Here is a 54,315-nt window from a genome sequence, read left to right as displayed (position 1 = left end):
CATCCATAGTGTCCCCAGAATAAGGCGCCCAACCTTATTCATATACTATAGACCATTTTGGCTATATATTTGAACTTGATCCACATTTATATCACTACATAAAGTTCAAACTACATTAAATAGCCTCAAGACCTTGGTTTATTGGATTCAAGATTACAATTTCAATAACAACTTTATCGAAAAAAAAAACATAATATGTTTATTAATTTACAAACTATGAGTTTTAGGACATAAAATCCAACGTAGCTAACCTCTATGATACGGGACGGTATTCGTGGGATGGAGCATATTTGGTATGTTTGTATAGACAACTGTGCAAAGTAACAAAACCTGAAGTTCGTGAGATAGCTGGGCCTTTGATACTTTTGTAGCTATGGGCTTGGGAGCGATTTCCAATAATGGCTCCATGGCTACAACATGTAAATGACGCTCAGTTAGCTGGACGAGCCTACGGTTCTCAATATATTATTTTAGTTCAATTTAATTTTGATATGATTGATCTAGTAAATTTGGAATCTAAATTATCAATTTAAAAATTTAGGTGGAGAGACAAATTTTGTGTGACTAGGACAACCACACATGTAGTCAACTAGTATAGATACATGTTTGATCTGTTTCAACTTGATCAGGTACATCAATACTAAACCAAATTGATTATTTTATACAGATTTTTATTGTATTTGTCTTTAATGTTTTTCAATATAATATTTTGTGTTTCAGATAATTTGGGAGCCTTACAAACTTGTTATGCACACTTTGCCCAATTTCTTTACAAATGGTCAAAACATATTGCGGACGATGAGTTCTCTCATATGTTTTTATATTGGTGAATGGCATCTTCCTGACGGGATGATGAGACAATTCAGTTTTCAATAGGATGTCCCATCACCTTGTATTAATACTGAACCCCTACTGTATGACATTAACTTAAGAACTGGAGATTGGTCCAAAAAAGTTGCACATTTGGTAGTGCGGTGGTACTATCGTGCATGGTTTATTGCAATAGGGGCTTCTATTGAGCAGTTTGACAGGGATGTCACTCAAAACTACATCAACTTGTATAATAATATCACAAGGCGCTACGTTACTCGTCCAGGAGCAGCTGCGGGTTATCTGGTAAATAAATTAATATTATCTAATTATTTTTAATTTAAATTTATTTTAAATAATATCTAATTGTTTTATAATTCACAGAGATCGAACAACAGTATATTCCGTGATGTTGCAAATGATCCGAACCAGGTTCTTGCTATATGTAGTGACAACTAGCGCTATATGGAGGAGATACATTATATATACAATATACTTATTGTTCCTCCACCAGCTCCTAGACGTAGAGGACCTATTCGAGAAGAAGAAGATGAGTTCGATGAGATTGCCCACAATATGAAAGAAATGCCCCCTATGATGCAGATGCAGAGCAAACTGATTATGTTAGTCCGATGATGATGATGCCAGCATTTGGTTTAGAATATTATTATTCAGAGGTTGGTCCATCGTCTTCATACGTGCATGGACATGATCGCAGTCGTGGAGAGCATAATGAATATTTATATTATGAAGCACCTCTAGAGGTACCGGAGCTGTTGGGTTTTATGTCCTAAAACTCGTGGTTTGTAAACAATAAAAACTTATTCTGAAAATTCAAAACGTTATTATTGAAAATATGAATTGCTTATTTCATTTTAGAAATCCAATAAACTAAAAGACCCATGACTATTACATGAGTACTTAAACTTTATGTGAAGACAAAAAAATGGATCAAGTTCGAGTAAATAGTCAAAATGATCTATAGTATATGAATGAGGTTGGGTATCTTATTCTGGTAACACTATTGGATGCGGCCTACTCTATAGTTGTTACAAGGAGTTGTAAAGTGCTACAGAAGATGTGATCTTAGTTCGTACATGTTATGACATGAGGAGTGGTGGCATCTTGTGCAATGAGATTGTACAAGATTGGACCACGAAATTAGTCACTCATACTTTATAACGTTGTTTATTGTTTAAGACTGACTATTTCAAAGCGATGACCTAGGTAACTTGACCTTAATCCTGAGCTAAATATGAACTCCTGTTTATTCGGGATTATCCTTAGATTTGTATACGTGAGGGTTGGCTCAACAGCGCCGGCTCAATAAACCTCCATTTCAAGGGTAAGACCGGGTAGATAGCTGGGGGACATAGGGTGCAAGATAGAGTTTACTCCTACCCACGAATAGGGATAGTAAATAGGTTGTTCCCTTAAGTGCTGACTCCGAATCTGAACAAGGGGCCTCACCCTCTCATTGGCCCGAGAGGGACTCAATTTATTGATTGGATCATAAATCAATTGTTCATTAGAGGATCAGTGGGACTTAAGAAACAAGAGGTAATCTCGGGGGTAAAATAAACATTTGACCCAGCCGTTATTACGAACAACCTGTGAAGGGTTAACTTACTAATCATGGCTATATCGAGTGGACATAATATATCTACAATGAAGGGAGTGGAACTTTGGGCTTTAGTGGAGTGACCCATTAGTTAACGAATGGGGGGTTAATTCAGTGTAAAGAGTTTTAGTCAATTAATCTCGGATCGTTGGAGGTCATGATTTGTAGGTCCGCAAGGTCCCTCTACTAGCTGTAAATAGATTAGTTTTAGAGCAGCGTGGTAAGTTAATTTGAAACGTTCAAATTAGAATTAGGGGAATTAGTAATTATATGAGATATAATTACGTGTTTAATTTTGGAATTAAACAGAATTAGAGAATTAATTAATATTTAAATATAATTTAAATATTAAATTCATAAAGGTGTAATTTGTGTAAAATTAATTTAATATTTGATGTTAAATTAATTAAATTATTTAATTAATTATATATTATTAATTTTATTAGAAAATTAATTTGATGTGAAATTAATTTTTGGAAAAACTAATAAATGTTTTCAATTTTTTAAATCAAATTGATTTTGGAAATTTAATTTGTAAATTAGAGAAATTGGAAAAAACACAAAAATGGAAATGTTGGATTTTCCACTATCAACCAAGTTGCTCACACCAATCCCACTTGCTCTTGCTTCAATTCACCAAGCATGAGCTAGATCTCATGGAACCTTCTTCTTTGCATGAATATCCTGCAATAAATAGAAAAGTTTGAGGTGGAAATGAGGCATGCATCAATTGAGTTTTTGCTGAAAAATTCGAGTTGAAGAAGGTATTCTTCAAGTGGGTGCAATAGTGAATTCTTTTCCAAATTCCCTTCATTCAAGCTTATTTTGAGTCCCACGACTCAATCTAAAGCTCCAAGAGAATAGTAGAGAATATCTTGAGGTGGTTTACAAGAAGAATTGGAGAAGATTTGCAGCTGAATTCGTGATTCAAGAAGTTCTACAAAGGTATTACTTGAAACCCTCTTATTATTGTATGAGCATACTTTAGTTACAACCAAAATTAATGAATTAGAATTCTTATTGATCTTTGTTGTTTCCGCTGCATGCTGATATATTCCTACAGGAGAAAAATCAAGAGGAACCAGAGCAATCTCAAGTTCGAAGTCGACGACGACAGTCAGCTCGAAATCGACGACGTCCGCCTTGTGGGACACATTGATTGTTTTAACTATTTTTATATAAATGAGATAATAGTTGTATTAATATGAATATTTTAATTTACACTTTATTATTTTTAAATTATGGAAGAAAACGTGAATGAGATACTATTTTCTATGATATTTCTTAGAGTTAAGTTAAGAAGATGGTGATAAAAAATAATAACAAAGTGAGTGAGATGGAATATAATAGATAATAAAATAAAAAAAGAATGTGAAATATTAAAATAATAAAATGAAAAAAAGGGGATGGAAGTTGAGTCTTCAAAATTCGACTTAGACTTGTCGAATTTTGAATACTCGGCCTGATACGCTAAATTGAAAAAAAAAAAAGAGTAGAACATTCTTCTAAATTATTTTTAAACAACAATATTTTTTTAAAAAAATCACAATATTATTTTAATTTTTCTAGTTTTCCTCACTTTTTGTTTGTCCAATGGTTTTTAACCCTCCACTTTTTCTCTCTCCAACTTTTACTCTCTAGATTTTTCTACTTCTCGTCACTCCAAATTTTTTATATCATCCTTAAATTTTCTTGGTTTCTATTAAATTTCTCCTGTCTCTAATATTTTCATCTCTCTTTGAAAATTTTCTCAAGCACTACATTTTTTCTCTTAAACTTTTATTTATCCTTATATAATTTTTTAGACAAATATCAATATATACCCTTAAATTTTAAGAGTTGTATCAATTTAAACCTTAAACTAAGAATTGTATCAATTAAAGACTAAACTTTGAAAATTGTATAAATTTGAACCCCGAATTTTGAAGTTGTATCAATTTAAACCCCAAACTAATAACTTTGAGAATTGTATCAATTCAAACCCCAAACTAATAATTATATCAATTTAATTGCTGAACTATTATAAGTGTATCAATTTAAACTTTAAACTTTCATAAATGTATCCAAATAAAACATAATGGAAGTTTAAAGTTGATACAATTATGAAAATTTAAGACTGAAATTGATACACTTATAATAGTTCAAGGTTTAAATTAATTTAATTATTAGTTTAGGTCTATATTAATACAACTCCCAAAGTTCAAAGTTTATTTTAATACAATTATTAGTTTGGAGTTTAATTTGATACAAGGTATAAATCAATATTTACTCTAATTGTTTTCAATCTCAGATGTAATAATTTTTAATAATTTGATCCATTTAAAACTACCTTTAAAATCAAACATTAATCATTTAATAAAACTTTAAATTATTTTTAAATCATGTATACTAATATGGAACCAAATATCTTACATGATTTATCACACTTTTACAAAGCTAACTATAATTAAATAACTTTATCAAAATAGTTATTCTAAAAGTCAAAATCCTTACCACGATCTCAAGTAATTGAGAACTACTTTTAGTATCGATTATAGAAAAACATTTTTAAAAGTGTATAACCCAACTTCAAAATGATGGTATAAAAATCACTTGTTAATAAAACCAATTTCGTTAAAATCACTATTTCTATGAAAAGACTCCCAAACATGCCCTACATTAGGTTGCAACCAAAACCTTAGATTCTAAATCTTAAATATTTTCATTATTATTTCTGTTTCAAAAGTCAAAAAGTCATTCTATACTACATTCTTAGTATTAACAAACATGAGTCATGAGGTACAAGCAGGGAGTTCACAGTGCGGTTTGGTAAGATTTTGACCAAAATTAGTGACCAAATCGAATACCTTGGTTCTAAGGTGTCTTAAACTGAAAAAATCGAAGTTTTCTCCGTTTTGGTTAAAAACTGAACCAATCTCGTTCCAACCGGTTCGGTTAGGTAGCGTACAAGAAAAGAGGGTAGAATTTTGGGTAAGTGATGGTTCTCTTTGTTATTGAGCTCAGCTGAGTTGTCTGTTCTTCAAATCTTGAAGAACCAATTTTGCAGCATTACGACCAGGTGCCCCCATCACACCACCTCCAGGATGGGCACCACTTCCACACAAATACAGCCCTTTCACTGGACTTCTATAATTTGACCTGAATTTCACAAGCAAATTACAAATTTAGTAAAGGATTGATTAGAAAAATATCAACTTTCCTCTTCCTAAAATGTTGTTCAATAATTAGTTCCCATTATCATTAATATAAGACTGACTGACATACCATCCTTTAACTGGCCGCAAAAGGAAGAGCGAATCCAACCCCATGGCGCCATGGAAGATGTTCCCTCCTGCAAAAGGAAATTTTGATGTAATCTCGTGTTATGAACTATGTACGTGCATGCAAACTTTTATAAGTGAATTTTAGTAAATTCCAACGACTAGTTGTAACTGCTTGGAACGACTTTATGAGTGTTTGAAACTACTTTTTAATTTAAAGATACTTGTTTAAACATTTAGAACCCCTTTAATAGGGAGGACCTCCATCCGCTCAAGATACTACTAGCAACAGGGATACTGTAATCCCATAATTAAACCATGTCTATCAGAGAAACTTCAAGCATTTGTAGATTTAACCTGCAAGAAAAATCCTTTTAAGCTATGTTTGAAAGTAATTTTGGCCTTTCCTATGACCACTTAAATTTGAAATGGGTACACTTAGACAATGAATCATTTGAAAGAGAGACAGATTCCTTTTGTAACGGGTCTTTTAGAATATGTTAGAACAAGTCATTTTAAGCAATGGGAAAATTCTTTTAAGAGATTTGTTATCAACTACTATTTACTAAAATACTTATAAAGCAATTCTGCTAAAACCTTTTACAAGAATATTTATAAAGCAATTTTAGTAAACACTTTTTACAAAGAATTGAAGACTGCAGATGACAGTCAGGAAATTATGATGTTATAGCTTATTTCAAAATGAATGCTTTCCCATCCCTTCTGGAAAAAAATGTTATTAAATGAAGAACTTATTGTATAAATACTTTAAGAAGAAAAATTAAACATAGGCTTTATTTTATCTAAAAACATATTATAAGTGCTTTTTATCCCCTTATTTAATTTCTCGACCCACTATTGATTATGGAAAGTTTATTTAAAAAAATAATGCTTAGAATTGCTCAAAAGCATTTTACCTGCTCTGTAAAATTTTAACCAAACACCATTTTTTTTATAAAAAAATAACACTTCTACTCATCCATAAGAAATTTAAAAGACATAACAAACATACTCTCCACTGAATTGTGTACAAGACGACTAGACTTGAGTACATTCATGCAGAAGATTTTTTACCTGTCAGACCAATTTCTCTTTCAAGATCAGGGGGAGTTAACATGTCATAACCGATAATTGATGAGCTAAACCCAGGAGCATATTCATCTATCAACGCAAAACATCTTTGAGCAAACGATTCCTGTAAATAGAGAACTCAACGCGCTCAAAGCTGGATTAATAAAATGTACCAAAATTAATGAAATCAAACAGTTGAATTTCCAGCACCATTTGGCATTCTTAGAGTAAAGATGATTAAACCAGAATCCACAATATCTATTATTTGCAACTGAGCTTACTCTATAAGCAGAATTTCAAGGGATTATGGTGTGTTGAACGAGCAATTGGAAGAGAGATGAAAGGGGGAAAAAAGGTATTAAAACAGGGGAACTCTACAAAATATCGATGCACATATCTCCTATTATAGTGCCCAAAGTAAACAACTTCATATTCATTCTGGAACAGAACTCACCCTATAAACAGGATCTTCCCAAGAACCATCAGAGGGTTTGTATGGAGTATACTGAATAAATAAATTGATCACATGTTTGCCTACAAGACAAAAGACTTCATCAATTCAGTCAGAATAGGTTGCTTAAACTAAAATTGCTGATCTCATAGATGAAAGGCCAGCTTCCTATTAAGCATTGGTACATCGCCCACATAGTAAGGCTCTATCTTGCTTCATGAAAATAGTTATACTGCCCCTTTGTTCAGGTAAATTACAATCAAATATCCTAAACCAAATTTTTAGCATTATGCTTATTTGCTTGTTTATTATGTGTTTTTATAAATTCTACATCCTCCTTCCCCAATCCCAAACTTATTGTGTTGTATGTATTTACTGTTGCATTCCCAAAGTCCACGTTCCAATGCTTATTGTGTTGTGTGTATTTATTGTGTATTCCCTACATTCATGTTCCATTGCTGACCATAGTTCGGACTCAACCGGGGCTCCAAAAAATTTTAAATCATTATTGTGTTTTTATTATATTATTCCACGTCCGTCTTGATCTGAACGTTGTCCTACAATTTGTTATTATACAACTGCTTTAGGTAAATTAACAATTTACATCTTTCAAACATCAATGATCACCTCATAACTATTATTTTAATTGTTGAATCTTTTAAATAATATTCTCACAGTTAAATTTTTACAATTATTAATCTATAATTCTAAGTTTAATTGCAACAATATCTATAATTTAAGGGTTTAGTTGTATCTAGACCTATGATTTAGGGATATTTTGTGAATTTTCTTATTGGCTATTAAGAAAACTATAAGAATACGGTTTAATTGTAAATTTGTAGTAATGTTGTAAGTTTGAGTAGAAAGGAAAATTTTAGAGTAATTAACCTTATAGCTATTAGCTCAAGAGCAGTATGAATTTTTTTTATAAAAATATCAAAACGCTCTATAAATAATATAACATCTTTCAATACCCAAAACGCTCTAAAATTCTAAATTTAATTGTAACAATCCTATATTTGATGTGCCTTGGATGGTTGGTTTGTTTCTACCTTTCGTTTTGAGGGCTTCCTACAACTTCAATCCACCTTATATCTTTCTGTTTTTCTCTCCTTTTGCCGCCCCTTCCCCTGTTGTTACTTTTTCTGTTGTTTCCCCCTTTGGTTCATCTTGTATCTCTTTATCTTTGGTTTATGTTGTACATTTTGGATATGATAGGCCCCAATTCTTAAGAGGTATGAGAGCAAACGAAAAAAGGGAAGAGGGAATCAAATGTAAATGGTGAGGGATATGGGAATAATTTAGGAGTTGTGAGTAATATGGGAAAAGATTCGGTTAATTACAAAAGGGATTATTGGGGGGGGGGGGGGGGGGGGATTTTGCCAAAAGAGTGAATATATAGCCCAAGTTCCATCATTTTGGTATCAGAGCCATCGTTCCTTGGGGAATGGTGAAGAAAATGGAAGCTAGAATGTCGGCTCTCGAGGAACAACTAACCCTGTTACAGGTTGGAATGGAAACTAGGATGGATCAAAGATTTGTTGAATTGCAGCAAGTAACAGAGCAATCCATGGCAGCAAGACTAGAAGCTTTAGAGGAAATAATGGAGCAAAAGTTGTTGCACGCATTAGAAGCATGGTCGAAAAAAGGGGGAGGCGCAGACGAGGATGGGAACTCTGGCTCATCTGAACAGACGGTGACGGATAAATGGAAGCAACCTATGGTTGAGGAGAGTGTAAAAAAGGGGAACCAACTGGAAAAGGAAAAGAGGGTGACGATCCTTTGGGGTGGTTTCATCGAGTCAAATGGTACTTTGTTAGGCATAGGAAATTCCGCAATCACCTACGACGAGCTATGGCATCATGTTAGGCACAAGAAATTCCGTTCGAACAACCGGGATTTGTAAAGGTGTGGTTCTGAACCTCCCAAATCTCACTATCATTAACGATTTTTTTCCTTTACCTCTTAACAGCATTGATGTAGTTTTGGGTGTCCAATGGCTTATGATATTGGGACGAGTCGAGTGCGATTGGAATACATCTGAAATCTTCCAAATTGGCGATTGGAAGGTGCACCTTAAGGGAGATAAGAGTTTGATGAAGTCACAAGTCTCCTTAAGTCCATGTTGAAGTTTGTAAAAGAGGAAGGCCAAGGCATACTGCTGGAATTAAATACGATCAAGGTCCAAACAGAGGAGGAAGTCCATAAGACAGAACAAGATGATGTCCACCCCGAAATACAAGCGGTTCTACAAAAATATCAATCGGTGTTCCAGCCCATCAAAGGACTCCCACTGGCACGGCACCACGACCATTCAATTGAACTGAAACCAGGGGCAGGACCAATAAATGTTCGGCCGTATCGATACCCCTAGTTTCAGAAAGATGAAGTTGAACGACTTATTGAGGAGATGTTGACAGCAAGGGTCATACAACCGAGTACCAGCCCGTTTTCCAGCCCAGTTTTATTGGTAAAGAAAAAAGACGGGAGCTCGAGGTTTTGTGTCGATTACAGAGCACTTAATCAGATGACGGTGCTAGATAATTTTCCAATTCTAGTTGTTGATGAGTTACTTGACGAATTAACGGGAGCCATGGTCTTTTCCAAAATAGATCTGGAATCGGGGTATCATCAAATACGAGTAACACCTAAGAACGTCCACGAAACGACATTTCGAACTCATGAGGGTCACTACGAGTTCTTGGTCATGACGTTCGGACTACGAAATGCTCCCTCGACATTCCAATCGGTAATGAATAATATTTTACGGACCTATTTATGCAAGTTTATATTGGTTTTCTTTGATGATATATTGATTTATAGTTCATCGATTCATGACCATATACATCACTTGTCTCTTGTGCTGCAAGCATTGATGGAGAATCAGTTGGTGGCCAACTTTAAAAAATGGTTCGCAGCCTCAAAGATTGAATATTTGGGCCATGTAATTTCAGCGGATGGGGTAGCGGCTGATCCTTCCAAGATAGAGGCCATGGTGCAATGGCCAACACCATCTTCAGTTAAACAGTTGAGAGGTTTCCTCGAGCTCACCAGGTACTATCAAAAGTTCGTAGCTAACTATGGTTCAATTGCATTCCCACTCACACAACTCAAGAAGGACAACTTTATTTGGAATGAGGATGCCCAAAAAGCTTTCGATACGTTGAAGCAAGCTATGACAAAACTTCCTGTTTTGGGGCTGCCCGATTTCAACCGACCATTTGTAGATGAGACAGATGCATCAGGGGTGGGTGTAGGCGCTGTTTTAATGCAGAAAGGCCGCCCATTGGCGTATTTCAGCCACGCTCTACCACTAACGCATCGTTTAAAAGCAGTGTATAAGTGTGAGTTAATCGCCATTGTCCTGACTATTCAAAAGTGGAGACCGTATCTTTTAGGCCGACGATTTACAGTGCACAAGGATCAAAAAAGCCTTAGATTCTTATTAGAATAGCGGGTGATTGCTGGCGAGTATCAGAAGTGGGTAGCAAAACTAATTGGGTATGATTTCAAGATTGAATATAAAAGGGGACTAGAAAACTCTGCAACTGATGCATTCTCCCAAATGCCCTCACCAATGGAGTTGGGCTTGTTGAGCATTATGGATAGTATTAACACAGCAGTCTTTAACAGCCAGGTCAATATGGACGACGAGCTACGGGGAATCCGGGATGCTATCCAAGCTGGAAACCCATATCCTCAAGGATACTCCCTGAAAGGGGAGTTGTTATTATATGAACAGAGGTTAGTATTACTTTCGTCATCACCCACAATTCCATTGTTACTCCAAGCATGCCATAATAATCCAATGGGAGGCCATAATGGGATGGTAAAGATGTATCAGCACCTCAAGAAAGAGTTTTTTTGGAAGGGAATGAAGGCTCAGGTGCATGCATTCGTAGGTGATTGCTCCATTTGTCAACAAGCCAAATACTTGCTTTAGCTCCAGCAAGATTGTTACATCCTTTGTCCATACCGAAGCTAATTTGGGATATTAGCATGGTGGTTTACCAAAATCTGAAGGGCACAACTCCATCATGGTAGTAGTTGATCGTTTATCGAAATACGCCTATTTTATCGCACTCCGTCATCCCTTCACAGCAGCCACGGTAGCAGGGGTGTTCCTTAGGGAAATAGTGAGATTACATGGCGTTCCCCGAAGCATCGTGTCAGACAGAAATCCCAACACATTTGAAGTTTATGATTGAAGATTGTGGTTTAATCTTGGGTTGATCCTCTCCTCCTTGTCAGAAGTTGTTTGAACTTATTTGCCCAAAATTCAGAAATGTTGATTCTTATAAGGAAAAAAAAACAAGAAACCACAATGGAAGTTGTTACTTTGGGGTTGCCAAATAGTTGAAGCATTGCTGATTATTCTATTTTGGGAGCTTTGTTACCTTCATTCCTATGTTTAGTTGGTTCACAATGAAAACGCTTGTCGAAATGCTTTCTTTTGGTGCACATTAAGGATCTCGAAGACTACTCTTTTCAAGACCTATGCTTAAACTGGCGAGCTTTAACTTTCCAAGATTGTTGTGGATTGCTTTTCGGATCAGCTCTCCTCTAGTTAATTTAGCTTTGAGTATTTTCTGTAATTGTTCGTTCTGTTTTGTCTTAGTCTTGGTTTATGTTGGTTTCATTTGTTCTTGTTACTCTTTTGTATGGGCTGAGTTTTAGCCTTGGTTTTGATCCTTTGGGCTTTTTACTCTTTGTATAATTCTCTTGTACTTTGAGCATTAGTCTCATTTCATTGCTTGTTTCCTTTTTTTAAAAAAAATTAAATAAATAAATAATATGTATATATGTATATGTATATATATCAATGCCACTAACAGAGAGAATATAATATGTTGTAAACCTGGAGGAGATATTGTCTGGTCTAGTATAGAGGGGATTGTCATCTCAACAATAGGCCTCCTAGACGGTATGCCATTCACAGCATCTTGACAAGCCGAGTCAATCTCTTCCATACTGAATCAGAAGCACAAGGTTTAACAACTGAAGTTCAAAGGAATTACTTGCTACCTTGCATGACATTGAAAGAAAAGCATTCTATCATGGATGTTGAAGTCGCATGCCAAATTGTTTATTATCAAAGAAAGTGACCAGCAAGAAGACATGACACTGAGATGACCAACATCAGCACATGTATCTTCTAAAAACTGCTCATATTTTATTTAGATAGCAACACCGATTTTCTCATCTTTTTAGTCCAACTTAGTGTCAGAGGCAAGGATAAATGGAAACAAAATGACGTGCTACAGTTTCTTTCAATCTGGTATTTTGCCCAAAATTGCTGTCCAAGAACATAATTATTTCAGTGTTCAAATATTAATTTGATGTATTGTCCTGTATAATTTGCAGTTATTTAAGCATAAACAAGAAGAATAATATCAGTGTCCACCTCTTCCTTCGATTTAAAAAAGATCCAGAAAACAAGATGACGGGATACTCTTAACGTACCTTTCTGCACCGATATGAATGGTGCCTACAAGCTGACGTCTTGCTTCAGATGGACTAAACTTACAACAAGGAAAGTGGGGTATTTTCTCAACTGCTAAGTTAATTTTGGTAGTTGCCTGTTTCATTGAATGAAAAAAAATTTCTCAAGCAAGACTGAATCACTTCGTTTTTTTAAGAAGAAATAAAAAGTTTACTGATAGTAATAAAATTTAGGGGGAAATGGAGGGGGAAAAAAACCATTACAGAGGTTTTGTAATTTAAATAAATAAACCAACTTTAAAGAATTGTTACAATCATCATGATAATCTACTAAAAGTGCAACTTTTTTTTTTTTTTTTGAAACAGAAACGATGCGTTTCATTGATATAATGAAAAGAGTCTAGTGCTCCAAAATTCAAGATACCAAGAACAACAAAATTAACAAGGATATATATCGAGTAATACAAAGACAGAGAGACATAAATTAAGCTGAATTAATGAAAACATTCCAGTTCAAACAAATGTCCCGAATGGAATAATTGGCAAAAGCTTTAGAAGAGAACACCATGATGAAGCAAAACGACGAGCCTAACCCAACCGATCTGTCCAATCAAGCGGCTTGTCATGGAAAACCCTCAAAAGCTGCATGACATTCTCCCAAAAAGAGTTTCGGAAGACCCAATTTGCTGTGAATTTTCCCAACTTGAAAACAGCAAATGATTCATACTACAAAACATAGAAAACTTCCAAACTTTTGAGATGAATGCCAACCAAAGGTGCTAACACCAAGAATGCTCCTTAATACTTTACACCGAAAAGCATATAAATCTCCAACTCCATTTGAATAATAAAGCCAAATTCCTGTTTTTCAAATTACCCAAGCCAAGACCTCCATCCTTCAAAGACATTGAAATAAAACCCAATTCACCAGATGGTTCAATTTACTTCCCATTTTACCTTCCAAAAAAATGATAATAAAATTCTTTCCAATTTTGAAATCATCGTGTTGGGCAGTAGGAACAATGACATATAATATGTAGGTAAGTTTGCCAAAACCACATTACACAAAGTTAAAAACTTAAACAGCCTCCTCAATGTTAAAGGTCCAGCCAATTCCATTTGAGCTCCAAGTTGATTTGATGAATTGTTGATAAAAAATCGGCTTCCTTGTTTCTAGTATCAGGACTAAATCAGGGTGTTGATTCCGCAAAAAGTGCTTCAAGGAAACTCTTTTGGATTTATCACTAAGTCCCCGAATATTCCAATAAATAATCTTCATGATGAACCTGTTACAGTCGTTAATGGGTCCTTGGTTTCCTTCTCGGCCTAGTCTCTTACAAATCAATGCTATAAAAGCTAACTATCTTGGAACTATGGTTGGAACAAATAAAAATCATAAAGTTATTGAAAACAATCATCATTAGAAGTTCGATCATTTTGAGGCAGCTCATTTGAAGGCCTGTCTTTGGTGTTCAAATTCTAAGCTTTTTGAGAAGTTCTCTTCAAGATATTAACTTGAACCAGGCTGCCTTTAATTTCCCTTAATTTCCTTATCTTATATTGCTCTTTTTCTTTTTGTTTAATTTTCCTTTTCTTTTTTTCCGCTTTGTGGAGCTTGTATTTTAAATAAGAAAAATGGGGAAAATAATATATCTATATATACACACATACATACATACATGCACATAAGGTCTCGGTCAATTACAAGGAGAGCTTGCTTCCTTTGGGGACCCCATCGTTGAGAAGATTCAAAGAAGTTTGAATGGATGGAGTAATTCCCATACCTCAAAGACTGGTGGACACACACTTCTCCAAGCCACCCTGTCAAACCTCCCCACTTATTATTTATCTCTTTGAATTGCCCTCCAAGGTTGCTAAGAAAATTGAAAGTCTTTTCCCAAGTTCCTTTGGGGAAATCAGCTAAAGGGATATCACAAGCATTTTGTCAAATGTGATACAATCTTGCATCCTACTGATAAAGGTGGTCTGGGAATATACGTCATTCGTGAGAACCAACTCTCCTTGCAAAATGGGTTTGGAGATACCAGAAAGAAAAAAAGGCGCTCTGGAGATTGATCATTGATGCAAAATTTGGTACCAAACCCCTCAATAAACACCAAGGCAGCTTCTCTCTACACTCCCTTAGAGGTCCATGGAAATCAATCATCAAGTACCAAGCCTTAATACACAACTCTGTCATTTCTAAAGTGGACAACAACCTCTCTACTGATTTTTGGCTTGATAATTGGGTGGGAGGCAGCCCTTTATTTGCTATTTTTCCGTGGCTCTTCTCCTTAACAAGAAGGAATCAAGATTCTGTCAATGATATATGGCCCTCGGATTTAGCCTTCTGAGACCTTCAATTTAGAAGAAATTTAAAGGATGATGAGATCCCAGAATGGATTGCCTTCAACTTCTTTCCAGTATCAACTTGACTTTGGACGATGACTGTTGGATCTGGACACATGATAAAAATGAGGTTTTCTCTACTGAAACCTTACTTAACAGCATGGACTCTTCTTCTGTTGACCGCCCCACACTTTTTATCAAGCCAATTCAGCAGGATCTCTACCCTCAGAAGAATAAATATTTCTTAAAGGGAACTTGCCCACTGTGCTGTCAACACCAACAATGAGCACCTCCAGCGAAGAATTCGCTTCATGGCCTTGTCTCCAAATCAATGCATTCTTTGCAAGTGCAACAGGAGACACAATCTCACCATTTCATCCCCTGCCAGTTTGCTTGTTCTTTTTGGAATCACTTGAGAAGTGCTTTCCTAATGACCCCAACATCCTCCTTAATGCTCTCCTACTGTATCACCCCTTCAAATCCGAGAAGGATCTTTTGTGGAAGAGTCTTGTTAGTGCCTTTCTTTGGTCTGTTTGGAGTGAAAGAAATCTTTAACCTTTGAATCAGAGGAGACTACTAATAGACTATTTTTTGACAAGGTTCTCTTGATTGCTTTTTCTTGGTGTAAATTGAATTCCCTTTTCTCCTTTTATACACTTTCCACTCTTTTGTCCAATTAGTGAAGTTTTTTGTAACTCCAGTCCTTTGGATTGGGGATCCCTCTTAGTAATTTCATTATCATTATCAATGAAATAGTTTCTTATCCAAATACATACATACATACATACATGTGTGTGTGTATATATATGTATATGTATAATATAAAAAAAGTATTAAACGAAAAGAAAGAAGGAAATCTTACAGATCGATAATCAACATGCTTAATAGCATGAAGAAACTCATCAGGAAGTATATCACGAGGCAATAATTCCTGTGTGCACAAAAAGGACAAAGTGCAATTGATGTTATCATATCTGTGATGAAATTCAAGAAATTATTATAATTTATTAAATTAAGTGCTAATCAGGTAATGTGATCGCATCCTTTATAAGTAGTAATTAAAACTCATTATAAAATTCACATTGCTTACCATAAACGTTTTATAAGGCGTTGCATTTGACAGAACAGTTGAAGCTTGCACACATGTCCCATCAGCTAGACTCACCTATATAATTTCAGTGTCATCATTCACTTTAAGATCAATACTTCAAAGTCAGCAGGATGTAAATACTGACCCCTTTTACTCTACCAGAGTCCTCAACCATTAATTCTGACACCTAGCAAAGAAAACAAAAAAGGATGAGCGACAACATGCAAGTTTATGCATTAATATAAATCACATGCACTAACATAAGCAATTTTCCCCAACAATTGTCTGAGATATTTATTGTGAAGAGGCAATCCCTTTGTTTTGTTTTTTCCTTTTTAAAATAAGAAATAAAGAAATATACGCATACGTGTTATGATATGTAATTATTGATATGTATTTATATTGTAAATTTAATTAGGTGTCCTTTATTGTAATTTCATATCTCCTAGATTAGGATTTCTTAATTACCTATATATATGTATCTTCAGCCTGATTAAGTGAATAAGAATTATCATTCTCTCTAAACTTCTATGTACATGGTATCAGAGCCATCTAGGGTTTAGAATATTTGTTCGACAACTACGTTAAGGTTTATGCTTCTCACAAGGTTAGGGTTTGAGTTGAGTCATCAAGTTTTGAGAGCCGTTTGCCTCACCAACCATCCCAGGAGAAGCATCGTCACCGTCCGATCACGTCTACAGCTGTCCGTCGCCGAAAACAGCCGCGCGTGGAGCTCACACGCCACCGGAACAGTAGTCTTCCTTCGCCACACGCCGGCACATAGGAGCGCATGGAGCTTCATCTCCACTTTTGGCTAGTTGGGTTCTTTTCGGCTCGTCGTTTCTGATCATCTTGTGCGTTTGGTTTCATCAAAATCTACTTGGTTGTGAGTTATTTGGATAAAATACCCTTTTGTGCTTTGGGTTTGTTGTTGTCTTGTTTAGCTTGGAGTAGTTTTGCTCTTTTGTTTGCTTTTGATTTCGATTCTGGTTTATTCTTTCTGCTTGTGAGGTTATTAGCTCATAATGGATGAAGTGAAGCATATGGTCATCTCTAATGTAATTTCTTAGGCATCGAAGATAACTGAACACAAATTAAATGGATCGAATTACTATGATTGGCGTCGAACGAGTCAATTTTACTTGATTAGTACAGATATGGATGATCATGTGACGGAGGAACCACCGAAAGATGAAAAGAAAAGGGCTTGACTTCGTGATGATACTCGACTTTATCTTCAGATTAAGAATTCTATCGAGTGTAAGGTTGTTGGTTTGGTAGATCATTGTGATTCTATGACAGAACTATTAGAATTCTTAGAATTTCTGTACTCTGGGAAAGAACATGTTCATAGAATGTTTGATGTCTGTATGCATCTTCTGAACGGAACAAAAAGCAAAATTTGTTACAAGTTATTTTATGAAGCTTAGGAAAACAGCTACTGAACTTGCCTTACCATTGTCGTTTAGTCCTGATGTCAAAGTTCAACAAGCTCAGTGAGAAAAGATGGCTGTTATGATATTTTTTAATGGACTTTCCCCTGAATTTGGAATGGCTAAAACACAGATTCTTTCTGACTCTGAAATTCCATCATTAGAGGAAGTCTATATGGAGCAACCACCTGGGTTTGTTGCTCAGGGGGAGACTAATAAGGTATGTCGGCTTCAAAAATCCTTGTATGGACTAAAACAAAGTCCTCGTGCATGGTTTGGTAAGTTTAGTCACTCGAATTTTTTGATATGAAGAAGAGTAAATCTGATCATTCTATATTCTATCGAAGATCCGACAATAGTATAACTTTGTTTGTTGTATATGTTGATGATATCGTTACCACTGGAAATGATGTATCAAGTATATCCTCCCTCAAGACTTTTCTCCAGGGTCAATTTCATACCAAAGATTTGGGATCATTAAAGTATTTCTTAGGTATTGAAGTGATGAGAAGCAAGAAAGGTATTTACCTATCCCAACAGAAATACGTACTTGATTTATTGTCTGAGACAGGTAAACTAGGAGTCAAACCATGTAGTACTCTGATAATACCAAATTTGCAACTTACAAAGGAAGAAGAAGTGTTTAAAGATCCTGAGAGATATAGGAGATTAGTTGGGAAGTTGAACTATTTAACAGTGACACGACCTGAAATTGCTTATTTTGTGAGTATTATTAGCCAATTTATGTCTTCCCCTACTGTGGATCATTGGGCTGCAGTTGAACAAATCCTATGTTATCTGAAAGCTGCACCTGGACGTGGGATCTTATATAGAGATCAAGGTCATACAAGAGTTGAAATGTTTTTCAGATGCTGATTGGGCTGGATCTCGAGAAGATAGGAGATCAACTTTTGGATATTGTGTTTTTGTCGGAGGGAACTTGGTGTAGTGGAAAAGTAAGAAACAGAATGTAGTTTCCCATTCGAGTGTTAAGTCAGAATATAGAGCGATGGCACAATCTGTGTGTGAAATAGTGTGGATACATCACCTTGTCTGAGATGGGCTTCAGTGTTACTATGCCAGCTAAATTATGGTGTGATAATCAAGCAATTTCCATATTGCATCCAATCCTGTGTTTCATGAATGAACTAAGCATATTGAAGTGGATTGTCATTTTATTCGCGAGAAAATATAAGAAGGTTGATATCTACAGAATATGTGAAGATTGGTGATCAGTTGGGAGACCTACTTACTAAAGTAGTAAACAGAGCAAGAATAAGTTATCTCTGCAACAAGCGGGACATGATTGACATATTTGCTCCAGCTTGAAGGGGAGTGTTATGATATGTATTTATATTGTAAATTTAATTAGGTGTCCTTTATTGTAATTTCATATCTCCTAAATTAGGGTTTCTTAATTACCAATATATATGTATCTTCAGCCTGATTAAGTGAATAAGAATTATCATTCTCTCTAAACTTCTGATTACAATAAGAAAGCTACAAAAGAACAACTAAGGGAATTTTTTTTTTTTTTTTCCTAGTAAATAATCATGACTTCCTACGATTTGAACACCACCAATAGGAAGAATGTTGGAATAAAAAAAATATAGTCTTAAAAATCTATGAGAATAGAATTTACATAATATTGATTGGAGTCTATAGTATTTTGTTGGTTAGGTGAAAAGCCACAGTGATAGAGAAACATATGGAACATGCGATTGTAAAGAGATGGTATCTTTTTGCTGAGTATTTTCTTAGGCTCTCTTGTGAAAAGTCAGATAGATGGGGACCTCTTTAATGTCTGCTTGGCTTGTACTCTATTGAAAAATAAATCGGTGGCTGAGGCCTATCAATTCTAGTATCAATGCAGTGCTCAGGACAATGGTAAGTAACATGGAAGCAAGAATCGACACTTTGAAGGGGAGGATGGCAGATTTCAAGCTGGAATGGATGAGAGGATAGATGTAAAATTAAGTCAGTATTGAGAAGAGATGGGAAAAAATGAGAAATGGAAACTATGAAAAAAATCTATGAGAAAAAATCATTAAAATAATGAAAAGAGACTAATGCTCAAAGAAACAAAGCTCCTCCACCAAGGGAGAGAACAATTCAAATAAAAGATAAAACCTCCTCAAGAAAAACCAAAAATAATAAGCCTAACAGAACACCAAAAATAAAGGCCAAGAACGTTGAACTCTGAGCAATAGGGACTGATAACATGAGCCAAGAGAATTTGAAGAACAATGGACTTGGAAGTTAAAAAATGCCCAAGCGTGTTAAACTTCAAACCACCAAAATAAAAGGCCCCACAGACTAACAAAAAAGGCTTCAACCAATGAACTTCAAAATGAAACTGAACAAAATCTTTGAGACCACGACAATAACAAGGAAAACCATGCCTATGGAGAGAAGAAAAACACCAAACGAGACCATGATTAAACTTAAACGTCAATTTCATGGGTTTGTTGGATTCAATTGAATTTCAAATAGCTTCTTCACTTGCCAATTCAATAGCTTTTTGTAATTTTTCTAGAAATGCTATTGTTGTAAACTGTTATTGGTAAGTTCTCCAGTAATCTTCTTTTGGGAATCTTTGAAATATGTTATGTGTCAATAACTAATGAAAAGTTTAGTTGTGTTTAAAAAAAACAATAAATTTAGGTAATAATCTTGTTCCCTTTTTGTATACTTGTTTTTATTGGTTATAGAGATTTGAGAACTGAACCTACAACCTTTAGGGAGTTTACCAATGCCTTAATTAGTTAATCTATCTCAGGTTCCTTTTGTATACTTTTTAATACTATATATTCAATGCTAATTTTTTTTTCTAATCTCGAAATAGAAACGAAGAAGCAAATCATACCTCAGTGTTTGTCATAATATGAGCGCCTGCTTCCCTTGCTGCATTAGCGATGGCCATTGATACAGAGCCCATGCCACCTTCAACATACCTAGGAGAGAAACTTTTAGTTTAACTACAGCCTCAGTGAGCAATATTTTCATAAAATCATATATATATTCTGAATAATTGAGAAAAATAAAACAAGAAACATCTCTGGTTTAACGAAAAATATTACATCCATATGGGACCCCAATAATGGGGAAATAAAAGCATGTCTCAAGCATAAAAGAGAAGACAGAGCTTCCTGTTCTACACTATCAACTGTAAAGTGCTTCAATCTAGCTAAATTCAGGGCTCAATAGTGTTTGCCTTATTACTGTACTAGCATTTATTTGTTTGAATTGGGATGTATTTATTTTCTCTCCTTAGATATTTTTGTTCTTGTTTTATAAGAAACTAATCCTGTACTAAAAAAATAGAAAGATCATACAAAAAAGGTGACCCCAAGCCCATAGGGGTACAAAAAAGACTCAATTAGCCATAATAGGTACAAGATCATAATTACAAAAAGAAGAGGAAAGAGAACATAATAGGCGGTAAAAGCTTGATGAAATCCCATAAATCAGCCCTGCTAGTCAGCTTCTCTCTGTACACCCTTTGGTTCCTCTCCAGCCACAATTTCCAAAGAAGAGCCTTGATAGCATTGATTCATAGGGTGTAACCTTTATCCCTAAAAGGAGTTCCAAAAATCAATTAAAGTAGGGGTTTGTTCTTCGCTTGGGCCAAAACCAACTAAGGCCAAAAATGTTCTTAGGGCTATTTTTTCTTTTTTCCAGGACATAGATATACCAAGAAATTTAATCAGAGAAGTGGGTTGTTGGTTAAAGAAGCTTGTGTGCTGATCAAGGTTCGACAAAGTGGTTTGAGTGGGCTGCTGGATGCTTTGGGAGTTGATCCTTCTAATATCGAGGAGAAGTCTGCTTTGGTTGTTCTGAAGAGGCAGAGTGGGCCGACATTGGTTTCGTTGTTTAGGGACATAGATTTAGGAAGGGAGGATGAAAGGTTAATTGATGATGATTTTCATAGGAAGGTTCAGGAGGTGTCTCCAAATCTGGAAGAAAGGGTCATTGAACATGTTTTTCTACTTTAATTTTTTTTGGTGGCAAGCTACTTAAAGGACGATTCATTCTTGTCCTCTCCAGCCAAAGTAGTAACAGGTGAAGGTGATTTAGCCTCCTTTTTTGAAGAAGCAAGAGGGTGAAGTAAGGTGGAGTCGTCCAATATTTCTAAACACCACAAATTCATAGATGGGGAAAGGGACTACTCCAGAACGTGTGCAAAAACTGTAGGACATGAACAAGGTCAATTCAGGTGAAATTTTGTTGAGTACATCCTTCTTTGGACCTTTTATGATTTATCTTCCAATTCAAGACAATCTAAGGGAGAAGTTCCTTTTCCTTATCCAGTTCCTTCTCTCTCGTCCTCTTCTGTTGTGATTTTTTTAATCCCAAGTTTATTTTCCCTAGAAATTGTCCTTCTTTACCATTATCTTCTTTGTCTCATTTTGGTAGCATTCCAGTGAATGGAAGACTGTCAGGTACCTCAGCTGGGGACCTTTCAAGGGGCAGTGGGTAGAGAATACTCCTTTCAGGGAGGGGACTCTCCAAGAGCCACTGGAGGCTTGTTGGGTAATGTATACCCTATTTTCAATCCCTTTGAGGGCTTCTTGCAAGAAAGATTGAGGAGAAAATGGTTTTGATGGGTGGCACTTCTGCATAGTGTATGTTTGCACATTGTTCCTATAGAGGAGGCTTGATCCAATCCAACAGTGGGAAAAGGGGCGGTTAAAAGCCAAGGGAAGACAAAAAAAAAAAAAAAAAAAAAAAAAAGAAGAAGAAGAAGAAGAGGAACAAGTGTTGAGAAATCTTTATGATTGGGGTATTTTTAACACTAGAATGAATGAGACACTTATGTGCATCTCACCCCTAAGAAAGATAAGGTAATTAAGGTTAAAGACTTTAGGTTCATCAGCCTCATTAGTCATTATAACCTTGAACCTTGTATAAGATGACTGTGAAAACCCAGGCATGTAGATTAAAGTGAGTTCTTCCTACTACTATTTCTAAAACTCCGGGAGCCTTTATAGCAGGCAGGCAAATTTTAGATAAGTGCTCGTTGCTAATGAAGCTTTTGAAGACTATAAGGAAAAGGAAGAGAAGGGGATTGTCTTCAAGATCGACTTTGAAAAAGCCTATGACCTTGTGGACTAGAACATTTTGGACAAAGTGTTGGGAAGAAACATTTTGGGGTTAAGTCAAGACGTTGGATGAGGAATGTGTTAGGTCAGTGAACTTGTTCATTTTCGTCAATGAGTGGCCTAGAGGTAAGATTTTAGCTACAAAAGGCCTTGAGGGGATCCTCTCTCTCCTTTTCTCTTCCTTTTGGTGGTGGATGTCTTGAGCAGTTTAATAATGGATCAATAAATGATGAAGGGTACAATAGAGTTTTTAGGACTGAAAGACCTTGAGAGGAGGATTGGGAGGTTGCTAGGTTTAATGCATCTTCATGGACATCCATTCTTTAGACTTTTTGTAATTACCAACGTGGTCTCATTCGTTTGGATTGGAGTTCATTCTTGTAGTTAATGTTGGGACCTCTTAAGTGAATTTGTTTTTGTATGTCATTGTACATTTTTTTATTTTTCTCATTGAAAGCTCGATTTTTTATCCCAAAAAAAGATAATGAAAACTATATATGTAAAAATAGAATGGAAATATGATGATCGATGTTGAGGCCTTGACATGGCACTAGCTAGTAAAACAAATCAAGCGGGCACTTCATTTTTTTGAACAAGATACAAATCAGTGGGCCCTTGAAAAATCAATCCTTTTAAATTTCCCAAAAATTGAGAAAGGATCGACAGGTAATTTACAGTTTTTGACCAATGCTTTGCAATTGACATGTCAAACCAACAACTGGAATACGTACGACCAGATGCCACGATCACCATCTGTTTCACCCATCACGTGATGAAGTAGCACATATCCACTACCTGGTGTGTGCACACTTGCCTACGAAGTCAAGTAGGTAAGATAGTTATTACTGTTAGTTTCTGATTATGTATAATTGACAATATTAAGCACACGCTTGTGGTCCATTATAGAATCACAAAGTAATGATAATAACAATGACCTAACAAAAACATCCAAAAGTAATTTGATTCTTCATATTATGCCTCTTGACAAAAAAAATTTGAAACATGTGAAAATGGAATAGATTGCAGAAAAATAAATGTACTAGTGTTAAAAATCTTGAGCTCTATAGGACTATAGCACAACAACTATTATGATTGAATAGTGGTATACTATGTTAAAAAAAGGGACAAAATACACTTTTAATCACTGAGGTTTGAAGTTGGTATCTATTTGGTCCCTAAAGTTTTAAAATGAACACACTTTTAGTCCCCAAGATTTAAAGAAATATTCTAATGGTCCCTAGACTGATTTGGCGGTTAGTTGACTAACATAAATATTACGTGGCAGTTACTAACTTGCTGACTTGGCATATTATATTAAATTTTCTAATGATTGGACATGTGACTTGGCAATTTCCACACTTTTTCTCTCTTCCTCCAATGAACTTCACTGTCAACACCAATGCTAAACATCCATCTCCACTCTCTCTCCTTGTTGTCGTTCACTGGCATTCATCATTCCTCTATCGCTGATAGCCGTAGGTTAAATTGAAACCAAGGAAAAAGCTCCCTTCGTTTCAGATCTAGAGCAAAGGGAGACTTCATCTCTTTCGATCCAGAGGGAAAGGACTCCCTGGCCATCCATTTCTCTTTCCATATGTTTTCTAATTAGCTAAATCTCACCTCAAACTTCCATGAACCCAAATACCCCATCCAAATTTCTCATATTCAAATTCAATTTTAAAAATTTGTCACCTTTAATCTTCATTCTACCATTTTTTTAATGGTTTTTAAGACCGTGATTAAATAACTAATTCATTAAAAATTGCAATTTCAGACCAAGAAGTTGAATTTCCAACTGCAGGAATTATATAGTTTCTTCTTCTTTAAATGGAAACAAAACTTTTCATTGATATAATGAAAAGTAATGCTCGAAGTACAAGAAACAGAAGAATATAAATACAACGAACCAAAGAGATCTAGGATCAACAGGTGCACCAGGCTATCTCAACTAGGTTGACACAATCTTGGCACCCTCATCATATCCTTATACAAAGGAATTCCACTAGAAAAAACTAAAAAAGGATATGATAAAAATAAAAAGGACATGATTACATAGAAGTGACAAAAGCGTTCCAATAAGACAAATAGAGTAATCTGAAAAAAAAAACTTCGAATGGGAACTCCAAGAAGAAGCTAGTAAACGAGTAGATCCAAGACGATCCGTCCAATCCAAAATCTTATCATGAAATACTCTCTGATTACATTCAAACCAAATTTCTAAAATTAGGGCTTTAGCCGCATTAGACCAAAAATTTTGAGCTTTAGAAGAAATAAGAGGGCCAACTAAAATTTGATACATGTTTTCCTTAGTAGACTTCCCGAAAACCCAAGATAAATTGAAAGAGGAAAAAGATTTCCACCAGCATTTGGTTGTATATGAACATTCAAACAAAATATGCTGCAAGTTTTCTTCATTTGCTAGACACAGAGGGCACATGGATGGAGATAAACAATGATCTTGAAGCTTATGTTGTAGAGTGGCCGAGCAGTTTAAATTTCCAAACAATACAGTCCAAATCATCACATTAATTCTTTTGGGACTCTTGGATTTCTAAATGCCTTTATAAGTCTCCGGAATAATAGATTTCTAAATGCCTTTATAAGTCTACAGATAAAAGCTGCTGGAATTCAACAATCTCTTCATCTTTGAGCTGTCTTCGGAATATTAGATTCCATGAATCTGTGATAGAATCCCAATGATCATTAATACTACCTTTTGGAGACTTGGCCACTCGAAATAGACTTGGGAACCTCTCCTGAGATGTGAAGTCCGTGCACCAAGCATCAGACCAGAAATATATATTTCGACTAGCACCAAGTTCAAAGTGTGCTAAGGAACCAAACTTGTCCCAAAGCTCTAATATACTAATCCATGGACTTCTCAAACTCAACCCATGCTTGCCTGACGTGTGCCAATTGTGGAGAATCTGAACCATGTATACTTTTAACCACCCTACACCAAAGCGAATCTTGCTCATTGATGAATCTCCAATTCCATTTAAATAACAGTGCTGCGTTTCTGTTTTTTAGGTTGCCAACCCCTAGTCCACCACCATAAATAGCCTTTGAAGCAATTTTCCACTTCACCAAATGATTTGATCTACTGCCTCTTTGCCCTTCCCACAAAAATCTGCACATGATCCTCTCAATTTCTGCCGCAACCGACTTAGGCATTTGGAAAATTGAAATATAATAGGTAGGAATATTTGCGCCGACAGAATTACAAAGTGTTAATCTACCACCTCGAGACGAATTGTACCTTTTCCATCCATCTAATTTCAACTTTACCTTGTCAATAATTGGTTGCTAGAATGAGTGCTTTTTTGTGTAGCCTCAAGAGGTAAACCCAAATATATAAAGGGTAGTTTGCCAGCTTTGCACTTCAACCTATCCGCTGTAAATTTCACTATGTCTTCATCAATATTCACTCCAAATAGTGCTGACTTTTTCCAATTAATTTTCTGACTCGAACACCATTCATAAAAGCCAATAGTTTGAATTAAGGTGTCTAGCACCGCCACATCATATTTGCAAAAAAGAAGTGTATCATCCGCAAATTGCAGAATGGACAAATGTACCTTGTTCTTTCCTACCAAAAATCTTTCGAACAAATCATTGGCATGAATTCGGTTTATCAATGCTCCAAGCAGCTCACTAATAATGAGGAAAAGAAAAGGAGATAATGGATCCCTTGGCAAATTCCTTAGGTGGCTTTAATACGCCTTCTTGGCCTACCATTAATGTACACCGAATATTTTGGATTTCGAATACATCCATTGATCCATTCAACCCATTTAGGATGAAATCCCATAAGTGTAAGAATTTTCTCTAAATAGCTCCAATCAACTCGATCAAAAGCCTTCTTGATATCTAATTTTAGAATCCACCATTTCTTCTTTTTAGCCCTACAATCCTCCACGGCTTCATTAGCAATTAGGACCGAATTCAAAATTTGTCTTCCCCCAATAAAAGCCATTCCTCTCCTTATCCTTTCGGCTAGGACCTTAGAGAGAATATTATACATGGATGTTGTAAGACTTATTGGTCGAAAGTTTTAACATAAATCGAGTCATCCCTCTTTGGAATTAGACGAATAAAGTTCTCCTTTATACAAACGTTTAGCTTCCCATTTGTATGAAACTTGTCAAACATTTTCTGAAAAATATTCTTGAAGTCCGGCTAGTATTCAATATAGAACTCGACTGTGAAACCATTCGGGCTGGGTGCTTTGTTCTTCCCAAGTGACTCGACTGCATGCAAAATTCCATCACTACTGAATGGGCTATGAAGGACAAATTCTGAGCAATTGAAACCTGCTGCCAAGGGATTCCTATTGGGATGGATCTAGAGTCTGGAATTTTAGTGTACAAAGCAGCAAAGTATCCCAAAATTTCAGATTCAATTTCTCAAAATGAATGAAGCACCACATCTCCATTAGAAAGTAATTCCACAATCATAATTTTTCTTCTTTTGGCTGAAAGAAATTTGTGGAAAAAATTAGTACTATCATCTCCCAACTTCAACCAATTCAACTTACTCTTTTGAATCAAATTCCTTTCCTCTAAATAGTATAAACTTACTCTTTCAAATCAAATTCGTTTTCAAAAATTGGCAGTCGTCGTGTCACTGTGTCGGTGTCGTGTTGTTTTCGAATCATGTGTCCGTGTCCGTGCTTTTTAGGAAGTTTCTAAAACTGGTGTTTACTTTTGGGAGGAAAGGATATTGATGACTCTGTCGCACAGCCCTTCTTCCCCGATTCTGCTCTCCCCCTTCCTCCTCAATTCTTCTCTCCCTTCACTGTCGCTGTCAAAGTTCTTGACGCCAATCTCCCTCCCTTCGCCGCCACTCAGTCGGATCAATGTTGTCGACACCGACCAGCAACCACCCCTCTCCAACGTTGCTGTTGATTTCATAGGTTTTTGGGGTGTATGTGCGTGTTCGTTGACGTGCCCATGCGTGTCCATCACATATCCAAAATTAAAAAAATATATATATATATATATAAAATAATAATAATAAGGGACAAATTTTCACATGTTAGACACATGTCCAGAGCGTGTCTAGACGTCGTGTCCAACACGTGCCTGATACTAACACTTAGCCCATATATGAGGTGTCCGTGCTTCATAGGAAACTTCAAATTCTTATTGTAAAAATACAAACCATATGGAGAAAAAAGATAAAATAAATAAATAAAGAATTATAATTCCTAAAATCGGTAGCTAGATCATCAAAAAGGGATATATTTGACCATTTTTAATATTCAACACATCTGATAATTGGAGGGATATGAAACTTGCATGTTCTAGATTTGTAGTGGAGCGATGTTTTCCTTGGTTTCCGTTCAGTTATGAAGATCAGTGGGTGAGTGGCGGTGAGGAAGGAAGAGAAGAGTGGGAGAGAAGAAGAGAGAATGTGTGAGAAAAAATAAAATTGCCAAGTCACATGTCCAATCATTAAAAAATTAATATAATATGCCAAGTCTACAAGTTAATAACTATCACTTAATATTTTTGTGGCTAACTAAGAGTCAAATCAGCCTAGGGACTATTTAGTACATTTCTTTAAACCTCAAGGACTAAAAGTGTTCATTTTAAAACTTCAAAGACCAAATAAACACCAGACTCAAACCTCAAGAACCAAAAGTGTATTTTACCCTAAAAAATGTACAAACGTTAAAAATCTTTAGCTCTATAGACTGCCAACTTATCGAATGACTAATTCTATGTCGTCAATATTAAATTTGGCAGAGTACCTCAAAGTAATAACTTTATTCTTTTTTCCCCTTCTTCAATAGATGTGAGTGAATAGTCTAACTTGCATACACCTCAACGTTTTTTTTTTTCCTTTTTTTTGAAAAGAAACAATTTAATTGATTGACACCTCAACTATTCCCACAACTGCCTAACCCTACTACATTTGATTGTCAAGAGAACTTGTAGGTTATTATAATCTAAGTAGGTGGCCATCATAACATAAACCTATACCCTCTAAACTCTTTTATTATTTACATTAACCTTTATTGACCCCTAGGCCAACTACCATTGATGTAATAACTTCTTTATTTTGGGATAATCTTCATGGCCAACTAGGGAATCTCAACTAAACTAATAGAACTATCAAACTCCACAATATTTGGTAGCAAGAAAGCAAATAGAGTCGTCAATATCCCAATTAAATGGCTGCTAAGGATATAATTCATGATCCTTAGGTGCATTTGGCACGCGGAGTTGCGTTGAATTGAGTTAGTAATAATTGTTTGGGGGTAATAATAGTTTGGGTTGGTAATGTCTATGTCTAAGGTGTAGAGTTGAGTTGAATTGGTAATAATTGTTCGTGTTTAGGATCCAGTGGAGTTGAATTGGTTTAGGAAATCTGTATTTGGGGTGCAAAGTTGAGTTGGGTTAAGTTATGGATACGTGGTGCAATTTTTTGTAACCTAAAATGGTATGCATTTTTTATGGTTTTTCTTTCTGAACTTTTTGTTCCACCATTCAACTATATACATACTTCCCCAAATTCTTAACAATCATGAGATGTGAACTCAATAAATAAAAATATTTTTTACAATTTTTCTACAGGTAAATATTGCACTTAAGATAGACAAAATACTATTATTTACATAATCATCAACCAAATAACATACTTTAACGGTTGTGAAACGTATGAGTTGAACATGCATAAATAATAGGGTTGTCATCAATAGTCTATATGTGTGTGTGTGTGTGTGTGATACAACTTCCTAAATTGTGGTGTGTTTATGGGCTTCAGGATGTTTGTGACAAGTAGGTCTATAAGGATGATCTAATCATTCTCAGGCAATCCCTTAATGTCAAATTAATATAAAAGACAACTACTGAACACTATAAACTTAAAACTAATAATTTCAAATTTGGTTTAAAAACACTTTTGCCAGCCGAGTATTTTTGCTTTTGTTTTTTCTTTTAGCATAGGATCAATCGAGTTGGTCGTTGGAGATGAACAACGAAGTTGGTAGTTGGAGTTGGTCACCTGAGGTGATTGTTGGAGTTGGGCACCAGAGATGGTCATCGCCAATGTTGATCATTAGAGGAAGTCTTCGTCGGAGTTGATCACCTGAGGTGAATGTCGGTGTTGGTTGTCTAAGGTAGTTGTCACCGGAGTTAATCATTAGAGGTGGTCTTCACCGGAGTTGCTGTCGGAGATGGTTGTTGGAGCCCGGAGTTAATCATCATAGTTGGCTGTGCAAATGTGATCATCGGAGTTGGTCGCCAAAGTGTGGCAGCGGTAGTTGCCGACTAGTGGAGTCATTGAAAACATTGAAGGGAGAGAGAGTTGGAGTGAGATGGGGTGAGTTAGTTAAACTAACCAACTCAGCTCTACCAACATTTAAAGTTGGTGGGTCAAACATTGAGTTGGTAATTTTTACCAACTCACCCCAACTCATGTTGGTGAGCCAAACATCCCTGTGACTTTAGTGTCTAACAACAGCCCTTATTGACCGCCCGTCCAACCCGACAACAACCCTTATTGACCACCAATCCAACCCAAGGTAGTTTAATAAAATAGCTTCTTTCATTTTGGAATGATCTTAGTTAGGCTAATTAAAGAATATCAAGTACTCTAATACAGCTATTACACTCCAAGACATTTGGTAGCAAGAAAGCTAACAGAATGTTTCAAATCCCAAAGGGGTCACCAAAGAGAATCTTTCATATCCCAATGAGTGTGACTGAGAATTTAATTCATGATCCTTGGCATCAAATCGCAACAGCGAGTGGTAGGGGTAAGATTTGCTAAAGAAAAAGAGAGAAGGAGAGGAAGAAGAGAGAAATAACAAACATTGCCACTTAATTTAAAATTGCCACATCAGCATAGTCTATTCAACATGTTATCTACCACGATCGAATAAGTTCATAGACCATTTAGAACCAATCTTCAAACTTCATGGACTAGAAGTGTTCTTTCTCAAACTTCAACAGTATATTTTGCTCAAGTTTCTAACTATGTGAGAATGAGAAACTCGCGAAAGATGGAAGGGCAAGGAGTACTCAACACCAATACCAATCATCATGAAGCACCTTTGTACAATGATAGTCTAGTCCCCAAAAAAAAGTTCACCTATATCCAAACTTTGCAAAAAGCCATGTCTTTTCCTTTCTTTTTGTTTTGATTGGGCCATGGTCTAAGCAACTATCGACAAGTATTGTTTACCAATTGGGAGTCTCTTGAGGTAGGAATTTCTGCGTATGAAGTTGGATGGTCAAGCAATTATCTTTAAGGGTGTTCAAATGACGGCGAGTGATGAGAAATGAGGAAATAGAGACTTTGAGTATCACCTAAGATTCCTTTAGGAGACAGCTATAAGAAGAGTTTGAGATTAACCACCGTGGGCTGCCATAATGATCATTAGAGTCAATGGAAAAATACAGATTTAAAGAGAATGAATCCCAATTATGGTAGCTACCGAACTAAGATTTGAGTTTTTTGGGCAACCAACTGTTTTAAAGGTAGGCTAGGATTGATGTAGTGTACTCTTTAGTGTACTATTTTTCAGTTCATTTTCTCTTTTACTATGGGTTTACCGCAGTTGTAATCTTCTTTTATTGCTGGATTTTAGTCTTTAGCTTTTCACTGCAGTTAATGGCCAAGTTAATCGGCTAGTTGCTGTTTGTTCTTTTAAGTGAGGTTGCAGTCTTTTGAAATTCTTAAGTGAGGTTGTAATCTTTAGTACTCTTAGTTTTACAGTTGCCTTGGTTACTGGGCCAAGGACTTAGGGGTATTTGGACCAAGCAGTTGGGGGAGTAGGGGTTGAGAGAAGTGGAGTTGTGAACTCCCCTCCTTGTTGGGGCCATGGAGTTTGTGGGTCCCACTACTAAAAGACATTAATTTTATACCTTATTAACTCCCTACATTGTGGTCCTAAGAGTTCACAACTCCCTAGATTTCATAACTCCATGAGTTCCCAACTCCACTTCTTGCTCCAAATGCCCCCTTAAAGGTTGTTTTGTAGCCTTTTAAATAGGGTTCCCTAGGTTGTAATAAGAGTATTCAAATAAAATCCGATTCAAGAATAATCTAAAAATTATCCTGCACTAGTTTTGAGTCTTTTGACTTCAGAGAGAGAGAGTGAAGAGTTTGAAGTTAGCAAGTAAAAGCTATTTAGGAGCATAGTTCTAGTCAAAGGAAGCTATGGAAAAACCAAGAAGAAAAAAACGGCATTCAAGGAGTTGGAAGAACAATTGTCGAGACAATATAGTGTGAGATTTCACAAGTTTAACAGATTTTAATCATATTCTAATTTTCATGTGAAATTAAAATTCTAGTATATCTCTTTGTGTTTGTGCAGTTATATATATATAGGTTGTTGACATATAAGAATTCTTACCACAGACCCAATGACAGCATCTGTTGCAAGTGTAGCTTTCAGAACGTCTCCCTAAATAATATGGGATGAACAATGAGTTGAGAAAAAATATAAGCAATTCAATTATCAAGTATACTAAGAAGCATGGATACAGGATACAAGATGACACCAACATGATAAGACGTCATTTTGTAAAATCAAGGACGACAAGGATACATTTATTAAAATATATATAATTTTATATAGGAAGGAAACTAAAATTAGATCACAACCTCAAACCAATTGTTTAAAACCTTCGAAGCCGGAGAAAACAAAAGGTCCATGAAGTCTCTGCAAAAAACAATAACATCATACTTAAAAATGGATCGTATTGAAAACAATGCTAAGCCAGCTTTTGAATTGAAATTTAAACAAAAATATTTCCATCAACTCATACTTTAAAATGGCAACACTTCTCTAAAGTAAAAGTTCAATAAGAAATTGACAAAAGTTTCAACATTTACAATAAACCAGGATTGGATAAAGACATGCAAATAAAGAATAGAGATAGTGCTCTTACACCATATCCTTTTGGCCCAAAGAAAGAGAGCTCCGAAGACATTTTGCCCAAAAAGCTGAATTCTTTAACTTTTCCTCCAGCCGATATTTCAAAGATGAAACACCATGCAGGGTTTCTGGCGTGGGTGAGTCTAGAAAAAGATCCATGAATTTACAGAACCTTTCTAATTGAGCCTCATATCTGTATGCACCACAAATTCAATCTATTAAACAAATGTTCAATCCATTAAACATGGTCCAACGAGTCAGTTTTTAAATCAGGAATTTATATACGATAAACAACTTTGAACATATTGAAGAATTAACTAAGTCAGTCAATAGACACTGTCGCACAGTCCAGTCATCTCGTCAGGCATTTTAGTAGCCATTCAAAGTTAATAAGCCTATGCATTCTTTGCTAAGATGTAACTCTTACTCAAACATAAGTCCAACAATATAACTACCAGATTTGGCATTAGCAGATCAAAAATATAAACACGCAAAATGGAATGATAAGGACCTGGGATAAGCGTCAGCGTCTCGTTGGGAGAACTTGGAAATTTCTGAATAATTAAGGTCCTTATTAGGACCTAACAAAAGATATCGCCCATCCAGACAAGGCGTAAGCGACGATGGGTTCCTCTTTAAAAGCTTTAATCCGTGCCTCGCTAGCTCTAATTCCCTGACTTCCATTATAGGTGACATAAAAAATGATCTATAAGTAAACCCAGTGACTTGAACGAGGAATGAAAAGCGAACAAACGGATTATATTATGAAAGCAGTTAAACCGACTTGATGACAGATGGGCGGAGGAGACTCTGTAGGTAACTGCAGCGGGAGAATTTAAAGCCGGGAATGAGCTCTTCGGTCACGGCGGCTCCACCGATTACATGGCGTCGCTCAAGTACTGCGACGGAGAGATCCCCACGAGCTAGATACGCGGCAGCAGTGAGGCCATTGTGGCCACCGCCAATTACTAATGCATCCCATTTCTGATTCTTCAAGATGGCCGTAGATCCGGCGGCGGCGCTGCTGAAACTCCGCCGCCACATTGTTTTCGAGAGTGTGAGAGTGGACTGATGAGTAACGGAGAGGGAGATGGGAAGAGAAGAAAAAGATAGTGCCGCGAAAAGGATGAAGAGAGAGGGAAGAAGAAATTTATGTGAGCATGCTCTATTACCGGAAGTAAGATCGTTTCCTATAATATCGTTGCTATGATTCTTTAAAAAAGAGAAATTTATATAGATGACCCAATTTTTAGGTCCAAAATATCAAATGATCCATTTTTAAAAAAGAATATCAATTGACCATCTGTTTATGTCATCATAGGATGCGATTACAAAAATACCCCTCTAGTCTATACAAGTACGCTCAAACTCAACGGTCGTCCCACTCCGCTCAAAATTATCGTGCAAGTGTCGTTCAACCTCGCTCTACAAAACCATCGTCCATCTACTGCCATAATCGAAGTTCTCTACTGGGTTAGTGAATTTAATTTTTGTCTTCCATGTTGTGTTGCATCTGTTTAGGTTGGTTTCGTTTGATCGGTCGTCACGTTCATAATTGGTTTCGGGGTTTATCAGTCACGTCTGTTTTTTATTTTGAGTTTCGATGTGTTCTACATTGGTTGAGGATGAAGAAGATATGGTTAGAGTCAGATAAGATAGTGAACAAGTTTTGCGAGAGCAAGATGGGCTAGAGCGAGACAGGCGAAAGCGAGATGGGCTAGAGCGAGATGGGATAGAGCGATTCAAGCAAAAGCGAGATGGGATAGAGCGAAAGTAAGATGGGCTAGAGCGAGATGGGATAGATTGAATCAAGCGAAAGAGAGATGGGCTAGAGCGAGACGAGCGAAAGCGAGATTAGCGAGACTTTAACAGTATGTTTTGTTAGTGATTTTTTAGTACGAACCTGTTAACTGATAAATTAAATGTTCATACAATGTTGGAGTAATTTAAGATGTCAAAATCTTTGAAAATTCGTGAAGTTGATAGGTTTTCCGGGCAAGTAACTTGTCTGGCCTACGTTGCCAATGCCAACAAGATTGTAAAGCATAAGCTTACTGGAAGGCAGTTAGAGATGTTCAAGAAAACAGTTTTTGGTCACTTTGTAGACATTGAACTTGTATTCAACAGCCCACTAATCCACCACATGTTATTGAGGGAAGTGAAGAAGTCAGGAATGGATTCAATTAGTTTCTTTGTCAGAGGAAAGGTCGTCACATTTTCGAAGGACGACTTTTTATTGATCACTAGTTTGTGGTGGTCTTTTAAGCGAGTTGGACGGAGTGAGGAGTCCACACAAGAACTTTTTACCAGGTACTTTGGTAATCGGTCGACCTCAGACACATTCCACTTGAATTTACTTGAAGAAGAATACAAAAAATTGGTATTTGAAAATGACGATGATGCTGTGAAAATTACCCTAGTATATTATGATGGGTAAAAACAAGCAAAAGAATGTTGTCGATCGTACTCTATTTGACGATGTTGAAGACATAGACTACTACAACAATCTTGATTGGGGTACAATTATTTGGCAGAGGCTCGACACCCTGAAGACTGCACTAAACGACAAGGTTGGTTTATACAATAAGGGGTTGAAGGGAAACAAAATATTAAAAATTATGTTGTGAAGTACTCGCTCCGTGGATTTCCCCAAGCATTCCAGGTAGATGTTCCTTAACTTAACTTTATCTTTGGTTTAACATTGACATAGTTATAAATTTGAGTTGTTTGGATTTAGGTGTGGACGTACGAGATCCTATCGTCGATAGTAGGGAACATTGCCACTCGAAAGAGCAAGGTAGCCATTCCTCGTATATTACGGTGGTCATGCTCCCACTCAATGTCATTCAAGGCACTCGAGAGAGACATTTTTTAGTCTCAAAGTGTAAGTGTAATCTACGTAGCCACAGTATGTTTATTCAGTAGTTAATATACACTAACCATCTTACTGTGTTCTTTAATGCAGACAAAAGTCAAAGAGGGTCTTGTCATGTCCGATGCTGATAAGGAGTTTCGGGACACCCCGATTGATAGACGGGTCGTAAGACAAGCACACTCCGATACCGAGAGTTCAGGGAGCTCTAGTAGTTCAAATAGTGGCAGTAGTTCAGATAATAATAGTTCAGAAGGTGGGGAAGGTGAACAACAGGGTAATTTAGAAGGTGGAGTAAGGGACGACGAATCTGATGGGGACCAAAACATTCACCAGCCTACTTACACCCCTAGCAAGGATATGTTTCATGATGTGTTGGTGGGTGACGTAGGTCCTGAGCTTGAGGAGGAGTGTCAACTATTTTGTCTCTATTACAGTCTATGAAGGGTTCCATGGTGTTTGAGGCAACGAGGTCTCCCACTCCACAGACAGGCCACGATGCCATTATGTCCCCCATCCCGATTCTACGTAGGTCACCTACCCACTTGTACGTAGGTCACCTACCTCACCTCCACCTAAATCACCTAACCACATCCACATAAGTCATCTACCCCACCTCCACCTAAGTCACTGATCCCACCTCTATCTCTCAATTCATATGTACAGCTTGATATCACGACCTTCTCTAATACCCTACATCTTGATTCACAGGTATGATCATTATGTGATTCAAAAATTTCTTTCTTCATATTTGTTATTCAACATGTTCACCATTTTGTTATATTTCTGTAGGTTATGGTCGAGAGTAGAAAAACAACACATAAGAGGAAGGTCGTTGATAAATACACACCTCCCGTTGAACCAAAAAAGAAAATAACAAAAGAGAAGGAAATTAAGGTTCAACTTCCTTTGGATCGTCCAAATATTAAGTATCCTCTCCCTGGGGTACCTACGATACAGTTTAAAGCGACGATCCAATACTCCTTGAAGCATGAGGTTCCAGCTGCTATATTCAAGGAAATGGTGAATTGGATTTCCGATAAGAATACGGACAACGAGGTTCGAGAAAATGCAGTTCGGCCATTATCCAAAACCTTTTTCCAGGAGTTGACTGAACCAAGTTCATAGGTTGAGTGTGACGTAAGTTTACGATCCTTGTCCTTTTTACCAAGTACATACAATTATAAACCCTCTCCTAACGTATATCTTGTTCTGGATGCAAACCCTAAATATCCTATTTGAGTTCATGAAAGATAAATTCTATAGGTGACCAGACATGTGTATGGCCCGCTTCACCATCCTGCCAATTGGAATAACGGTAACCATTTACTACACTTTTGAATAGGAATACGTTGGTTGACTATTATGTGTTTTAATGTTCTTTTCACCATGTAGAGTCACCTAAATTCTCGAGATGGGGTCTACAAACATATTAAGAACAAGTTGACCTTGGATACTGTTGTAGCATATGGGGATGAGACGTTACCGGATTATGTCATGGGTAAATTCGATGTCAAGTGGTCATATGTGGACTTCGTATACACGACAACAAACATCGATCAACATTGGATGTTGATAGCATTCGATCTAAATAGAGGCCGATTGTTCGTATTTGATTCACTATCGTCTATGACATCGAAGAAGAAGCTGGAGTCTTTCCTTTAACCGTTGACTTACACCCTACCATCGCTTCTTCACTACTATGACTTGAAACGTTGGAAGCCGGACATTGAAACATCTTGGAAAATATCCCGACCTACCTCTACGAATACACAGCATGGGTCGTTAGATTGTGGAATATTTGTTGTAAAATTCTTAAAACATTTAGTGACTGGTAGTGCCCCAGCTGTAATAACTCAGGATAAAATGACTGACTATACGATGCAGTTGGCATGTCAATTATGGACGAACACTCTATATTATTGACGTACATGTATATTATGTATATTATTGATGTAATTTTACTAACATGTTATTTAAATTGTTAGTGTAGAACTACCATGAACATAGAAGATTCATTCATGAATAGCTAACAAGTTAAATTAAACTTATAAAAGGGAGAGCGAAATAAGTGAGACATCTGAAAGGATTCATGAATAGACAAACTTTAGTAATCAAACTTATAAGCGAGGCATTTTAAAAGGGATTACAAGTGATAGCGAGATTAGCGAGAGCGAGATGCACAAGAGTGAGACGTTTTCAGAATGGTTCACGAATAGCCAACAATTTAATTACAATTATAAAAGGGAGAGCGAGATAAGCGAGACATTTGAAGGGATTCATGAATAGACAAACTTTAGTAATCAAACTTATAAGCGAGACATTTTAAAAGGAATTACAAGTGATAGCGAGATTCATGAGAGCGAGATATTTCCAGAATGGTTCACGAATAGCCAACAATTTAATTACATTTATAAAAGGGAGAGCGAGATAAGCGAGACATCTAAAGGGATTCATGATAGACAAACTTTAGTAATCAAACTTATAAGTAAGACATTTTAAAAGGGATTACAAATGATAGGAGATTAGCGAGAGCCGAGACGTTTCCAGAAAATGGTTTCACGATAGCCAACAATTTAATTGCACTTACAAAAGGGAGACGAGATAAGCGAGACATCTGAAGGGATTCATGAATAGACAAACTTTAGTAATCAAACTTATAAGTAAGACATTTTAAAAAGGGATTACAAATGATAGCGAGATTAGCGAGAGCGAGACGTTTCCAGAATGGTTCACGAATAGCCAACAATTTAATTGCACTTACAAAAGGGAAAGGCGAGATAAGCGATGACATCTGAAGGGATTCATGATAGACAAACTTTAGTAACAAAACTTATAAGTAAGACATTTTAAAAGGGATTACAAATGATAGGAGATTAGCGAGAGCGAGACGTTTCCAGAATGGTTCACGAATAGCCAACAATTTAATTGCACTTATAAAAGGGAAAGCGAGATAAGCGAGACATCTGAAGGGATTCATGAATAGACAAACTTTAGTAATCAAACTTATAAGCGAGACATTTTAAAAGGGATTAGAATTCTATACGATCGTTTACAATCTCTATACGTTCGCTTAGTAACACTAGACGATCGCCCACAAATACCCCGCGATCGCTTGCAACATAATTGGAGATCCATCAATAGCAAACAATTTAATTGTTAGGAAACTGATTCTTAATAAGACTTTGATTAACGTAACCAGTCGGCACAACAACTAAATGAAGACTGAGTTCTTTATTAAACGATGAGCATCAAATAGGACTAAATGATCACTTACAGTTGTTACCCGATCGTTTATCAAATGTCAAACGATCATTTACAAGTTCTACACGATCGCTAAGGAATACTAGACGATCGCTTACAAGATACTCTGCGATTGCTTACAAACTCCTACACGATCGCTTATAATTTATTACATGATCAGTTACAGATTACAACACGATCGCTTACCAACTACTGCACGATTGCAGGGCTCCGTTACACGATCTCTCAGAAGATGTAAACGATAATCACACGACGACAGAGACTACATGATGAAATTTAAAGTTATTTCAGTTGCGGTTCTTAACCTCCATAATAGACTCGAGCGCTGACGCTCCTTCCAATCTTTTACTCTTCCTTCTTTGAGTAAGATGCCTATCATTAATTACACTTATAAAAGGGAGAGCGAGACGTTTCCATAATGGTTCACAAATAGCCAACAATTTAATTACACTTATAAAAGGAAGAGTGAGATAAGAGAGACATCTGAAGAGATTCATGAATACACAAACTTTAGTAATCAAATTTATAAGCGAGACATTTTAAAAGGGATTACAAATGATAGCAAGATTAGCGAGAGTGAGATTCACGAGAGCGAGACGTTTCCAAAATGGTTCACGAATAGCCAACAATTTAATTAACCTTATAAAAGGGAGAGAGAGATAAGCGATACATTTGAAGAGATTTGTGAATAGACAAGTGGCACACAGAAATTACAGTTTTGAGGATTAAAGTGGCACATAGAATGTTACAGTTTTGAGGATTCGTGAATAGACAAGTGGCACATAGACAATTACATAGACAAGTGGCACATATACAATTACAAAGACAAGTGGCACATAAACAATTACAATCGACCGACATTTGAATCATTTGGATTAGAATCAATAGGTCGTCCGGACGTCAGCAGTTTACTGCAGTTTTGCCGATTATGCCCGTAGTTCCCACACTTACCACATTTTATTTGTTTGCATTGTTCTTCTCTTGATGGTATCCTTTGTACTCTTCGTCGCCCGACCTGTACCACTCTTTTAAAAGGTGCAATATGCTTTTCCATGTTTCCCGAAGGTCTCTTTCATTCAGATATATGACCGAGTGGATTTACAGGCTCTGCATAAGCAGTCATGAGGGAGTCAACGCTATAGAATGAACTGCACAAATCATGGATGGGGATGTTTCATTCTCGTGCAGCCATAATTGCATGCAAACATGGGATACCGAGTGAGTCAAATTTCTTGCACGTGCATTCCTTCGTATAGAGGTTCACAATACCGTCCAATCGATTGTCTCGCACATGGATCCTATAACAATCAATCGGCTCAACTTGATATCGTTTGCCTTCACACTCAGTTTCTAATCGGTTTTCACAGTAGTCCAAGTGTGACATCGTTCGAGATGCCCAATAATTTATCCGTTCATAAAACCATGACTGGATAAAGCCTCAAACATGTTCCAACAAGCACATTATGGGCAACTGTTGATATTCTTTGGTCAGTGAATTGAAACATTCTGTACTATTGGACGTCATGTTATCATATCTTCGTTCGGTTTGGTAAACACGCGCCCACCTTTCAAGACCAATATCCTTCAAATATTTTGATACTGCACCATTTCGAAAAGTACGTAGTTGGTCCTAGTGTGCTTGGAACTCTGACATGCAAAATGCCTTGGCTACATCCTTGAACATCCCAACAATCGTGTTGTCCTTAAAGTTGGAAAGAATATTATTTTCTAGGTGGTAGGTACACAATCCATGAAATGTTGTGGGAAAACTACACGAATGGCATTGCCAATAGATACCGCTCGATCGGACACGAACACCAATTTAGGGGGTTCTCCAATGACACACTTCAAGTTCGACATAAACCATTTCCAAGCTCGATCAGTTTCATTGTCCACTATGGCATATGCTAGTGGGTAAACTTGGTTGTTGCCATCCATGGAGACGCCGACCAATATGGCCCCTTTGTATTTTTCTTTCAGATGCGATCCATCAACAATTATCACAGGGCGACAACTTGAAAAACCTCTAATACAAGGTCCTAATGCCATAAACATGTACTTGAAATGGACATCATTTTCAAGTTTGATTTCAAACCTTGTACCTAGATTCTCCATATTTAACGCTTCACCATACGTATGTAAAACAATGCACGACTCTTCTGGAGTACCCCTGGCAAGAGCATAAGCGGTTTCCCTTGCACGCCATGCCTTATCGTAACTTATGTTTACGCCGTACTCTTTCTTCATATCCTCAATGATGTGACGAGGTTTATAAACACGTCCTATGCCTGTAAACTTGTCTTTGATTAGTTCACCAACTACCGTAGTCGTTGCTTGTTTATGGTCATGATTTAAAATTCCAATAGAACATGTGTGCGACCGCATATACTTCGTGATCTTAAATATGTCACACCCTGAAATTTTAACCGCACGAAGGTTGCACTTAAAATTATCTTCTATACATTTAACAGTAAACAAAGACTTAGTTGACTTCCTTATTCAAAATTATTGTTTATGTACAGAATAGACAATCTCATTTTTAAATCACTTTTACTAAAAAAAATTTGACCAACTTCAACATCTGTCTCGGATGAAGAGGTGCTAGGCATAATCAATTCTCCTCTACGACATGAAGACATGGAATTTAATTCTGCTAATCTCTCAGTAATAGCCACTGCAGGTCTAAGCACCTCTGAAGGACCATAGTCCATAGAATTTAATCCTACTAATCTTTCATTATCGACCACGAAAGGATCACACTCTTTTGAAGGACCACAATCCATAAAATTCAAGCTTGCTGATCTCTCATTACCAAGCACAGGTCTGTTACATTAAGTTTCTCTTTCCAAGTCCACTGCACGAATGCTGTCATTGTCTATTGATAATGTTGATGGTTGAGTGTTCATAGCTAATGGAATATCACCATTTTGCTGTGTGTTAACGATTTTAAGTTGTAGAAAGATTTCATGAAAATTGTTAAATCAATCGTACAGTGACAAACAATCACATCACGATGGAATATGAACAGACAACGAAAGCGAGATTAACGAAGCGAGAGCGAGGTGGTTATCAGGGGCAATTCATTTAATCTCATACTGTGATGACGTAAGCAGAGGGTGAATTGACATTATTTTTTAAAAATGGGTTATTTGACATTTTGGACCAAAAAATTGGGTCATCCGTACAAATTTCCCTTTAAAAAATGCCTCCATCGATAGTTTTTTTTTTCTTTAATATATAAATTAAGGAAAATTTGTTCGGATGACCCATTTTTTAAAAAATAATGTCAATTGACTCTCTGCTAACTTCATCGTCATACCAGATTACGTAAATTGCCCTCAAAGTGCCTCACGTTATAAGTCTCGCTCTCGTCTAGCCATCTCACTCTAGCTTTAAATTCCCAGATTTGAGTGATTGCTTGTCAGTTTTCAAGACTGAAGCCTCAAATTAATAATACCTAAACACAATACAATGGTGATTTTTTTAAACTCTAAACTCCATTTCAACGGTGATTACTTCCTTGGTTTTCAACGATGTTTTGTTGAATGAAGTTTTTTCGAAAGGATATTTCCAAGACGAGGCTTTTTCATAATGGAACAAGTTTTCCAGAACGGTGTTTCATTATTTTTGCTGTGTTATTTCTGGAAAGGTAGGAATTGAGCATTACGAAATTTTGTATTGGGAGAGAGAGAGCGAGAGATAGAATGAAAGTGAGAGAGCAAGAGTAAGAGAGAGAGCGAGATTAAGAGAGAGAGCGAGAGTACACTTCAATTACTTGTACAACTTAATGATAAATGTTATCTTACTTTGTAGGATGACAGAAAAATGTCGCTTATTTGATATGAAGGTGATTGGGATGATAATAAAAGTTTGTATATTGGGGGGGGGGGGGAGTTGATGATGCGTTATTTTGTTAAGTGGAAATATGGTTGATATGCGTTGATGGATTTGCGTTGTGCACTCAAGTTTCCTCAGTGGAATTCAAGTGTAAATTCCTCTGAGTTTCCTGATAAGTCCAAGGTCGAACACAAGGACTTGTGAATATAGTTGCATTGGTGATTTTTATGAAAACTTTGTGGTAACCAAGTAAATAAATAAAGTGTTGGGTGTGTTGTTGTGTTGATGAAAAAGAAGTAAATAAAGGTGGAGGATTTGAGAAAGATAGTTGCGTTGATAGATGCAATGAGTATGCGATGAACAAGTTGAGAAGATCTTTAGCTAGCGTTACTCGGGAATGCGTCAAACTATGCGATTATGCTACGACCATGCACAGAAAATCATTTCCCAATGTAAATGCGATGCTCCTAAGTCTAGGACGCATGTGTTGAATGCAAAATGTTCATAGAGTTTATCCCTAAGTCTCTACTCTTGTCCTATGTGTTGATGCAAAATGCATGAAAGCAAGGTGACCGCATATAATCATATCTTATCGCTAAGATGCATGCAATGCATTAATAACAAATAGTGCTCATTCCTAAGTGCCTATCTCCCGGTTATGTGTTCTAATCTGGTTCTTCCAAACCTAGATTCTGACCTGACCTTCTCAAGTCTAGATCCTGTCTTTAGACTACCCTCCCGAGTATCTCTAATAGATGAATGAAGCATACATAAACAAGATAATCGCAAAGAATGAAGATTCCCTTGTTATGCTAGCTAACTGCTTCTCAACCCATTCAACTAATTTAGCTACTCATGCATAAATGAAAGAGAGTGAACAAATATAGAGAAAGAAATTCCATTCTTATAAACGAGTTGAGTACAAAATGACACTAGAAAGTAAAGGTAGAGAGCCTGGTAGCAATTCCTTGCTGACCGAGGCTTTTTACATTGAATCTCTATTTTGATCTACAAATGTTCCTGCTTTCGCAGGCGTTGGACCTCTCTCTGTCTTGGAGCTTCCTGCGCTTTCCCAAGCTTACTGGAACGATCTACCGGCACACTTTCTTCCTCGCGTCCTCCTTAAAGTAAAAGAAAACTATGGACAGAGGCATAAACTTGTAAAGTGATGAATTAATCGATCGCTTAACCCCTTCTTTGAAGAATGCACTAGGTATTTATAGAGTTTCCATGGTGAAAGGCGGCTTCGCTCTCCCGGTTGTACAGATGGGACAACTTTAATTCCTAATTGATGTGCCAGATAATTGTCACCGATAAAGCTGAATATACTTCGTGACCGTTATCGGCTGTCAACTTAATTTGGATCTGACTGTCGTCAGCTTTCTGTCCCATCACTCTTAATTATCCTTCACCTGGATGCGCCCACCATGTTGCACTAACCAAGTTGCGGTGATTCTTTCTTGGGCGAATGTTTGCGAGCACAATACACGACAGCTCGCAAGTGCATTAGCGCAGGATTGCAAGCTGCAAACTTGGGCTGTAGACTCAACCTAATGGTATTGCACACCATATGGTGGATGATGCGTATCAATAGCTCGTGTGCAATAAGTAGCAATAATAACTCATATTCTGCACAAAAATATAAAGATCAACTGCTCTAATGCGTTGGACACATGCGACCGTAATATTATAGAATTTATGCTTAATGGACGCAATTTAACATATTTCATCAACGCAATCCAACATTGTTTAAGATTTTAGTACTATGATAATGTGCATTTCTGCCCATTATCACATCCCCAAATTAAAAAAATGTTTGTCCTCAAGCATAAGCTAAAGATTCCTTTAGAAAGTCAACCACAAAATTCTTTTCCTAGATTTCTCAAGAATACTTCGTTCAAATCATATATGCCAGAATTTCCTTAAGTCTTATTCAAGTCTCTTCCTAAAATATTTCTAATACCTAGGGATTGCAAGCTTAATTTTCAGAAGGACTTTACTCAATTCCGGAACATCGCATGATTTATTTCAAAAAGAAAATTTTCCACAGGGGTGTCAAATGATTTATCCTTTCACAAAAATTTTCTTCATTGCTATTTTTTTTTCTGAGCTTGCGCTGATCCGAGTGCCTTGCCTTTGTTTTGGCTTGCCCTCACGTATGTCATGCGGACATCCAACTATGAGCAATGCACTCTTTCTCAGACTAGACTCATACCGATTTGGCAGTGGAGTTGCGGTCATTGATTTATGCATTGATCCTGGTGACTTACTTTCATTTTGGCTTGCCCCCACGTGTGTCATGCGGACATCCAACTACGGATAAGTACCTTTCACAACTTAACTCTTATCAATATGGGTTTCCCATTGCGTTGATAGTGGAGTTGTTATTCTCCATTTTTTTTATAGCAAGGTCGAAAATAAATACCTCACCCCCAAATTTAAAATGCGGCAATGTCCTCATTGCCAAAAGAAATTAAAATAAGTCATGCGATGAACATAGAATGTGTTGTAAAGAAAGTTTGAAAGAAAGCTAGCAAACCCTTAACTTCGAGAAATATTTCATGAGGTGACTATCTTAAGATTAAGTTAACTCTGATAAATATGAAAGACATAGAAGCATATTTTTCATCATGGAAATCATACTTGGTAAAGAAACAACATGCGGTAAAATATTAAATTTATCTACTTGTCAAATGATTGCGGTAATCAAGGAGGATGCGGTGATAAAACTTTGAAAAGTAAAATGCAATGTGATAGTGCAAAATTTGAAATAAAGTTAAGGAAGAGTACACCCCCAAATTATGCGCTGTCATCCGCATTGCGATCTTTGCTTTTGTGGATTGCGGTGATGGAGTAAGATCATTTGCTTCTTCTGGTAATATCTCCGCAATCCGGTGCCTTAATTATTGTAAACAGACAAAGAGAGGGTCAAATGATTTTAAAACAAAACAACAAGTCGTTTTTTTTAGAGAGAAATTATAAGAATGAGTAAGATGCAGATAGCTTGAATAAAAGTAAAGTGACGAAGGGAAGAGAGTTCAAAAGTCATGTAAGAAGGTAGTCTGGCTTTTCAACTTTGCGGAGACTGTTTCTGGCTGGAAATCTTCGCTGCAATAAGCCTTGATCCATTGTCCATTAACTTTAAATGTTCGACTGTCATCCTCGGTGATCAACTCCACCGCACCATGTGGAAATATTTCTTTGATGATGAAGGGACCGGACTAACGCAATTTTAATTTTCCTGGGAATAACTGCAATCTTGAATTGAAGAGTAAGATCTTTTGCCCAACTTGGAGGTTTCTAGCGCATATGCGTTTATCATGCCAGCGTTTGGTGCGCTCTTTATAAATCTTCGCATTCCCATATGTTTTGACCCTCTATTCTTTTAGCTCGACCAACTATAGTTTTCGCGCTTCTCCTGCTTTCTTCAAATCAAAATTCAGTTTCTTGACCGCCCACAATACTTTATACTCCAGCTCCAAAGGCAAATGACATGCCTTGCCAAATACCAACACATAGGGGGACATACCATTGGTGTTTTAAATGCGGTCCGATATGCCCATAACACATCATCAAGCTTCATCGCCCAATCTTTCCGCGAAGGTTTTACCACTGATAACTTGTAGAAATACAAGTTATTTTTGCAGTTAAGTTGGAACAACTAAGGTTTTTAATGATAAATTTTCCTCATTTTTAGTAGAAACATATGGAATTATTCAAACATTAGCAAACTCATGCAAAAGAAGTTTTATTACTAAATATTGCGGCGCTAACGCATTGTACTACAGGACTTCAACACGAGGATTAATGCTAACGCATTAGAGAAGTGCCGCAGGGAAAGCTTTAACGCATGGACCATGCGTCGGAGGGAATTCAACGCAAAGAAGATTCATTGATCCAGGCTGATTGTGTCACGTCACCACTTGCAAGTATGGGCACCTGCAGCAGGCGGCGTCTGAAAAGCTTCCGAGAGTCAGGTGGCTGACCAAGGCATGGACTTTAATGTTGACTAGAATATGGACTTTAATGTTGCCCATTTACCAAGTGGACATGACCAACACTTATAAATAGATGAAGTCCCTCCAGTTGCAGTTAGAAAAATTATTCAGTTAAGAAATTATCAGGATCCTTACTCTCTGTAATTAGTGTAGTCATAGTTTAAGTTGTGCTGTGGTGCCAAGACGATCAGAAGGGTTGAGAACCACCACCACTTCCAGTCAGGGAGCGGAGGAAGCCAAGCTTGAGAAAGACACTTCGTCCTCTTCCTATACAAGTGATTGTACACAACAGAATTGAGCCAAAGAGATACAAGAGATTGTACTCTGCGGCTTGACTCAGTTTCCTTCATCTCATTTATCGCTTTCATTTCACTTGATTGAATATTGCTCTTGTAAAGACAATTTGCTTCTTTATAAAATTCATATATTTGATCCATCACATTTTTGCCTTTGTTTATTTCTTGTTCATGTTGAATGCATTTATACTTTATGCAAAATTTCATTTCAACGCTTAAGCCAACTTGATCACTTGGTAAAAGCATCTTTAACTTAGATTATTCAAGAGAATAACTAAGCTGCATCAAGTAGGACGCCTAGTATAGCTAGAGATAACTTACTAGTGTTTATTGCATTCTGTATTAGACACATGCATCTTAGAGATAGGCTTTGTATGTTATTCGCATTAAGAAATATTGAGTAAAGTCTAACGCATGAAAAAAGATAAGCAAATCATTCCATCTCATCCACATCACATTCTGTTTGTGTACACTCATCTTAGACTGATGCATACCATTTACATTAAACTCTATTTTCGCATGATCCATCACTCACCACTCAACTCTTTTGTATCTCCTTGCACAGGCACAACACTTTAGTGTAAATAACACATTTCTCTTCATATATTTAGGAAAACCCCTACATTAGATACAACGCAAGGTCTGTGTTTGTTTAACTGAATCCCTGAGTTCGACCCTAGACTTGCCAGGAACCTAAATTAGATTTATACTTGGGTCTGGTTTAGGAAATCTTAAATGTTATTAATAGGAGTGTCGTGCGTTCCGATTGCATATCCCTAACGCAGCAACGTGTTACAACTATTTAAACGCATTACAGCATCAACACACCATTTATATTTGGCATTTATTTTTCCAACTTATTTTATACAATATACTCTCTGCTCAAATCACGATAGCAACGAACAAGTTTTTGGCGTCGTTGCCGGGGATTCAGAAACAAGACTAACCAGAAATTTCGTTTGTATCTGTTGTAGGAACACTTCGTTTGAAGGAGTATTACAAGCTAAGTCTAAGCTTGTGAACGTTTATGAGCAGGGACAACACTCATGAACTCATATACGACCTTGAGATTGAAAGGACCTTCCGGCGTAGGAACCGATCTAACCGTCATCGAAGGTTGAGGCAACAATTTCTCAGACAATAGAACAGGCAACGAGCAATGGCGGAAGAACAGGCAAATCAGCAACTAGCTCAGCAATTAGCTCATGCTACACAGAATCCAATCCTCATGGCGAATAGTAGCACGCGTTCTATGAGAGAGTACGCATCCCCTGTACTGTATGATTTTTCTCCAAGAATCATCTACCCAATGCTAGACATGACCAGGTTCGAGATGAAATCTGTAATGCTCCAAATGCTTCAGACAGCTAGACAATTTGGGGGTGTTCGTGGTGAAGATCCTCACGCCCACGTGAAGCGTTTCCTGGAAACGTGTAATTCATTTGTGATTCCTGGAATCACCCCAGAGGCGATTAGGCTATCTTTGTTCCCCTATTCTTTGTGTGATGAAGCAAAACAATGGGTGAGCTCATTGGAGCCTGGTGAAATCACCACCTGGGAGAAGTTGGTGGAAACATTTATGCAAAAATACTTCCCATCTACCACCAACGTGAGGAGGCATCGAGAGATTATGAACTTTGAACAAGAAGAAGCTAAATCCTTAAGCGCCGCATAGGAGCGTTTTAAGGGTTTGGTCAAGAATTGCTCGAACCATGGACTACCACTAACTATCCAAATGGAGACGTTTTATGGAGGATTGAATAGAGCATCACAGATGGCAAAAGACGCAGCAGCGGCTGGTGGACTTATGGACAAATCTTACATTGAGGCTAAAGAAATATTAGACCGCATTGCTAAGCACAACATGGAATGGGTGGACGATACATATGATGGAAGAGCTGACAGGAAGAAGAGATCTTAGAACGTTAATTCTATCGATTCCAACGCAATAGCCACACTTTCAGCTCAAGTGGCTATGATGACCAACCTTTTGCAGAACATAACTCTTGAAAACGCATCAAATGAGCAGAAGGTGAATCAGGTAGAGGCGTTTGGGCAACACATGGTTAGCTGTGTGGGTTGTAGATATCCTCACTTCTATGCGGATTGCCCACAGAATCCTCAGTTAGTATGTTTCATTAAAAACAAACTATTTTCTAATACATATAATCCTGGATGGAGAAACCATCCAAATCTTTCTTGAACAGGAGGAAATCATCAGAAGCACCACCCATGGGCGAACCAACAGCAAAGGAATAGATCGCCGCCTGCATTTCAACAAACGCATCAGCCACATCAACAACCCTTTAATAGAGAAGGATAATCGTAGAGCTCAGGATCTCCGCTTGAGATCCTATTGAAGGAATACATAGCCCAGAATGACGCACTACTGAAGAGCCAGGCGTCTTAGAAACCTGGAAATCCAGGTAGGGCAGATAGCGAGCGAGTTGAAAAGCAGGCAGCCTGGAGTTCTACCTAGCAATACTGAAACACCTGGGAATAACAATGGGAAGAAGCAATGTCACGCGGTGACATTGCGATGTGGAAAAGCTCTTGAAGAAAGAAAAATGAATCCAAGAAATAGCAGTCCTTCGAAAGAACGCATCACACGTTCAATGGATCAAGAAGAAAGAACGCCTGAGACTACAAGCCATTCAGAACTCAGTACGTCCAACGCGGGAAAGCTTGAGGTGCCGCTGAATGCACCATTCCCTAGGCGTCTGATGAAGAAGAATGATGAACAACAATTCAAGCGGTTTCTTGAACTCCTAAGGCAGTTGCATATCAACATTCCACTTATAGAGTCCTTGAAGCAGATGCCAAAATATGTCAAAATTTTGAAGGACTTATTGACAAAGAAAAGAAGAGTCAGTGAGAAGGACGTAATCGTGCTAATGCAGGAGTGCAATGCGTTAGTAAGCAACAGTCTACCAAAGAAGCAGAAGGACCCTAAGAGCTTCACAGTTACTTGCTCGATAAGAGGATTGGATGTGGGTCATGCGTTGTACGATTTGGGAGCCAACATTAATCTCATGCCACTCTCAATTTTTAAGAAACTGGGAATTGGCGAAGCACAACCCACTTTTATTACTCTTCAGCTTGCTGACAGAATAATTAAGTACCCAGAAGAAAAGATTGAAGACATTCTAGTAAAGGTTGACAACTTCATATACCCAGCAGACCTTATTATCTTGGACTATGAAGCAGATAGGGAGGTACCAATTATTCTTGGACGCCCCTTCCTAGCTATTGGGAAAGTTTTAATTGACGTGCATAAAGGCGAATTGACTATGCCGTAGATAATCAAGAGGTAAAGTTTAATGTGCTCAACGCATTGAAGTTCCTAGATAGTGAAGATTGTCAACTAAACAGTATTGAGTTGCTTGAAAAAAAGACCCATGTATGTGAGGTCCTCGCGTTGGAGAACCTGAAAGAATCAGAGCTACCAAGTCTGAGTGAGTGGCAGACAAAACCAACGCGTCCATCATTTGAGAAACCACCAGAACTCAAGTTGAAAAAGTTGCTTAGACACCTGAAATACGCATTCCTTAGAACCAACAACACTTTACTTGATTTCCGCAAATCTTACAGAGCCCAACGAGTAATCTCTCTTGTAGATGCTGAAAAAGCACAAGCGTGCAATAGGCTGAACGCTTGCAGATATTCGTGGTATTAGTCCATCTTATTGCATGCATAAGATTAGGCTGGAAGAAGGGAAGTCGGGGTCAATCGAGCCTCAAAGAAAACTGAACCCCATAATGAAATAAGTGGTCAAGAAAGAAATTTTAAAATGGTTGGACACGGGAGTCATCTATCCTATATTCGACAGTAGTTGGGTAAATCTAGTCCAATGCGTTCCCAAGAAAGAGGGAACGAATGTGATAGTCAACAATAATAATGAACTCATACCCTCGAGGACTGTCACAGGTTGATGCATCTGTATGGATTGCATGAATCTCAATGTGACAACTAAAAAAGACCATTTCCCCCTTCCTTTCATCAATCAAATGCTTGACAGATTTGTGGGCAAAGAATTTTATTGCTTTCTTGATGGATACTCTGGTTATAACCAGATTTTGATAGATTTAGAAGATCAGGAGAAGACAACATTTATCTGTCCCTTTGGAACATTTGCATTCAGACGCATGCCCTTTGGGCTGTGTAACGCACCTGGGACATTTCAAAGATGTATGATGGCTATCTTCTCTAACTTCCTAAAAAAGACCGTTGAAGTCTTCATGGATGATCTTTTAGTCTTTGGAGACTCATTCCAATCATGCCTAGATAATTTGGAGGCCGTTCTTGCTCGATGCGAGGAAACAAACTTGGTGCTGAATTGGGAGAAATGTCACTTCATGGTGACTGAAGGAATTGTCTTAGAGCACAAAGTATCTAAGGCTGGCCTGGAAGTAGATAAAGCAAAAATAGATGTCATAGCAAAACTTCTACCACCATCAAATGTTAAAACTTTACGAAGTTTTCTAGGGCATGTTGGCTTCTATAGACGGTTCGTTAGAGGATTCTCTCAGATTGTGCGACCTCTGAGCGTATTACTAGAGGTGAACCGACCCTATGATCTTAATGAAGACTGCACTGACGCATTTGAAACCTTGAAGTATGCGTTGACGACAGCTCCAGTACTAATAGCACCGGACTGGACGCAACGCTTTATTCTCATGTTCGACGTGAGTGATGTGGTAGTAGGAACAATATTAGGGCAAAAGAAGGGAAATTTAATACATCTCATCTCTTACACGTCCAAAACACTAAATGACTCTTAGGAACACTACGCCACTACTGAAAAAGAAATGTTGGCTATAGTATTTGGTATTGAAAAGTTTATGTCTTACCTAGTTGGTGCGTTAGCCACCATATATATCGATCACTCAGCCATAAAATTCTTGATGAGTAAAAAAGACGCGAAGCCAAGATCGATAAGATGGGTGCTACTGTTACAGAAGTTTGATATAGATATTCAGGACAGAAAGGGAACCGAGAACCAGGTGGCTGACCATCTGTCCAGGCTAGAACATTAAGAAATGCAAGATCAAGAAAGTGAAATCAAGGACGCATTCCCTGATGAAAACTTGTTCAGAGTTGAAGGCAAGGAACCTTGGTATGCGGACATTGTCAATTACTTAACTACCAACCAATTCCCTGGGAACTTCAACTCTCAGTAAAAGAAACGGTTAATACATGACAACAAGTTTTATTTTTGGGATGAACCGTTTCTATATAAGCAAGACCCTGACTCCATAATGCGTCGATGTGTTTCAGAGGAGGAGACATAACACATCTTAGCTGAGTGTCATGACTCTCCTTACGGAGGGCATTTTGGTGGGCAGAAAACCGCTGCGAAGATCCTTCAGAGCGGATACTTCTGGCCCACCCTCTTCAAAGACGCAAGGGAGTTTGTTCGTAATTGTGACCCCTGCCAATGCACTGAAAATATTTCTTCAAGGGATGCAATGCCCTTGAACAATATTCTCGAAGTTGAGCTGTTTGATGTTTGGGGTATTGATTTTATGGGACTTTTCCCTTGTCCTGCGGCCAACAGTATATCCTGCTTGCAGTAGACTATGTGTCAAAATGGGTAGAAGCAGTAGCCTATGCTAGGAATGATGCGTCCACTATTTCCAAGTTTCTTACTAGGAACATTTTCACGCGATTTGGAATGCCAAAAGCCCTGATAAGCGATGAAAGTACGCACTTCATTAATCGTATCATTTCTAAATTAATTGCAAAATATAATGTTAGGCACAAAACCATTACTGCCTACCACCCACAAATAAACGGTCAAGCGAAAGTATCCAATCGAGAAATCAAATCTATCCTGGAGAAGGTTGTCGATGCAACATGGAAGGACTGAGCNGGGAGTTTGTTCGTAATTGTGACCCCTGCCAACGCACCGGGAATATTTCTTCAAAGGACGCAATACCCTTGAACAATATTCTCGAAGTTGAGTTGTTTGATGTTTGGGGTATTGATTTTATGGGACCTTTTCCCTTGTCCTACGGCCAACAGTATATCTTGCTTGCAGTAGACTATGTGTCAAAATGGGTAGAAGAAGTAGCATGTGCTAGGAATGATGAGTCCACTGTTTCCAAGTTTCTTACCAGGAACATTTTCAGGCACATTTAGAACGCCAAGAGCCTTGATAAGCAACGAAGCTACACACTTCATTAATCGCATCATTTCTAAATTACTTGCAAAATATAATGTTAGGCACAAGATCGCTACTGTCTACCACCCACAAACAAATGGTCAAGCGGAAGTTTCCAATCGAGAAATCAAATCTATCCTGGAGAAAATCATTAATGCAACGTGGAAGGACTGGGCACAGAGGCTGGATGAAGCTTTCTGGGCTTACAGGACTGCTTATAAAACCCCTATAGGTATGTCTCCATACTCTCTTGTATTTAGAAAAGCTTGTCACTTACCTTTAGAGTTGGAGCACAAGGTGTTTTGGGCAGTTAAGTAGCTAAACATGAACTTGGACGCCGCGGGCACTCAATGCAAACTTCAGCTCAATGAGCTCGAGGAGTGGCGATTGAAAGCGTACGAGAAAAACAAGCTATACAAAGAGAAGACAAAGCATTGGCATGACCAATGCATCAGTAAGAAAGAACTTGTTATTGGCCAAAAAGTTCTATTGTTTAATTCACGTCTACGTTTGTTTCCAGGGAAGTTAAAATCCAGGTGGTTAGAACCCTTTATCATTATGACAATCTTTCCATATGGAGCAGTAGAATTAATACAAGAGGATGACACCAACGCATTCAAAGTAAATGGCCAAAGAGTAAAGCCATACTTTGAAGATGGACTAGAACGTCAAAAGTCATCTTTCGCACTACGTAAAGCCAGCTGAGGTCCGCGTCGACGTATCCCTGCGTTTGCATCGCCATATATTCCAGGGACGCTTGCATTCTGCATTTTATAATGCGTTTGAGTTTGTTGGTTTGTTTGTCTGCCTATGATTTCAAGATTGATTGTTCTTTGTTTCTGCCTTCATAAATTAGAAATTTTACTTGTTTTCTTTTTTAAAAGTTGTGTATAATTGAGTTGGGAATAACGGACACGTTAGACTCAAGTCCAATGCATGGCCCAGATAAAGGGATGCGTCTTGAGAATACAAAAGCACTCGAGTGCTTAGAAACCCAAGACGTCCCTTCAGCTTTACATTTATTACAGATGTCAGGCGTCGCCAGACGTTAGCCCACTAACCCTTTCTCAGCCTATAAAACGATCGAACGGTTCATTTCCTTCTTCTTCCTCATTTCTCTATCGAACTCTCTGAAACGAAAAAGAAAAAAAAACCTAGCCTCTCCGTTCTTCTCACACTGGGACCGTTTATCCGGATCTGCCCAGTGGTGTACTCTAGAATTCCCCATCTTGGGGTTCGGATTGGAAATCCAATCAATCAGATCATTCAAGATGTCAGGCGTCGCCAGACGTTAGCCCACTAACCCTTTCTCAGCCTATAAAACGATCGAACGGTTCATTTCCTTCTTCTTCCTCATTTCTCTA

The 54,315-nt window shown here is 37.3% G+C and overlaps 3 protein-coding genes across 3 annotated transcripts; 1 reads left to right on the top strand and 2 right to left on the bottom strand.

Annotated features, from left to right (window-relative positions):
• Positions 1-5,141: 5,141 nt before the first annotated feature.
• LOC120083512 (pyridine nucleotide-disulfide oxidoreductase domain-containing protein 2-like) lies at positions 5,142-33,565 on the bottom strand. Its single transcript, XM_039039290.1, has 16 exons — positions 33,306-33,565; positions 33,033-33,194; positions 32,535-32,714; positions 32,248-32,305; positions 31,997-32,047; positions 23,361-23,443; positions 20,394-20,481; positions 16,240-16,281; positions 16,095-16,169; positions 15,867-15,935; positions 12,677-12,792; positions 12,072-12,184; positions 7,217-7,296; positions 6,766-6,886; positions 5,696-5,762; positions 5,142-5,569 (listed from the first exon to the last, which is right to left on the bottom strand). The coding sequence occupies exons 1-16, from the start codon at positions 33,563-33,565 to the stop codon at positions 5,431-5,433; spliced, it is 1,704 nt and encodes a 567-aa protein (XP_038895218.1). The 3' UTR covers positions 5,142-5,430.
• A 6,820-nt stretch (positions 33,566-40,385) lies between these two features.
• LOC120078210 lies at positions 40,386-41,368 on the bottom strand. The gene is made up of 2 exons (XM_039032438.1): positions 41,227-41,368; positions 40,386-41,071 (listed from the first exon to the last, which is right to left on the bottom strand). Exons 1-2 carry the CDS (start codon positions 41,366-41,368, stop codon positions 40,386-40,388), a joined length of 828 nt encoding a protein of 275 aa, XP_038888366.1.
• A 7,155-nt stretch (positions 41,369-48,523) lies between these two features.
• On the top strand, positions 48,524-50,087 carry LOC120078183. Its single transcript, XM_039032413.1, has 3 exons — positions 48,524-48,661; positions 48,785-48,916; positions 49,215-50,087. The coding sequence occupies exons 1-3, from the start codon at positions 48,524-48,526 to the stop codon at positions 50,085-50,087; spliced, it is 1,143 nt and encodes a 380-aa protein (XP_038888341.1).
• Positions 50,088-54,315: the final 4,228 nt, after the last annotated feature.

Source organism: Benincasa hispida, chromosome 1 (genome assembly GCF_009727055.1).
Source record: "Benincasa hispida cultivar B227 chromosome 1, ASM972705v1, whole genome shotgun sequence".
NCBI classification, from domain to species: domain Eukaryota; kingdom Viridiplantae; phylum Streptophyta; class Magnoliopsida; order Cucurbitales; family Cucurbitaceae; genus Benincasa; species Benincasa hispida.
Note: the sequence above shows the minus strand (reverse complement) of the source record. Positions and strands in the feature narration are given on the sequence as shown.

What these genes read in the sequence shown, in the direction of transcription:
- LOC120078183 (XM_039032413.1), top strand. Translation starts at nt 48,524, where the DNA reads ATGGAGACGTTTTATGGAGGATTGAATAGAGCATCACAGATGGCAAAA. An exon ending in CTAAGCACAACATGGAATGG is followed by an intron (nt 48,662 to 48,784) that starts GTGGACGATACA and finishes AACCTTTTGCAG; the next exon opens with AACATAACTCTTGAAAACGC. An exon ending in GCCCACAGAATCCTCAGTTA is followed by an intron (nt 48,917 to 49,214) that starts GTATGTTTCATT and finishes CTGGAAATCCAG; the next exon opens with GTAGGGCAGATAGCGAGCGA.
- LOC120078210 (XM_039032438.1), bottom strand. Translation starts at nt 41,368, where the DNA reads ATGGACTATGGTCCTTCAGAGGTGCTTAGACCTGCAGTGGCTATTACT. An exon ending in CGAGACAGATGTTGAAGTTG is followed by an intron (nt 41,072 to 41,226) that starts GTCAAATTTTTT and finishes TTAAAATTTCAG; the next exon opens with GGTGTGACATATTTAAGATC.
- LOC120083512 (XM_039039290.1), bottom strand. Translation starts at nt 33,565, where the DNA reads ATGTGGCGGCGGAGTTTCAGCAGCGCCGCCGCCGGATCTACGGCCATC. An exon ending in CGCCTTATAAAACGTTTATG is followed by an intron (nt 15,936 to 16,094) that starts GTAAGCAATGTG and finishes TTGTGCACACAG; the next exon opens with GAATTATTGCCTCGTGATAT. An exon ending in CCAGACAATATCTCCTCCAG is followed by an intron (nt 7,297 to 12,071) that starts GTTTACAACATA and finishes TTTGTCTTGTAG; the next exon opens with GCAAACATGTGATCAATTTA.